The sequence below is a fragment of the Helianthus annuus genome, chromosome 5, assembly GCF_002127325.2.
Source record: "Helianthus annuus cultivar XRQ/B chromosome 5, HanXRQr2.0-SUNRISE, whole genome shotgun sequence".
Taxonomy (NCBI): Eukaryota; Viridiplantae; Streptophyta; class Magnoliopsida; order Asterales; family Asteraceae; genus Helianthus; species Helianthus annuus.
The window spans coordinates 116,083,540-116,149,233 of NC_035437.2; the positions used below are offsets into that span (position 1 = coordinate 116,083,540).

Below are 65,694 nucleotides of genomic sequence, written 5' to 3' on the forward strand. Positions count from 1 at the left end.
ACCTTGTTTCATATCCTCGTACACAGAGGTTAGGGAGGCCACGGCGTCGTGGACATGGTGGTAGAAATGTTCAAGAGCCAGGGACATCAAATTGGGGCACAAACTTTGAAACAGGGGGGATCAGGATCCGGTGTTAATGAAAATGAAAATTATGCTGGAAACTTTGGTGGGTCACAAAACGTTGGCACTATGTTTGCCGGCGCTAATCTAGCCGCAAACAATGATAATCAGTTTGTGGACCCCAACGTAAGTTCATGGCAACCAATTTTGGCTACGTCATGCAACACCGGCGGGTATGACATGAACGACTTATTGGACTTCACACAAAATGATGTGGGTAACAACAATCAGTTTGTGGACCCCAACGTAAGTCAGGCGGGGTTTGTTACCCCCTCGTCACAGATCATGACCTTTATGCCAGACAGCCAAACAGACTTTCATTACTTTGCCCATAACCAAAGTCACGAAGATCACCACAACCGTTATCAAAATCCTGAACCAAACCCCTTAGACTGGGGTGACGACTTAAACCTGTTTCCACCGAATGACCCATAGTTAACTGGTTTAAGAATGTAATACATTTTCCAATTAATATATTGTGTTTTTTTGTTGTTGTTATTTGTGCAATATATTTTACTATTATTTTATTGTCAAATGATTTATAATATTTCATAGTATTAAAAAGTTCATTACATTAACAAAAAAAAGACATCAATAACTTGTTCAAACTAAACTGATACTGAACTTCTAAAACTTAAACTAAAAATACACATAAACCACCACAATCATTAACCAAGTAAACAATAAACACATCTTCAAAAACATCACTTCCTTAGCTTTCTTAATTGCCAAATCATCTTTGTTTTCCATGCTCCTTAACAATACTGGTATTACCTTTTCACAACCAAGGCATGAATATGAAGTTGGAGATGAAGGTGTATCAGCCTACCGTATAAAACCACAATCTTTCTTCTGTAAAAACACAGCAATCAGGAAATAGCCATATAATTAACTTCAATCAACTATAATTTTAACTTACACAGCATAAGAAGCGTCGATTTGGATTAGCTTCAGTCTTTGAAACCTTGTACCAAGTCGCTACACCACATGAACAGAGGAATTGAGAACCTTCCCCGCCCTGAGATGATTTCTTGTTGGAGCTTGCAGTGGATTTTTGAGACATGTTCACAATAGCTCAGGTTGGATCGATTTGGGAATTAGGGTTCGTATGAAATCAGGGACAAAAGAAGAGAAATAAATCAGTTGGATTGATTTAGGGAATTAGGGATTTATATCTGTTTATCATTAAGGGTATAAAGGACATTTCACAATTTTTAAACAGTCAAACAGACGGAAGACCGACGGAGGGACGCAAAGTGTTATGAATTTATAAGCTCAGGGGCTCAAAAAACCAAAAAAAGAATTTAGGGACTCAGGCTGATGTTTCACTCATACCACAGGGACACAAATTGCATTTTTCTCAAAAAGAAAATTGATATTTAATTGAACTTCCACCCACTATAAATACCCCCACCAAGTATGACAACTACACAAAAACCACAACCACTTTTATCAATTATGGCAAACCAAGGTGACAATCAAGTATCTGATGAACAAGACAATTCGCATGTTGTCGAGAGAAACTCATGTTCGATTTTAAACAAATTAAGACGTCCAAGCGGTCGTTCTAACACTTCGTCTTTTCCCAGGCTGACCCGAAACGTTATCCTATATAACCCTGGGTCGTCCGCTCAGTCGAGTAAACCTGGTGGCAACCCTCCAGAAAGAAAAAAAATTTTCATTTCCAACCGACGAGTCCGAAAATTGGTCAAGGGATGCTGTTGATTTTTACCTAAATGGGGATTCCCCTTTTTTTTATTCTCGCTTTTTAGGGGAAATACAGCTACCTAGAAGCTTTTGGGGTAGCCTACTAGGCTACGAATCTAATGGATGCCTAAATGACATTGTAATTCAATTCCTACCATTATTAATTTTTATTATACAAATCACTAATTAGATATATTATTTTTATGGCAGCATGATCAAGCCTGGACGTTAAGGCTAATGCGGCTACAACAGTCTAAACTTTTAAAAGACCCGTCAAGGAAATTGCGTTAGACTGTTTTACCTCCGCAATTTTTTGAAGACGTGTGTTATACGAAGGATTGTTTAAGAGCGGTAGACATGGCGAGAAGGAAGGAACCGTACCCTCCATTTTGGGAGGTTGATTATTTATATATTCCGATATGGATTAAGCAGGAGGACTGGTTACTATTCCGTGTTGATATGTTTAACATGGAAATAACACAATATTGGACTGTTAAAAGATGGGGAAATGAAAAACGACGACTGGTTGACAATGTTATGGACATTTTTCCAATTTTCTTCAAGCATTTTCTTGACCAAATCCACTATTGGCAAAACTCGAAATACTACACAAACAAAAAAGTTTCATTTGGTTTTGTTCAACATGGTGTGCGTCAGGACAATGGTAACATTGCTAATTCAGGGGTGCTTGTTTGTATGATGATGGAGAACCTTGTAAGAGGTAAGTCGCTCATTGATGAAAGTGACGTAGTAGAGGCTTGTATCAGCTATCGTCTCCACATGGCTAACGAGCTTTATAGATGGCGTTCTATGTAGGATGAATGTTGTTTTGGTTTATCAATTGTACTTTCGTACTATCTTTAAAATAAAAATATAATATTTCCTCATATTCTTGCATTTTTTATTTTTGGCAAGAAAGGGCCATCCTGGCCGTTTCTGAGTCTGTTTTCTCACCGGTGCGTCTCAGCTCACCGTCATCGGTTACTCTGTGTTTTATGCTAGAGTGAATAAGGACTTGGGCCAGTGTGCTCCTATGGCCAGAGGTCGTTACCCCTCGTTTGGAGGGGCCAAAACGGGCCTAAAAGCCATTTTTTGCTTTTTGGCAAAAAAGGGCCATCCTGGCCTTTTCTGAGTCTGTTTTCTCACCGGTGCGTCGCAGGTCACCGTCACCGGGTATCTCCATGTTCTATGCTAGGTTGAATAAGGACTTGGGCCAGTGGCGTCGTCTCGCCGGAGGTCGTTTCCCCCTGTTTGGAGGGGCCAAAACGGGCGTAAAAGCCATTTTTTGCTTTTTAGCAAAAAAGAGTCATCCTTGCCTTTTCTGAGTCTGTTTTCTCACCGGTGCGTCGCAGGTCACCGTCACCGGGTATCTTCGGATTCTATACTATGGTGAATAAGGACTTGGGCCAGTGGCGTCGTCTCGCCGGAGGTCGTTTCCCCCTGTTAGGAGGGGCCAAATCGGGCCTAAAAGCCATTTTTTGCTTTTTGGCAAAAAAGGGCCATCCTTGCCTTTTCTAAGTCTGTTTTCTCACCGGTGCGTCGCAGGTCACCATCACCGGGTTTCTCCGTGTTCTATGCTAGGGTGAATAAAAACATGGACCGTTGGCGTCGTCTCGCCGGAGGTCGTTTCCCCCTGTTTGGAGGGGCCAAAACGGGCCTAAAAGTCATTTTTGGCTTTTCTATATAAAAAGTTGCCGGATCACGATATTTAATAATTTAAACCTAATACAGATTGGAATATAAACCTGAGACAAAAATATATAACTTAAACATATTTGGTTTAAAATAAACAGTGAGGGATGTAAGTGTTACCGTATCGATGTCCCAAAATAGAGGGTAATGTTCTTTTAATCCAATGGCAAAAGTGTGACATCTATGCTTGTATAATCATTTTACAAACTCTGAACAACTCAATATTAATAAAACAGTGTTTTTTGATCCCAATGTTCGTTATTTATGTTTGACATTTTGCGCGTTTTGATTTTTGATCGATTTTGAACTCTATATCGCTTTCTGAAAAGTTATACGCAAACTGATGCGTAAACTTAATCAGTTTAACGCGACAAACACTCCGGAATAGCAACATAAGCTTAACATACCTTAAATAACCCTTACATAACTTAGAAATAAGTTTTAAAGGGTTTGGTATGGCAAAAACAAGTTTATTCGCTCATAGGGACTATTTGCGTCAACTTGCAAAAGTCTGCCGTTTCGTAAGGAAACGTACAGTCTAGAACTTGATCATAAGTTAAACATACCATATATAACCTAAACACAGCTTAGAAATAAGCTTTGAGTGGTTCGGTGTGCGAAAATATGCTTATTTGATCATACAGGGACTAAAAGTGTCAAAAACGGCGTAAGTTTGCATTTACGCGCATATCTTATGTTCTGACCACATCTGGACATCCAAAAATTTTGTAGACACTAAAATATTTTTATTTTAGTGATCGGCATGCAAAAATACCAATCGTCGTGTAATTTGGATCTTTTTCGCGTCCGTTCGAGTTTCATCGTAATTAGACGAATAACGCGACCGTACGACCAAACGAGCCGACATCTGGGACTTTTCCGAGCATATTTTGAGTCCTCTATACTTTGACCACCTTGTAGGGCCTTGAAAATGGCTTAACGGGTGTTAACAGTGCCAAAAATGGACTTATGTATGTACAGGGACCTAAGTTGTCAACTTTGAAAGTTTTGCTGATCTGCAGGGACTAGGCGGGCCGCGTAAGCCTGTCCCCTATCTTACGCGGGCCGCATGAAAATGCCCAGCGACATAAATGGATGGCTGATATTTATTGCTTGTTGACCACATAAACAAGTGGAATGATCTTGTGAGTTCACAACAACTATAAATAGCCATGTCATTCTTCCATTTCATTCACCCTTGATCTGATTTCTCTATGTTGAAGTTATAAACTTCATACCTGAGATTTTAAGATCAAGTTCTCCCTAGCAAGGACCCTTTGTAAGCTTCCTTCATTCTTTTATCGCTTTCCTAACGTAAAAGTCAAACAGTGTGTGACTTTCAGCTTTGACCAGTCAATGGTCAACGCAAAGTTCGTTTGAACTTTGCAACGTGATTGTAATCACGATAGTTATAATCCTTAGCGATTATACCTACTGATTACCACGTTAACTAGGCGTAGTGACGATTCAAAGTTTCGGTCAAAATGCGTTTTAGCACGCATTTTGCAACGGAACTACTTTTAGGTATCAAAACACTTTGTTTTGATACCAAATCAGTTTTCTAAGTTAGTTAAACATGTTTTGACATGTTCAACTCGTCACTATTAGTTTAGTGCTTGTTTAGGGTCGATCATTAGGATCCGACCAAGCATGTTTAGTGATCATAGTTGCATAGGGAATAACCTCTGAGGTTATACCTTACGATCACATAGGATTGGTTAGTTATTTGTTAAGTAGCTTGTGTGCCCATAGGAAATGACCAAAATGCCCTTTTGAAGCATAAATCCGTATTTTGCATATGTGAACATGTTTTTGACATATAATCTGATTTAGTAACATGTTTAGGGATAATTGGGCATGTAAGGCTTGACATAGCACATAGTTAACCATCCGATCATACTTTTACGCAAACGACGCATTATAGTGGCTTATACTACCATAATGGGTCGAAACGGGTCAAAAGCACTTAGGTAGACTTTCAAATCAGAATGTTCGCTCTATTAAATCATACCATATGCGTTCAAACACTCATTTGATTTATAGAACATCATTCTATCCTATCTCCCGATTTAGGATCCGATTATTAACATAGTTACCTATAATAGGTGCCGTTTGATTCCGTTATCCTTGAAGCCTTATTTGGTCTTATTCTCAAGACTATTAGGCAATCCCAAGTGAGTACATAGTTCTCCTCTTTTACCGCTTTCAAATACTTTGGGGTGATACACATGTACATACGTGTTACTTTCATGCTTTACATGCTTTTATGACATAAACATGCTAGTTTCACCTAGTACACATATAGTACATGATTTCAACTATGTTTTGCTATGTATGTTAAGCATGCTAGCACATTGATTTCTTAGACATTTGTTGCATATGTTTACTTATGCATATGAACACATTGTTTTATATGACATTTCTGCTATGTATGTTTACTGAGCATGCTAGCACATTGTTTACATGAACATTTCTACTATGTATGTTTACTTAGCATACTTAGTACATGGTTTTCACATGCTACATTGGTTATGACATTTGGTATGTTTAATCGGGACAATAATACATTCTTTAACATTGATCACGCCGCTCGGTAGTATGTAATGGTACCATAGGATTTGACAAATCCCGTTTCCGACTTCCTAGGTTTGTTTGGAAGTTGCGAATGACAGAATCCGATATACATAATTTAGATAAACCTTTAATTTGTTTAAGGGATTGTCGCCACAGTCGCAAGGCTTGAATGTATGCGATTAACATTACTGCATAAATGTTTGTAATCATAAAGCATTGTTTTTCTGCAAAACATAACATTTGATTTAAACTTAGGTTTATTCAAAAAACCTTGTTTTGTACATTTTCCTATGGGATTGAGTAATTACTAGTTATTCACCATACATGACATTTGTTTTCACAATGACATTATCATATAGTTTGAGTAGATACTTTCTACTTGCTATGCATTACATTTGGTTATACATGATACATTTCACACATGACATTGAACATGATTTACACATAAACATTTTGACATTGAACAAAACATTTTGGTTGGTTATTGATAAGTGACTTATGTAACGGGGCTATGTGTTATATGATAAAAGCATGGTGGATACGCCGCTGGTACTTCCTATATATAAGTGTTTTTATTGTATTATACATTGTTGCGTTATCTAAACCACTTGGACAATGACATGAAACATTTTATACAAGTACACGACATTGTTTTACAAATTACATAGTTTATACAAAATTCACTTTTACTTGGTTATTCATTTAACCATGCATTATTCTTTTATTATCATTCGATTTTCAAATGATTTTATAAGGAAAACATTTTACAAGGTTCATGACTACATTTTTGTTAAATACTTCTTTTCACAACAAGTCATGAATCCTGCATAAACAAAACCAATGTACCTCACAAGCATTTTTATGCTGACGTACCTATTTTTCACATGTGTTTCAGGTGCTAATGCATGATGTTGATTATGCTTCACTTAGGCGGACTTGGGCCTTAGTGACTTAAAAAACAGTTAATTATGTTGTGTTTTGTTTGAACTCCAAGACAATGTGAACATTAATCTTAATAATACAAAACTTTAATTACCATGGTTGTTGAAACAATAATTCTGTCGCTCCACTCCCCGCCGTTTCCGCCGCGGTTTGTTGTTTTACGCGGTCGGTGTGTGACAGAAAGGTAACGCACGGTGGTTCGAATTCTCACCCAAAAGGTCCAGAATTGCGGTGGGAGAATTGTCCATGGAAACAGTTGTTCTAGTTTTCTGGATTTTTTTTATTAAAATCCATCTAAACCTCATCATTCTCGTCACCCACCCACACACATGCTACAAGGTGGAAAGTTATATAATATAAGAATAAAACATATTTTTCGGAGAACCTATACTTATACTCCTTACCAGTGCCGACAAGTAACCGTAGTTCTTGTATCCAAGTAGGGCACCCCAAAACTCGGATCCAAGTTGTCTCCTTCCAAGGAATCCGCTATAATAGAAAGAAGAATCGTCGTTATGATAGAATGCCATTACATTTTTTTACCACGATCTAGACTCTTCTGTTGGGTAATAATACTAGTGTGTCTTTCTGGGGATCTTTTCAGGGGGGGTATTGGGAACTTCCTCCAGCTCCAAGAACGAGTCTTCCGGGTCCCCCATTTATTGTGTGTGGTTGGTGCAATTCAAGATGGGGGTATGAGTCACTATTTATGTTTGAACAATCAAAGTAGTAAAGTCGTTGTTTCATCTAGAAATGTTATACTAGGTCGCTGTTTCATCCAGAAATGTTATACTAGGTCGCTGTTTCATCCAGAAATGTTATACTAGGTTGTTGTTTCATCCAGAAATGTTATATTGGGTCGCTGTTTCGTTCAGAAATGTTATACTAGGTCGATGTTTCATCCAGAAATGTTATACTACGTCGCTGTTTCATACAGAAATGTTATACTACGTCGCTGTTTCATACAGAAATGTTATACTACGTCGCTATTTCATCCAGAAATGCTATACTACGTCGCTAGCAACCCTTTCCATATCACTTTAGACCAGTTGAAACTAAAATTACGTTTTTACCCCTAATTTTTCCTCTATAAAATCCCTTGCAAAACAGACGATTTGTTACCACAGCCCTCCATTGGTCATCATCCCTCTTCTTTGCAATACCAACTTCTTAGTAATGGATAAGCGGAATGGTAAGAAACGGTTGTCACACCCCAACCGATGGCGGAATCATCGGGGCGCGGCACTAAGCGAATCAGATTGTTCAAGAGAATCCATAACAACTATATTGCGATAATATTTATTACATTCGTTATCCCATACTAACAAATAATACAATCAGATAAGTCATCACAGATTTTTTGTCCTCTCGAACAATTCAAATCCGACAACATAGATTTTACGTGAGTTTCTAGACTTCCTAGCTTGATTTGGTGTAGACTTCGACTAAACCTGCAACATACGTTAAAATATTGTCAATACAAAGGTATTGGCGAGTATACAGGTTTGATATGTAATAGAATAATAGATTAAAAGTGCTGCGAATTTCCATATGCATAAACGTAATACACGACATATATACTCACAAAACTGATACTACCAGCTAAGTCCTCGATGCTCGACTCTTCGATGGCATAACTAGACCCGTCGGGCGCAATAGTACTCTACTAGTCGTGGTGGGACGTCTGATGTGTGTAAAATGCAACATATAAATCACATCAATTAAGGCATAAAACTAACCCTTTTTAAGTACTAATGTTGGAAAAATAGTGTTTTTGTCTTCCTTTTGCATTTTCAGGATTAAATGAGCTCAAAATCACAAAAGAAGCAAAAAGACAACTAATTCTAGCATAAATACAAGAAAAGGAACAAAAGTAGACTGCCCGGACCCTCAACGGCACCTCCCAAGGCAAAGGAGAAGAAACAGAGTCTGAACACGCCCCGTGTCCAGCGAACACGGGGGCGTGCCCAGGAAGCAGCAGAAAAGACAAACCAGTAGAAGCTTCCATTGCCCACCACGGGGCCGTGTCCAGCGGGCACGGGGGCGTGGTGAAAGTACAGCAGGCGCATTAATTGTAATTCGCAATTACAATTAATGAAGAGAGAGAATGTCAGACGGGCACGGGGCCGTGTCCAGCGGACACGGGGCCGTGTCCAGCGGACACGGGGCCGTGTCCAGCCTTCTGTTCTGCCTATAAATAGAGGAGCTTGGCTTCATTCTCTCTCATCCCTTGGCACACCACCTCTCTCACACTTCATCCACCACCCACCACCACCATAACACCATCATCCATTGTCCATCGTAGAGTGTGTGAGTCGTCTTGGGATCCAAGATTGATCGTAAGAGTTCTTGACAATCAAGGCCATGTTTGCCTAAGTCTCTTACATCACTTGGTGAAGACAAGTGTTTAGTATAATACTTTTTATTTTTAATCTTTTGCACTTTTTATTTGGTTTTGTATTAATGACTTTAATAACTAGTTACTTATGTTGAAGGTGATCTTTCCTTATCGTTTGTCCGTGGTGTCTTGGCATTATTTTACTGTCTATATAAAATAAAAGATTTTCACCATTCATATCTCCACGGTCTATATGGAGGTATGTTGGCTACCTGGTCGGGGGTTAAGGGAACGGTTTGGTAAGGGTCTTGCCCTTGTTCAGCGTTTAGAGGTCCTGCTTGGGACCTGGGTCAAATTTAGTAGGATCTCCTTCAATGCCCATAGGTATTGGATGGCGGGGATCCAAACTCTTTGACCCCCTCATAAGTTAACTACTATTAATACTATAACCCGGCTATTTAGGACTGTATCCCTGCTGACTCAGACTACTTAGCCGAGGGTAACGTCACCGCCAAAAGCGAGGCCTACCATAATTTGCGTTAATAACTTAATTCATTATCTTTCAATAATCCGACCCTTTAGGATTGTATCCTTGCTGACTCAAACTACTGGGTTGAGGGTAACGTCGCCTTCAAAAGATGGGCCTACTACAATAACTAAGATAATCTCTTAAACAAGTGCAAAAGTGCGAAAATAATCAAAGGTTATACTAATACACGTGTCGGATCCAAGTGATTCATCTTGTCTATCTGTTTTTATTTTATTTTTATTTTCAGCATTTAGTTAGTTTTTATTTTTCTTAGTTTAAAACATTTTTTCTCACTTTTTGATTTGGTTAGACGTTGAGGATAAACCGGTATTAAAAGCTCTTGTGTCCTTGGACGACCTCGGTATCTTACCAACACTATACTACGTCCACGATGGGTGCACTTGCCCATATGTGTGTTTAGTGTTAGTAAATATCGTGTTTTATAAATTTAAAACTTGGCTAAAAGTGTAAAAAGGGGCTTAAATATACATCTAAATTATATTACACTACACACGCATCAAGTTTTTGGCGCCGTTGCCGGGGACACAAGGATTTTAAGAAAGTTAGGAATCAACGGCCTAATCATATTTTTATTTTTCTTTAATTTTTTAGGATTTTTTCTTAGATTTTCAGCTTCTGCAGAGCTCAACACGGGGCCGTGCCCGCTGAACACGCCCCGTGCTCAATCATTGGAACTGGCAATCCTGTTTTAAGTCAGACAGTAGGCTGAACACGGGGCCGTGTCCACTCAACACGCCCCCGTGCCCAAGATTCAGTTGCTGAAAACAGAACCGTTAGATCCCGGCGGTTGGTAATTTCTGACACAAACATGAGTGATAGTAATTCTTTTTACTTTCGGCACTCTTATGGTTTGTGGTGTCGATTATGTGGAGGCGAACATGAGGAATTAAAATGTTATTTTCTCAACTATAGGCCCCACTATATAGACCCACCGATTCCTTGTAACCTTAAGAGGGGCGAAAGTAAAAATAAGCAATATTTCTCCCTCGAATGCGCCCAGCCAGATATTCTAGGAGAAATGCTCCTTGACGAGCTATTTCAACTAGAAGAACTACTTCTCAATTGGTCAAAAGAACTTAGGAAGGATTTTATAGATCCATCCCAAGATGATGACCATGAGGAAATGTTGGAACCGCATTCCGACAACCTCGTTGCTCCCGAAAATACCTTCATACCTAGAAAAGACGTAGACGATAGTCGTCCCTGTGCCGATTGTGCCGTGAAGGACTCCCCATCGACTTCGTTCGGTGCATACATAGACCTGAGCGATTCGGCATACACCTTCTTTAACGAGAGCCCGGAAAAGGGTTGGACTTGTCCACCTAGAATGAAAATAGGAATCACCCTCACCGATAACCTCTTGCGTTCTCGCCTTAGTATAGGACAATTAAGGTATCTTAGGCACTTTGGGGTTGTTCCAACAAGTCAAGAGCCACCCGATATAAATTAACTCCTTAGTAAGAGACAAAACTCCATAAAACTGCCTGCCGACATGGGGCCGTGCCCGGTCAACACGCCCCCGTGTTCACTCAGAAGATTCTCTGCTGATTCTGTCAGAATACGGACAAAATATGTCAGGATTTTCTCTGCACACGGGGCCGTGTCCAGCGGACACGGGGCCGTGTCCAGTGTGCTGTCGTTTTCTTTAAATACAGCCTGAATCCTGCTCATTTTTGACCACTTCACCAAGCAGAGATTCCTGGGATCTTCACATATACCATCCTAGGTAAGTGCTAAAAGAAGGTTCCTAAGGACCATCTTGTCTTTTCCACTTTTGTTCATTTCTCCTTCTTCCAAAAATTTTTCAAACATTACCTCCATGGAAGCTTGGAAACCCATGATTCCAACCTTCTATGAAAGGTTTGTAGGAGTTTTTGCTACGGATTCTTGTCTAAAGTTAGTTCTATAACTTTGTTTTAAATTATCTGAGCTTAAAACACAAAAAAAGTGTATTAAAATAATTTAAAAACCTGGAATCGTTAGACAAAAATCCTGCAGACAGCTGAACACGGGGCCGTGCTCACTGAGCACGGGGCCGTGTTCGAGGTACTGTTTTGCAAAAGTTTAGTTATCTTCGGCTTATTTCGCAGAAAATGGCCAGCAGAAACAGCGGAACATCTTCAAGAAATAACCGAAATGGAAGGAGATCGTCCACGGCGGAGGATTCCCTAGTAAACTACGTTTACGCTTTGAGGGAAGCCATAGACGAAATGACGGGGGTAGAAGAAGCATTGGTGGACCGTATTAATCATCTGACGGTAGGTTTGGAGGGCTGCCTGCGAGAAGTAAACCTCCTGCACCAAAGGTTAAACCTTCTCGCTTCCCCGCCTTTGGTTCCGGTGATAACCCAAAGGGCGTGGAATGTAGTACCCGAGGTCATCATTCCAGCCGAATGGCACACCATGCACCAAGTACCTCAACCAAGGGTGGTGCAAGGAGTCCCGGTAAGCGTTCCTCCTCGAGACACCGAAGAGAATGAAGCTACCTTCTACCTCCCAAGGGAGATAGAAGAATGGCTTTGAATGACAACCGAGGAGCCATCGGCTAGAGAGTGTTACTACATCGGGAAGCTATTCCCGAAATTTTCCTAAATAAGTAGAACCCTTATGATAACCTCATGTATCCCCTAGTTATTTAGCTAACTTAATGTAATGACTCTCTATGATTAGCAATGTTATGATGGTTTTTAAGATTGATAGTTGTTTTGAAAATAAAACACATTCATGGTGGTAATGGATGAAAAAGGGAACGAGAAAAATGGAACCATGCACGAAGAACAGAGCAACCCAACAAAAATCTCCATCACAGAAGGCTCAACACGGGCCGTGCCCAACCAACACGACCCCGTGCTGAGCCCCCTGCAGAAAATCACCAAGTTCAGGTAACTGGACACGGGCCGTGTTCAGCGGACACGCCCCCGTGTCCAGGCTTCTGTTTCAATTCTCTAATTTTTGTTACTGGCACTTGACCACGGGGCCGTGCCCGGTCAACACGGGGCCGTGTCCAGGATGCCAATAACATAAATCTTTGCTTTTAACCCACTTTTACACATTCTAATCAACCAAAAACATTATTTTTGGACACATTGAGGACAATGTGTAATTTAAGTGTGGGGGGGATGCTAAAACCTTGAATTTTGCAAATCCTAAACACAAGCCTTACACAAAACTCTATTGGAACCGCTAAACACCCCAAATTTTTTTCAAAAACTTCTTCATTTTTTTTATTTACTTGCCTTAGTTTAAGTTGGGAATAACAAGTTCTAAAAAGGTTATATTTTTACAAGTTTACAACCGATAGCGTCGTAATAAAAAGAACCAACATAAGAAAATTATGAAAGGGCATAACAAGTCTAGTTAAAAATTCGATTATATATACTTGATCACATTAAAAACCCATTCCCACAAAAGTGAGTTTTGAGCCTTTATTGAGCATAAAAATATACATATTTAGATTAAATGCTCATTTTTCGTTTCTTGTGTGAATAGCCGCTTGGTTCTTACAAATCTAGAACTTGCCACGACGATACATTCCCGGTCCTTACCAACTTAAACCCAAGTAAGTAAATGATGGAGGCATTAGGACTAACCATTTTTCTTTCAAAACCATTATTTTTCAATTTTTTTTATCACCTACCCAAAATCCCCCTAGATAGCCCCTTTGAGCCTAAACCTTTCATTTCATTACCCCAAAAACCCTTTTTACCCACCAAAAACCTTTTTATTTTTCACCCTTTATTTTAGTAACAAGCTCGCTTTTTCGTAAACTCACCTTCTTATGTGACGATCAAAAAAAAAAAAAATGATGAAGTCAAAAACAAACAAAAGCTATATAAAAGCTTGTTTGGAGAAATACTTCAAAATAAAAAGATGATAAAAACAAGGTATTTTACGAAAACCGACGCTTGTTACGATTTTCGCCCTTTTTACTAACCACTAACCCAACCACCCACCTTTAACCCAAGCCTAACCCTTCACCCCAAAAGCCCTCTTGATATTTACAAAGGTAAAAAGTTAAAAAGGAGGAGGATTGATTGCTTGGCAAGCCTATGGAAGGCGTAAGTTCCATGCCGCTCTCGAGTGATTCACTAAAAATATACACCTTCGGCCGGGTGTTGAGTGATCCCCCGTGAGGTATGTGAACTTGTATATAAATGGAATTTTAATAAGGCATGCTATGCCCAAATAAGTAATTTATCTTATGAGACGTTCAAAATAAATCATAACGAATAGGATTGTAAATAAACAAAAATAAAACTTATAAAGACCTTGGATTCCCGACACTCTAGGACAAGCTAAAAACTTCTCTTCTACCTATTCCATTTGGGAGTGTAAGCCACATTTAAAGAGTTTTGCTTGAGGACAAGCAAAAGTTCAAGTGTGGGGGTATTTGATGTGTGTAAAATGCAACATATAAATCACATCAATTAAGGCATAAAACTAACCCTTTTTAAGTACTAATGTTGGAAAAATAGTGTTTTTGTCTTCCTTTTGCATTTTCAGGATTAAATGAGCTCAAAATCACAAAAGAAGCAAAAAGACAACTAATTCTAGCATAAATACAAGAAAAGGAACAAAAGTAGACTGCCCGGACCCTCAACGGCACCTCCCAAGGCAAAGGAGAAGAAACAGAGTCTGAACACGCCCCGTGTCCAGCGAACACGGGGGCGTGCCCAGGAAGCAGCGGAAAAGACAAACCAGTAGAAGCTTCCATTGCCCACCACGGGGCCCTGTCCAGCGGGCACGGGGGCGTGGTGAAAGTACAGCAGGCGCATTAATTGTAATTCGCAATTACAATTAATGAAGAGAGAGAATGTCAGACGGGCACGGGGCCGTGTCCAGCGGACACGGGGCCGTGTCCAGCCTTCTGTTCAGCCTATAAATAGAGGAGCTTGGCTTCATTCTCTCTCATCCCTTGGCACACCACCTCTCTCACACTTCATCCACCACCCACCACCACCACCCACCACCACCATAACACCATCATCCACCACCATCATCCATTGTCCATCGTAGAGTGTGTGAGTCGTCTCGGGATCCAAGATTGATCGTAAGAGTTCTTGACAATCAAGGCCATGTTTGCCTAAGTCTCTTACATCACTTGGTGAAGACAAGTGTTTAGTATAATACTTTTTATTTTTAATCTTTTGCACTTTTTATTTGGTTTTGTATTAATGACTTTAATAACTAGTTACTTATGTTGAAGGTGATCTTTCCTTATCGTTTGTCCGTGGTGTCTTGGCATTATTTTACTGTCTATATAAAATAAAAGATTTTCACCATTCATATCTCCACGGTCTATATGGAGGTATGTTGGCTACCTGGTCGGGGGTTAAGGGAACGGTTTGGTAAGGGTCTTGCCCTTGTTCAGCGTTTAGAGGTCCTGCTTGGGACATGGGTCAAATTTAGTAGGATCTCCTTCAATGCCCATAGGTATTGGATGGCGGGGATCCAAACTCTTTGACCCCCTCATAAGTTAACTACTATTAATACTATAACCCAGCTATTTAGGACTGTATCCCTGCTGACTCAGACTACTTAGCCGAGGGTAACGTCACCGCCAAAAGCGAGGCCTACCACAATTTGCGTTAATAACTTAATTCATTATCTTTCAATAATCCGACCCTTTAGGATTGTATCCTTGCTGACTCAAACTACTGGGTTGAGGGTAACGTCGCCTTCAAAAGAGGGGCCTACTACAATAACTAAGATAATCTCTTAAACAAGTGCAAAAGTGCGAAAATAATCAAAGGTTATACTAATACACGTGTCGGATCCAAGTGATTCATCTTGTCTATCTGTTTTTATTTTATTTTTATTTTCAGCATTTAGTTAGTTTTTATTTTTCTTAGTTTAAAACATTTTTTCTCACTTTTTGATTTGGTTAGACGTTGAGGATAAACCGGTATTAAAAGCTCTTGTGTCCTTGGACGACCTCGGTATCTTACCAACACTATACTACGTCCACGATGGGTGCACTTGCCCATATGTGTGTTTAGTGTTAGTAAATATCGTGTTTTATAAATTTAAAACTTGGCTAAAAGTGTAAAAAGGGGCTTAAATATACATCTAAATTATATTACACTACACACGCATCAACGTCACGAGTATTAGTTCTAGCATACATGCAACTAGCATCACGTATATTTATGCAAACAGTTATTCGCAAGTGATAGATTGACAATTTGAATCATTCGTTTGATAAGTTCGATTTATAAGGAACGTATGTTACACCCAAAATTCGATAAAAAGGGGTCAAGTATACTCACAGTGCGTATTTGGTTGGATTGACGGGATGATGCCAGAGAATGCCCTGATTTCAGACTGATTACATGAGTATTGGATTACGAGTTAAATGGTGTCAGAATATGCGAAATTGGACGATAGTTAGGTCGAAGTTGGCCCATTCGGATGAATGGCTCGATCGAGTGTGCTGCCCGATCGGCCAGCCCGTCCGATCGGCTAGCTTGGCTGATCGGCTGGACCGCGCTACCGATCGGCTGGACCGCTCGATCGGCCAGCCTGTTCAGCTGTTCTATGGCGACTTTCGCGTGTTTTTCGGTGGTTTGGTCGAGACGCTATTGTGACGGGTTGAACAACTGAAATCCCATCAATTCCGACCTGTTTTAACGGCCGGGAATCACCCCGTTTCATCAGAACTGGCCGTTCTTGGTGGTTCTTCCGTGTTTAACCCGAAATTGGTCGTCTTATCGTTAAGAATCAGATCTTTGACCAACACGACACTAAGAATGAGTAGAAGGTCGGCATAAGCTCTGGTTCTATCGTTTTAAGTATCGATCTGATGTGAAAACCTTGATTATTCTTGCGGAAGTTCTTAGATCTGAGTTGTTCTTGGTGGAATGAGGCCAACACTTGAAGTTCATAAGAACTTCATGATGACATCACTCTAGAACATCTCAAATCTGTAACTTCTTGATCGGAAAACATAGATTTAGACGAGGATTATGCAAAATCGTATGGAAACCATTCGGATCTGAGTTGTTTTTCATGGGATGACATCACTCTTGAAGAACTCCATGGTGACATCACCCTAAAACACCCCAAATCCGTTGATTTCACGGTTAAAAGTCGAAAATCCAAAGGTAGAAAGATGAAAGAATGCATATCGATCAAGGAAGTACATGATTTGAGTTGAAAACTTACAAGAATCGCGAGAAATCGAGAGATTAAGGGGCTGGAACGTCCTGGTCGAGTAGCAGCAGCAACAAAAAGTGTTTGGAGTGAAAAGAGAGGTATTTATAGGCAAGGGAGGAGGAAGAAGGAGGAGAGGTGGCCTGGTTCGGATGGCCCACTCGATCGGCCGGCCCAGCCGATCGGCTGGCCCGTTCGATCAGCCGGCCCAGCCGAATGGCTGGCCTGTCCGATCGGCCGGCCCAGCCGATCGGCTGGCCCGTTCGATCGGCTGGCCCAGCCGTTCGGCTGGTCCGTTCGATTGACTGGCCCTGCCGTTTGGCTGGCCCGTCCGTACGGAAGCCTTTCGATCCTCGTTTTTGGTGCGTTGCGATAGTTTGGGCCATGTTTTATTATTTATTTATTTATCATAAATAATCACAAAAGGGGTCGCATATACGCATCTATATATCCAATTCTCGGTGTGATGATCGAGTTACGCGTGCCTTCGAGTGCGTTCTTCGATGTGAGGAGCCACAATGATTATCGGGGCACTACTAGCTCGTGTTGCCGTCATCGTCACGATGGCTGGAGACATGGTACTCACCCGATAGTCTTTGTTAGCGTTGCTTGTTTACGTTTTGACACCTCACGGTTATCGAGGAGGGTAGATTAAGTCCTCACTCAACATCATCGTGAGTGTTACAATTTATGAAAATAGGTTTGTAATAGCGATAGAACATGCGTAATTATTCGATTATACTTCGATTTAGCGATATATCTGATATAGTTACATTATGATCCGAATCTCTGGTGCTAGGCGTAACGAGTGTATCGAGTAGTAACAACGCTCGAAGGTGCGGATTATTACAGTCTCCCCTGCTTTAGGAAATTTCGTCCCGAAATTAATCCATTAGTAGGGTCGTAAGAGTTGGTGCGAATGAGAGTAGCGATTAAAGCGTCTAGATAAGCGAGCGATCGATTAAAGATTCGACGAGTGAGAGCGGTGAGAAGATACGATTCGAATAACCAAAAACGATGACACACACAAAAGCGACTCCATATCGTTTTAAACTTACCGATAATCGATTAATCTTCGAAGATATTTAGGAAAATCCCCTCATGGCGCGGTGCTAACTGCATCGATGTCCACACCAACGCTATGGGGAGGGTTTTTGTTATTTTGATAACAGATTTTCGAGTTATACATTTTAAAAGAATTCGGCGGCGAAATAATTTTAAGAAAATTTTCCTACAACGTGAGTTCGAGCTGAAACTCGATTGTCGAACCATCGTTTTCGGGAAGATTTCTTTTTGTCATTGCAAAAGTTTTTAAGGAAAAACTGAACTTATGAAACTTCCTTTGGGCACGGAGCTAAATTGATTCGATGTTTTCTTCATGTTGTAAGGAGATTTCACTTGTCCAACGGTTTTAACAAAATTTTATAAAAATCGGTTTTCTTTAACAGTACGGAAAAATGATTTACATCGAGCCCCACGTGGCACTTTCCCACGAAAGTTTGTTAATATGATTAAAACACTTATATATAGGAAGTACCAGCGGCGTATCCACCATGTCTTACCCATATTACCTCTGTTTCGTGAAGCGGTGTCACGCGCGCCGATAAGACACAGATAGAATTTCGATCCCTCGGTCCAAGCGATAGAACGCTAGACCGAGTCTTGAATTGAAGCGACTTGGATGTAGACAAGGCGTTGATAGCGAATGCGAATAGTTCGATCATACGAAACATTGATATGGCACACTGGGTTAGACGACGGTTGATAAGCGATAGCGAATGACGCGATTTTGATTCGACTAGATGCGATGTCGATTCAATCCCACATAAACCTACATGGCATGTTTCCATGAGAGTTGCTAATATAGAAAACACCACGTTTCTCATGTTAGTTTTGTCCCGTGAAGCGATGTCATGTACCCTAATTCTACACAACTGCGATGACTTCCAATGATAACCGAATATCGATAGGCAATAGGCCCTGGTAGATGATAAGTGACGATCGTTGCGTTGCGAACGATATGTGATTTGATTGAGTTGAATATGCCACAACAGTAACTATTGCTAGCCCGCATGGCCTCTTTCCACGGAAGTCTGCTAATATGGTCAAAACACCACCATGTTTCGACCCTCTTAGTTTCGTCTCGTGAAGCGAGGTCGTGCTTGCTAAGATAACACAGATAACACGAGTATCGATGAGTGATAGCGACACGCGATGAGAGTATCAAGTCGATGAAACAGGCGCGAAATGCGTTAAGGCGAAAAGCGACGAGTGAGTTTCGATACTCGTCTAGCGATCCACGATAAGCGATCCACACCAGGCGGTAGAAGTTCACACAATAGCCATTAACTAGCGTTAGAGATTGCGAGATAGACATCAGATACGATTGCGATTTCGAGCCGTATATCGAGTGATTTAGATTGCGAGATGGATCCAGCAAAACTGCGATTGAGTTGCGTCCTAGACTTACGACCAGTCTTGCGTTGCTCCAATTGCTCTTCGGGGTGAACTCACCTAAGTCCATCGATGTGGCAATTGCGTTACGTACGCAGACTTACGAGAAGTCTCGCAGTGATGCGATTTTAGTTTTGTTACGCCTTGCGATCGATTTGTATCGTGTTGAAAATAACCAATATGATATAATAGGTCTAATAACGTCCCAACTCCACATGGCACTTTCTTCATGAAGCTTCGGTAGTATGGTAAAGCACACCTTGCGTTACCCCTACTACTTATGCCCCGTGCTTTGGTGTCACGCTTCGTTGACATGGCCAAGACCCTTGATCATGCTTTTAAACATTATGGCACCATTAGAACTTCACCACGATCTCCGTACACAGACCAACATAATCTCGTGTGCACCCGCGATTAGTTGTTCCTTGCACGTACATCGTACCTCATTCTAAGAGTGTTGTAAGGGTAAAATACATTATATAGTACATAGTGCTAGCGTTTAGACGGTGCTAGAGTAAAAGAGAAATAGAGTCCACATGCGACAATAGATGGAATAAGCTCCACACATAGAAGAAAATGATAGCGATAAGTCGTATTATTTTACAACAACATTAGAAGCATAATAACGTTGCTGTGAAGGACACTTGCGGAGACTACGGCTATTACTGACTTCCTTCAGAGTTACGGTCCTGCGCGGCAGTGCTGTGTATGATGACCATACCAGTTGCAATTTGTGCAATAGCGACAATTTGCTTCTAGCGGGTGATGATACGTGCACGTGAAACACAGGGGATGGGGCCCATTGTAAGCACGTTTCGGTTGAACTGGGACTGATTGGAGAGGTTCGGGTTGCGGCAGTCCGGTTGTTGAAGAGTCTGGGCTCACGGTCTTTCGTTTGCGGCTAGGTTGCGCTTCCTGAGATGACGCAGTGTCGTTGTCGGATTCGCCTGATGATTTGACAGAGACATTGTCAGAGCGATCCTTAGAGGAACCTTCAGGGGAGTAGTCGGATGAATCCTCGTCCGATTCGCCAGAGGAATCGTCGGATGAGTTGATGATGATTGCTTGATGAGCTTGTCTGACAGGCTTCTTGGAGAAGAACCCGTCCAAGACTCGTTTACTGTTGATCTCTGCGGCTAAACGGTAGGCTTCTTCGATGGTAGCAGGTCTTGCAGCTTCTACAAAATCACCCACACTCTCAGGTAAGCCGCGGAGGTACTTCGCAATGGCTTTTCTTGGAGTGTCAACTTGACTTGGGCAGATTGCACTAAGCTGCTTGAACCTTGCTGTATAGCCAGCATTGTCACCTTCGGTTTGCTTGATCTCCCAAAATTTGTTTTCTAGCTTCTGGACTTCATGAGGGGGACAATATTCTTCCTTCATGAGTTCCTTCAGCTCGTCCCAAGAGAGGGCGTAAGCTGCGGAGATCCCACGTTTGTTGCGTTCGGCGGTCCACCAGTCGAGTGCTCGTGATTGAAATACCCCGGTAGCACAAGTAGTACGGAAACTATCGGGACACCCACTTTGTCGAAGGGTGACTTCGATAGAATCGAACCACTGGAGCAGTTGGGTCGCACCTCCTTCACCTGTGAATTCCATCGGATCACAGGCTTTGAAGTGTTTGTAGAAGAAAGTGGATTGCGGCTCTTCCGTCTTAGAGTCCTTCGCGGCTCGAGCGTTGCTGAGAGAGTGCACTTGAGCGACAATCCGAGGAATGAGCTTGACCACTTCCTTGGTCACAAGCGAGGCAATCCTCTTATCGGCGCTTCGTTTGGCTCTTCTCCTAGCTATTCGTTTCGAGATAGAGTTGTTGGAAGGCATCTAGACAGAGAGAGATTTGGAATGAGATTCGATCATAATGATTTCGAGTTTACGATGCGATTGAGCGCGGTCGAAACTTGTAACGTGCAATATAAATAGACTTCACATAGGAGCCACATAGGAGACACGAACTTCATAGATTTTCACACAATGTCTTGATTGTACTTAGATATAGATAGCTGTAGTTCATACTTACACACACATATATTACGGTTTAGAATGCGCGAGGACGCGTTAAGGGAGGGATTGCGAGGGAAATCGGACAATTGGACATTAGTTTTGCTGTGATCATTCGGTCTTTGTTTTGGATTGCGATGGTTGTGCGAGTTGTGCGCTATGTAAAACAAGGAGCGAAAATTGATAATCGCAATTAAACACATAAAACGTAACTGAGTTCATCAAATCGTAAAATCCGGTGAGTTGTGGGCTTAGTAAGATACTCAGAGTGCCTCGGGTGTTTAGGCGTCGACTACCCAAGGTAACTCAATCACACCCAACAAGTTCGTGCACACGCGTTGACTCTGGAGGTTTATGCTTCCATTGGGATGCAGTTCATGGCATTCATCCTCCAAGTCATTGCGTGGCTCGAGTCATTGTTCAAGAGAATCCATAACAACTATATTGCGATAATATTTATTACATTTGTTATCCCATACTAACAAATAATACAATCAAATAAGTCATCACAGATTTCTTGTCCTCTCGAACAATTCAAATCTGACAACATAGATTTTAGGTGAGTTTCTAGACTTCCTAGCTTGATTTGATGTAGACTTCGACTAAACCTGCAACATACGTTAAAATATTGTCAATACAAAAGTATTGGCGAGTGTACAGGTTTGATATGTAATAGAATAATAGATTAAAAGTGCTACGAATTTCCATATGCATAAACGTAATACACGACATATATACTCACAAAACTGATACTACCAGCTAAGTCCTCGATGCTCGACTCTTCGATGGCATAACTAGACCCCGTCGGGCGCAATAGTACTATACTAGTCGTGGTGGGACGTCACGAGTATTAGTCCTAGCATACATGCAACTAGCATCACGTATATTTATGCAAACAGTTATTCGCAAGTGATAGATTGAAAATTTGAATCATTCGTTTGATAAGTTCGATTTATAAGGAACGTATGTTACACCCAAAATTCGATAAAAAGGGGTCAAGTATACTCACAGTGCGTATTTGGTTGGATTGACGGGATGATGCCTGAGAATGCCCTGATTTCAGACTGATTACATGAGTATTGGATTACGCGTTAAATGGTGTCGGAATACGCGAAATTGGACGATAGTTAGGTCGAAGTTGGCCCATTCGGATGAATGGCTCGATCGAGTGGGCTGCCCGATCGGCCAGCCCGTCCGATCGGCTAGCCTGGCCGATCGACTGGACCGTCCGATCGGCTAGCCTGGCCGATCGGCTGGACCGCTCGATCGGCTAGCCTGGCCGATCGGCTGGACCGCTCGATCGGCTAGCCTGGCCGATCGGCTGGACCGCTCGACCGGCTAGCCTGGCCGATCGGCTGGACTGCTTGATCGGCCAGCCTGTTCAGCTGTTTTATGGCGACTTTTGCGTGTTTTTCGGTGGTTTGGTCGAGACGCTGTTGTGACGGGTTGAACAACTGAAATCCCATCAATTCCGACCTGTTTTAACGGCCGGGAATCACCCGTTTCATCAGAACTGGCCGTTCTTGGTGGTTCTTCCGTGTTTAACCCGAAATTGGTCGTCTTATCGTTAAGAATCAAATCTTTGACCAACACGACACTAAGAATGAGTAGAAGGTCGGTATAAGCTCTTGTTCTATCGTTTTAAGTATCGATCTGATGTGAAAACCTTGATTATTCTTGCGGAAGTTCTTAGATCTGAGTTGTTCTTGGTGGAATGAGGCCAACACTTGAAGTTCATAAGAACTTCATGATGACATCACTCTAGAACATCTCAAATCTGTAACTTCTTGATCAGAAAACATAGATTTAGACGAGGTTTATGCAAAATCATATGGAAACCATTCGGATCTGAGTTGTTTTTCATGGGATGACATCACTCTTGAAGAACTCCATGGTGACATCACCCTAAAACACCCCAAATCCGTTGATTTCACGGTTAAAAGTCGAAAATCCAAAGGTAGAAAGATGAAAGAATGCATATCGATCAAGGAAGTACAAGATTTGAGTTGAAAACTTACAAGAATCGCGAGAAATCGAGAGATTAAGGGGCTGGAACGTCCTGGTCGAGTAGCAGCAGCAACAACAAGTGTTTGGAGTGAAAAGAGAGGTATTTATAGGCAAGGGAGGAGGAAGAAGGAGGAGAGGTGGCCTGGTTCGGATGGCCCACTCGATCGGTCGGCCCAACCGATCGGCTGGCCTATCCGATCGGCCGGCCCAGCCGTTCGGCTAGCCCGTTCGATCAGCCGGCCCAGCCGAATGGCTGGCCTGTCCGATCGGTCGGCCCAGCCGAATGGCTGGCCTGTCCGATCGGCCGGCCTAGCCGTTCGGCTGGTCCGTTCGATTGACTGGCCCAGCCGTTTGGCTGGCCCGTCCGTACGGAAGCCTTTCGATCCTCGTTTTTGGTGCGTTGCGATAGTTTGGGCCATGTTTCATTATTTATTTATTCATCATAATTAATCACAAAAGGGGTCGCATATACGCATCTATATATCCAATTCTCGGTGTGATGATCGAGTTACGCGTGCCTTCGATTGCGTTCTTCGATGTGATGAGCCACAATGATTGTCAGGGCACTACTTGCTCGTGTTGCCGTCATCGTCACGATGGCTGGAGACATGGTACTCACCCGATAATCTTTGTTAGCGTTGCTTGTTTACGTTTTGACACCTACCGGTTATCGAGGAGGGTAGATTAAGTCCTCACTCAACATCATCGTGAGTGTTACAATTTATTAGAATGGGTTTGTAATAGCGATAGAACATGCGTAATTATTCGATTATACTTCGATTTAGCGATATATCTGATATAGTTACATTATGATCCGAATCTCTGGTGCTAGGCGTAACGAGTGTATCGAGTAGTAACAACGCTCGAAGGTGCGGGTTGTTACAACAGTTACCTCCCTTCTCCCACTTCCAAAACAACTGCATAAGTGAAGAAGACATCAAAGCTTGTTTGGAATGGGAACTACCCCCAAAGCTTCCTGATTTGGAGGAAGGGAAGAAATCGAAAAAACAGAAGTTGTCGAGGAAGGAGGATCATCTTCCGGTGCTGTTGTGAATCATCAACTGGCGAAACAGATGGACGTTCTTGGCAAAAAGAAACAGGTTGAAGAAATCCCTATTGTTAAAAAAGTTTGGATCTATGACAATCAACAGTTTGATTTCAACCCTAACCCGGAGGAGGATTACGACCCAGAAGTCCTGAAGGATGCTTGGAACTATGAGGAAGAAGAAGAAGATTGGTCCTGTGTTTGGCACAACCCATATTCTAGAGAAGAGTCAGACTCAGAACTATCATCTAGAGGTGACTGCCATTGGAAATAGGGTTTCTCATTTTGTTGCAGGATGTTTGTTGTATTGGTGTTTAGTTGAATGTTTTTTGTCGTTTGTTGTATCAACACTTTATGTCCTCATCTAGATTGTCTTTAGTGGAAGGTTATTCTCGTTTATTGTACCAGTAGGTTTTACTAGTATTCTAATAATTACCCCTACACTTCTCCTCTCTATAAATACCACCTATCACACCAATATGTCTTCACATCTTCACCTCACCTCACAAGTCATTCGGATGGCAGACGGTGATAACGAATTCCACATTCATTTTCATTTGCATATACATGAAGGGGAGCCAAACCCTGCAAATGTTGAACCACAACCCAACCGTAACTCTGTTGTACCATAACCCAACCGTAACTTTCTTGAACCCCACCCAAATCGTAACCATATTGCTCGACAAGCAAACCCTAACAGTGTGCTCCCCTCCACTGAACAGCTGCGTGCCCGTCCCAGACCTTCAACGCTAGACCAACATCGTTACCATCCAAATCATCATAGTCAGGAAAATCAAAATCAAAATTCCTTCATGGCAGCACCACAAAACCCCTCTTTTGTGCAAAACCCTAGCAGCTCGTACATCTCAGTTGTCGAAAGGGGAGCAGCCTTACCTGGTCTTATCTGACCCATATGCACGTTTGGACACCACTACTACTGTAGGCATACTGAGCCATCTGACAGCGATCGAGACTCAAACGCGTTACCAGATGACGCAGTGGTTAGTGATGATCCATGGGAGCAGTATCAGAATTACGATAGCGATTCTGATTCATCGTTTTGATTCCATATTCTACCTTAGCTGTTGTCTTATGTATTTTCAATTCAATAATATTTGTATTGTTGTGTTTAATGTTTCTTAGTGAATTTTGGAACAAATGTCTTAATTGTTAAATTACACCAACTGAAAAATCAAACAGAAATACCAAACACAAAACATAGGAGGATACACCTAACAGTTAACAGTAAAAACCACAACAAGATACTAACTTAACGTCGGCCACATGTCTTCCTGTTGTGCCCGGTTTCTCCGCATCTGCTGCATCGACGTGCCTGGGGTTCATCGTGGTAGTTAAGATCCATCTCATTTTGAATTCTTCTTGAACGAACCCTGACTCGATGTCTTGTGACCCTCGAAGTGTCCCCTTGAATTGTCCAGTCCGCTTCTTCCCACTCTTCTTTGTGTCCCAGGGTGAAAAAATGACCGATGTACTGTTCCTGATAGGTGGTGGGGTGGAACTTGGAATTGGTAACGTGATGTGGTTGCTCACCCCTCCAAGCGCAAACGGCGATAGCATGGGAACAAGGGAATCTAAGCATTTGCCATTTCCCGCATGAGCACCGCCTGTGTCTGTATTCAACGGTGTACTCGTTTCCACTGTCATCATTTGTTTCATCCTTTGTAACTACCGCGTAGCGACCATCTCTGACATCGTAGACGGACACTTCATGTTGCATGGCTACGAAATGCAACTTGTTAAACCTGGACCAAATTCGAGGGGGTAGAGGGGTATTGCAGCTTTGGGCCATCTGCGCGTGCCGAGCATACTCTGATACGTCTTTGGTGAACGTATAATAAATCAAGGCTTTTACTAGCAGGTAGGGCTGTAAACGAACCGAACGTTCAGCGAACAGTTCGTGAACCGTTCGGCGGGAAGTTCGTTTATGTTCGTTTGTTTAATAAACGAAGGAACATGAACAAGAATTTTCGTTCTATTAGTTAAATGAACGAACATGAACAGAGGTCTCGTTCGTTCGATTGTGTTCGTGAACGTTCGGTAAGGTGTTCGTGAACGTGTTCTGAACATTCGTTGATTTGCGTTCGTTTATGTTCGTATGTTTGTGTTTTAATTTAAGATCTTTGTACTTTCTTATATTTTATTTTTACTTTTTATATTATTAAACTTTTATTTATTTTATTTCCCTAACAATTAAACTAGGAAACTCACTTTCACTTTGTTTATGCATCATTTCCCTTTCATTTCTCATTATTTACATCCACGAATATAATCGATCCCCGTTCCACAATAAGGGATTCAAGTTCGAGTGCTACTCTCTGGGTCATCTATCTTTATCCTTCGTCGCGTTCGCCAAATTTATCTGTGTTCGTTTGTGTTCGTGAACCGTTCGCGAACACACTCATTTCCTTAATGAACGAACAAGAACATACAATCTCGTTCGGTAAGTGTTCATGAACCGTTCATGAACACGTTTATTTCCTTAACGAACGAACACGAACAAGGCCTTGTTCGTGTTCGTTCGGTTCGTTTACAGCCCTACTAGCAGGAGTCTTGCTTCATGTAAGACATTATTCATAGACTCAGATATGTTCGTCGTAAGGTTACCCCAACGACGGTTTCCGCGGTAATGAACAATAGTCCACTTGCTTTTGTCGATGTCGTTCGGGTAGTCCCAGGCATCCTGATTTAACATCCGCATTTCCCTCACAGCCCAAAGATACTTTCTGCGTTAACTTGTGCTCCCGAGCATCCAACACAGCTTCCTAAGAGATTTGGTCTTAGGAATAGAAGGACCAAATGCCCAAAAAACGTATTTGAATGTTGGATGTACTGGAGCCGAGTGCGAGTGATGAAACCATGAAACCACCGTACCAGGGTTTCGAGACTAAGGCCGTAACACGTACTTTAGCAGCTCCTCAAAGTTGCTTTCCCAGGTTCCATATATCCTCTCAATTACCTTTCTTCGTCCACACCACTCCTTCGTATACGTAACATCGACAGACATCGCTTGCTTTATATGCATCCCGATGTGTGTCACCTTCAACGCAATGTCTATACGAATTTGTGGCAGGATGTGTGCAGTGATATCCTTAGATCTAAGGCACTTGTTGTTGTTGCGTACCACCGTAGAATAACAACTATGGGCAGGCGCCCAATTGGTAATTTTCCACATGTGTTGGTGTTTCTTTTTTGATGTCGTTGCACGCCATTCACACAAAGGAGCATGAGGGAAAGGGTTTTTATAATTTTTGTTTCTGGTGTAGCATTTAACTTTGTATAAAGTTGGTTTGCTATCCATCACAAAAATTTCCCTTCCACGGCGAATGTTCCATTCTCGGACAGCAAGGTCGACCTCCTGTTTAGATTTGAAATACATGCCGAGACGTATCTGTTTTACTTTTGGATTCCATACGTCCATTAGATTATCTTCATAATCTGGACACATGTAATCCTTAAGTTCCTCGTCCTCGTCTGGGTCGTCATGTGTCCCTGGAATGATAGGCCTCGGCTGAGCCAGGGTCAACTCAGTGTGTTGGTTGACTGCAGCCTCGTCGGAAGGTGGTGCCTCTTCACTTTCAGAACTTTCTTCGGTGCTGCAACTTTCCAAATCATCTTCAACCGTCATTATTGTTGTCACCGACCACAAACTGGGACGACGGACCTACTATGTTATCAACAGGAGGCATGAAGTGGTGTTCTTGAGTTGTTTGCCCGTATCCCTCGTCATCTTCATCGGAATCTTGGGTGTCAACAACATTACGTTGTGTAATGTCATGCAGAAGGTTTGTGAAACTCATGTGTTGGACAGGATTGACTGCCTCCCACTGAACATAGATCTCGGAAATGAAGTTGCCATCCGATACTCCGGCTAAATAGTTCATCATTTCAACATCATCATCGTTGAAAATTTTTGTTGTCTGAGATATGCCCTGAAACGTGTACCCTAGTAACAATGAAAGGCACACCGATTATTTCTGTAGTTGAACATGATTATAGATTGAATCCACCAATTGGTCATACGATGATTTCTATCGCATAAGGAAAGAGGTTGTTAGCATGGATTAGTCAAACTGAACAGCCCCGTTTACAAAGGAAAATACACCACCCCAATATATTCTTACGAGGTATGGCCGAAAAGAATCCATGATCTAAGAAAGTGAAATGTTAAGGATGGGTGGGTTGTGTAAGCTGGATTTGGTTAAGTATACTATCTGTTTTAAAGAAAGTTAGTGTGGGTTGAGAACCTAATCCAATTGGTATTTATAGTGTTGAGGAACCAGATAGTTGGTGGAGCCCACCATCTTGAAAGTTAATATACATATAATAATTATTTTTGAATATTCTAAAAATAAAAATGTAAGTTGTCTTAAAACAACTTTAACTACATATATGGCACCGTTCGTTTGAACTAATGTCTGTTATTCGGATTTAATTATTCATTTGAACTAGTTCTAATTATTTCGTTTGAACCATCCTTGAAATTAAGTTTATATCGGGTTCTCAACAACACAGCATGTTACAACACAAAATTGAACAAGGTTTTTTATTAGGTAATTCAACAACATTACAACATTACAATAGGATCTATCAAACTCGCAAATTACATAAATGAAGTACTATTTTAATTACATACATGCAAAAATACAATGTTACTTCGTACTATTTTAATAAATCATTTCTAATTGCAAGACTGTTTGTCGGGCTTCCAATTAGAACAGAAGAGAATTTAAACCCGTCCCGTTTCTTCGTATATCGAGTTTCGATATAAGGTCAGAAGGCCGGTACCGGCTGTTCGACCCGTAAAGTGATATGGGACGGGTTGTTCGCACCATCAATGACGATTCTGCAACTTCGGTAATGTTAGAGGATTTGCAAAAGCCCGGATAAGCGTGACAGGGAAGGCGGAACAAAAACCGGGCTGATGTAGTAGGAGCGAACAACATTACAATAGGATCTAAATCTCCTACCGAAAACGGGGGTGATGATGACTGTTCGACAGGCTCATGCCCCCACCAGAAGTTGCAGAATAATTTATGGGAGGAGGTGGTAGATGAGAATAAACCGCCCAACAACCTGAGCGGCTGAATCTTCCACAAGACTCAGTAGCAGCCGGTAGAAGCATCCACAGCAGCAGTTGAGTCATTATCCTCGTACACCTTACGGGAGGAGATGGTAGATGAGAATGATCGTGCTCCTCCACACAAGATCTTCCCACTTGGTATACGAAACTAAAACTGAGAAAAACATCATGATGAATGAGGTCCCGAATGATCCAAGAGCATACTTTGACCAAATTTTCGTATCGCCTGAAATATCAAGATCAACATTATATTTTTTTCAAACATTATATTATTTTAACAGAAGAAGTCATTGTGTTTAACAGAAGACTTCTCACTATGTTTGTAATAATTTGGGTCAAGACCAACATGCATACTGAACGATGTATATGGTAATATTTTAACTTAGCAACATCAAACAACAATCTTCAATTACATATTTCTATGAAACAACAACCTTATTTAACATTACTGAACCATACAGTGACCTTATATAAGATTTCTCTTTCAAACAGCAACCTTATTTAACAATGCAGTATGATACAGCGACCTTATATAAGATTTCTCTTTCAAACAGCAACCTTATTTAACAATGCAGTATGAAACAGCGATCTTTTATAACATTTCTCTTTCAAACAGCAATCTTTGGTAAGATTTCGGAACCAAACAGCGACCTTCTTAAGGTTGCTGTTTCAAACAGCTATCTTGTAGGGGATTGCAGGTTTTTGACAGAAATTGAGTAGAAGATCGCTGTTTCATATGGCGACCTACCTAGATCTGCAACAAAAATCCTGGATCACCTAAAGGCACTCTTTTTTTCTGTAAACCACTCATTTATGCAAAAAAATTCCCAAAACCATGGTTTGAAACTGATAAAAAACATACGATCTTCTCTCTGATTATCATCAAACCCAAAACTCCTCCACCATGCTCACTACAATCTCCATCCTCCTCTGTCTGTGCAGACTTCGTAGTGACCAACGTCGTTTTATGCACCAGTCACCCATAACGCATCCTAAACCCCCTGCCGGCAACACTACGCCCATCATCCATCTCATCTTGTTGAACCGTGACTGTGGAGAATTTGAAAATCGCAATGGAAACATTGGTGTTTAAGGCAACTTGCGTTGCACCCGCTGGAGAAATTAATTAGATTTCTAAAGGCGACGGTAGGGTTATATAGGGTGTGATATGGTAGGGAAATGGCGGTTAGAGGAGACGTGTCGGTTTGGTGTTAATTGTAAAGTCATGACGGTAAGAATGGTGACAAGAAAGGACAGTGTCCAATCACTGTTAACTTGCATTTTGTAAGAAGGGATTATTGAGTAATGTTGGGTGTTGGTTTTTGAAGATGCGATGGTTGGCCGGAGTAGTTGAACATGAAACAGAGATTGTAGATGCAAGAGATCAAGGCATTAAAAGGAATTTTAATTTTGCAGATGGGAAGGAAAGCGGTGCGTTTTGAAGTTGTGACAGAAACCGGTGAATTGAGCGGTTACGGTAACGGTCGTTTAAACTTTAAGTAAGAAACTGCTTGAACGGGGTGATTTCTTTTGAAATGTGTAACACCCCAATCGCGTAATATAACAACAACACGTGGCGGAAATATCGGGGAGTCACGTTACAAATTGCTCACAACTACTGGTACTAAATTGTTTCAATATTATTAACATCGTTTTACAAACAAAGAATACATGTAGTTGTCTTTTGATTTAGAAGTCTAAGGCCCGAATGCAGTCCTATGCGTTGCATGCTTGAATAGTTGAAAACCTGAAACATATGTGAAAAATAGTCATAAAAAATGCCGGCGAATACATAGGTTTTGTTAACCAAATTAATGGCAAAAGTTTGATATTGCAATACTTTGACAACTACAAGAGTTGTCGATTGAGAATGAATCTTGAAGCCAAAGAAATGGCAAAAGTTTAGTATTGCAATACATAATCTTGATTGTGAAAAACTCGTGACAAAAAGTATTGTATATGGCAATATGATTATTACTAAGAAATTTTTATGCCATTTGAAATTGTACATTGTAACCTCGTTGAAATCATTGTAAAACTCGTTAATGTACTATTTGAAAACCAATCAAGGATTAATAATAACAGTTTTGAAATTTATCAAAACTTGTGTGAGTATTATATAAATCAAGTCAATGATTTATAATAATACTTTAGATATCCTTCAAAGAATCTAACATATAAAGATATGGTAGATTCTTCAAGGATTTGGATAAGCAAACATTTGATCAGTTGTACACAAAATCCTAAAGTGATTCGGATAACACTACAAGAGTAATAAAATAAGAACACTTATATATAGGAAGTACCAGCGGCGTATCCACCATGTTCTTATTTCATTACACCCGTTTCGTTATCTAAATCACAACTAGCACATAAACACATAAATTGTAAATCTGTTAATCAACTTGTATACACGCATTAAAGCACATAATGAATCCAATCAAGGACTCCAATATTGGTACTTTAAACATCCTACAACAATCAACCTATGAAGATAGATAGATGCTATAAGGATTCGGTTTCTATTACATTGTCTACTTACATACGCATTAAAGCACACAATGAATCCAATCAAGGACTCCAATATTGGTACTTTAAACATCCTACAAGAATCAATCTATGAAGATAGATAGATGCTATAAGGATTCTGGGTTCTGTTACATTGAATCATTGAATCAAAACAATCCTAAATCCTAATGGTGATTTGGAATAACGCCACGAAGGGTAATACAATAAGCACACTTATATATAGGAAGTACCAGCGGCGTATCCACCATGTGCTTATTGTATTATCTAGTTTCGTTATCTAAATCACCAACAATCTACACATAAACCATAACTGTAGTCCTGTAAAGTATTTCTTAAAAATCTCACTATGAAGATTGGAAGATCTAAGACTGTACTTCAAATATCCTATAAGAATCAATCTATGAAGATAGATAGATCTTTTAAGGATTTAGATAAACATTGTATTTGCATAATCGGAATAATACACATAAAAGCACTTAGTAAACACATATATGCCATACAGTTGGAAAAAACAAATTGATTACACATATGAATCACCCCAAAACATTTGAAAATGGTAAAAGAGGGGAACTATGTACTTGCCTGGTATTGCGTGTAGGTCTTTTTCAAATGATATAACAAAGCTCAAGGGATCAATAGTTCAAGTGTCGAAGTGGTTCCTAGTGTAACCGATACTATGTTAGTGTATTGGGACACGAATCGAGGAAACAGATAGAATGAGGTATTGTAAACCAAATGAGTGTTGGAACTCATGTGGTATGGTTTAACAAAGCCTACATTCTAAAACGGAACCTAACCTAAGTGCTTACGACCCATTACGACCCGTTAAGGTAGTCTAAGCTACTTTAACGCATCGTTCGCGTGAATGCGCGTTCGAGACGCCTAACTAGTCCTATGACAAGTATTATATGCCTTAACATATCTAATTATGTTTTATAATCAGTTTAGATGTTAAAACATGTGTTACATATGCTTAAAATGAAATTATGCGCAAAAGGGCATTTTGGTCATTTTCCTTAGGCATATAAACTACCTATCATACAGCTAACTAAATGAAGTGACCATAAGGTATAACCTCGGAAGGTTATTCCCTATACAACTATGGTCACAAAATATGTTTGGTCGGATCCTAACGATCGACCAAACGGTTGGGTTCGAAAGTCTAAGCGGTTGTTTAGACCGCTTATCTTATGACCCTAAATAAGCACTAAACTAAAAGTGACGAGTTAAACATATTAAAACATGTTTAACTAAGTTAGAAAACAAGTTTGATATCAAAACAAAGTGTTTTGATACCCAAAGATAGCTTCGTTGCAAAATACGCATAAACACATATTTTGACCGAAACTATGACTCGTCACTACGCCTAATCAAAATGGTAATCAGTAGGTATAGTCACAAGGGACTATAACCATCGTGATTACGCTCACGTTGCAAAGTTCAAACGAACTTTGTGTTGACCAAAGACTGGTCAAAGCAGAAAGTCAAACACTGTTTGACTTTCATGCTTGAAATGCAAAAAAAGCATGAAAGAAGCTTACAAGAGGTCCAACGCTTGAAGATAGAACAAGAAAACTTGAAGATTGGGACCTTCAACCAGAAGGGATAGTCCCAATAGAGCAGAAATGAGAGAAAATTCTGAAGTGAGCAAGCTTGGAATGAAATCTCATGGGTTTATATAGATTTTCGACAACCGTTAGGATCGTTTCTCGTAATTTAGCTTCAATCTGGACCCTCCAAGTGTGGCACACTGTTTTGTATACCATGGGACTTCAAAAACTAGCAAATGGTATGTTAGAACCATGTACATAAACCAAGGAAAGGCTGTTGTTTGCTGAAAAACCAGTTTTGCAGATCTGGGGGTCTTTCGCAGGCCGCAAAGAAAGAAGCACTGGGCTTCGCGCCCCTCCTAGACTTCAGACCAGCAAACTTTCAAACATTGGCAGAACAGGCCCCTACATGCATAAATGTTGATTTTTGACACGTTTAAGCCCCGATAACCCATTTTCAAGGCTCAATAATGATGTCAAGGTATAGGAGGAATGAAATATGCTTGAAAACATCTCGGATGTCGGTTTGTTTGGTCGTACGGTTGCGTTGTTCGGTTAATTACGATGAAACACGAACGGACGCGAAAAACGATCCAAATTACACGACGAATGAAATTTTAGCATTCCAAACACTAAAATAAAATATTTTAATGACTACAAAAATTTTTGGATGTCCGGATATGTTCAGAACGTAAAATATGCGCGAAAATGCAAACTTATGCACTTTTTGACGCTTTTAGTCCCTATTGATCAAATAAGCATATTTTTGCAAACCGGACCCCTCAAAGCCTATTTCTAAACTATATAAAGGATATTTAGGGTATGTTTAGCTTATGATCAAGTTCCGGAATGTTCGTTACAGTACGAATCAGAAGACTTTCGCAGTTTGACGCAAATAGTCCCTGTGATCGAATAAACTTGTTTTTGACACACCAAAGCCTTTAAAACTTATTTGTAAGTTATATAAAAGTTATTTAAGGTATGTTAAGCCTATGCCACTGTTCCGGAGTGTTTGTCGCATTAAACTGATTCGTTTACGTACCAGTTTGCGTATAACTTTCCATAAAGCGATTTAAAGCTTGAAATTGAACTTAAAATCAAAATGTGAAATTGTCAAACATAAAAAGCATACATTGAGACCAAAAACACATTGTTTCTTTGATAAAAGATATTGTCCTACATCGTGCGGTGTTTACGGAGCACAAGTGTCACAAAATGCCCGTCAATTGTAGCGAACAAATATTATTTATTAATTTAAAAGCTTATATTAAATGAACGAAGTGATTTGTTATTAATCGAACGGAATAAATAATATTGATTGAACGGCGTGAGTTGTGTAGGCATGTTGGACATTGTCGGTTTAATAGGCGATAGTGTCCGAAGTTAGTATTTGTAGGATTATATAATATGGTAATGTCTGTTTTGTGTCGTCCCTAATATTTAGTAGGGGTTTCAGATGTGTTTTTAGTGAAGTTTTCCTTTCTAAAAAAAATAATAAAAGTTGGATGTTAACGTTGAAGATGGTCTAAGTAGATATTTTACATATTACATCCAAAATAATCAATTTTTTTTTGTAAATTATTGATTAAAACCATAAAATCAGTGATAAGATTAATATAAGGGCATGTTTGGCTAAGCTTTTTGAAACAACTTATTGACTTATTGGTTTTTTGAAAAGTCATAAGCTCCAAAATGATGTTTGGCAATGAGGGTGTATGTGAGGGGAAAAGCCAATAAGTCAATAAGTCACTCTATACTGACTTTTCCAAAAAGCCAATAAGTCGATAAGTTATTTCAAAAAGCTTAGCCAAACATGCCCTAAGACCATCATCAATGTAAGGTGGTAAATGTATTTATAAATGTGTCTAGTCGGCACATCAGATTTTCACAAATACACTAAAAATACATATTTTCTCTCTGATCCTACAAACATATTTACTAATACTTATATTTCCAAATCATCACCACTTTTACATTTATTTTAATAATTAAGTTATTTCTATCAATATACATTTTTTTTTATTTTAACATTATTTATATCTAAATATAAAAACAAAACATTAAACTTCTAAACACGAACATTAATAGATGCGTATCTATTTTTTTATTAAAGTAGCATTAATAAACTTATGTTTTAAAATAAAAACATTACAAACTTTTTTTTTTGTTATCTTGTCCAGTTACTATGTTTGAAATGAAAAAACATAATATACAAGTCACTGAAGCTTATAGTGTACAACATATTTACGCATATCAAAATAAATTAAAACAAGAAAATAATAAAATAAATACGAAACAAACCTAGGGGTCCACCATCCACCTAATGCATTATTCTTTCTCGAAAACATTTCACTCAAATGCAAACATCTTTAATGCATTTCCCTTAAATGCTAAATCCACGTAATTCAAATACAAACTAACTGCTTAGCATGTGGTTGAAACTAAAATAAGACCGCAACCACATGCTAATCTTAACGAGGAACGTGTGTTTTCCATATGTAGTTAATAGTTATCATCACTAACTAAAATGCCGTTAACATAGACAATGGACACCTCATATCCTTTTAAAATGTGTTGGATGGTAATTTTGTCTTTTAAATACACATAATAATTATATGAAAATACAACTAATACAACTTTGTAAAGTTGTGTAATTACCTATATATTAAAAATTACCTATATATATATTAAAAATTCAATTGAATAAATAGTAACATCTATATATTAAAAAATAGAATCTATAAATTTACTAAACTGGGTGTATTTTCGGTACCGATTCGGCACTGGTATTCAATAGTTTTTACCCTCAAATACCAGTGTCGTACCAGTACCGACCGGTACCGAACCGTACCGTTATATTCGGTGCCGGTACCCACTTTTGGGGATTTCGGTAACGGAGGTATATTCGGTACCGGTACCCACTTTTGGGGATTTCGGTAACGGTATTTTCGGTACCGGTTGGTACCGAGCTCATCAAATCCTGTAGCAACGTAGCAATGCAAGTAATTGCACCGTTTAGATTACTTTTCATACACACAGTAAGTAAACTGTATTTCGTTTGAATGGGGTTTTATATACACAACTTATTTTGCTTTCTTTTTTGTCTTTTTCTGTAATGAATGAATTGTAGCATGTAAAATTAACTTGGATATTTAGATTATTGATGAGCAAATCGTATCAAATCCTGTAATCAAACTGGTATCGTATCGGTACCAAATTTACTATACCAAATCATTCTCCGTACCAATTTGGTACCCACCTTTTGGCGTTTTCAGAATCGTTACTTTCGGTTCGACACCGGTCTAGCACTATACCTGTATTTATTGATTTTTACCTTCAAATACCATACCGTATTGTACCGAGCATTTTCGGTGCCGATACCTAATTTCGATGATTTCCGGATCGGTATTTTGGGTGCCGTTACCGGTACCGAGCTCATCCATATTTTAACGTGATAGCACCGTAATAACTGAACTGAAAACAATCGAATTTCCAACGTGTAGGACGTGTGGGTCCTATTATCATATATTAGGTTATTTCAAATCGTTTTTTTAGGACGGAGTGACTATCACTACCACGTCTTTTTTATTTATGTTTTGATATTCGGTATCTGTTTGCCGTTACTGACACGCGTTTTGCAGTCATTGCGTCCTCGCCGTAACGCGCGGGCGAAAAATCAACTAGTTAAATTGGAATATAAAACTTGTAAAAAGGAGTGATTAATGGTAATTTTACCTTTTTAAGTACACATACTTTTATGAATATTAAATTGATGCAACTTTGTAAAAATGTTCGTGGATAGAGTGAAACACTTGATAAATAATTTAAGAAGTGATACGTTTTAGACAAACTAAAATAGTTATGAATCTTTATACAGTTTTCCAAAATATATTATAATCGTTTAAGCGCATCCTCAAAGGTTAAATCCTAATAACCCTGATCGGTCCATATAATACCGTAACATGATAACCCTAATCGGTCGTTATAAAACCGTCTCAAAAGCTTTTCATTAATCATTGCTTGACATTTAATCAATAACTAAAGCATGTATATAAAATATGTATCAAATAAAAATCTATATTTATATAAGATAGATGAGTTATAGTATCAAGCAAAATACATACATTTTTTAGAGAAGTAGAAGCATAATGGATGGAATGAAGTGCAAGTGAACAAACTTGCTCATGCTTTAAGGAATTGTTTAGTTTGGTGATTGCATATAAAAAGAGTTACCAAATCTTATTGGGCCAACACAGTGGTCCTTTAGGTGGATGGATTCTTAGTTTCCTACGCACTTAAAATTCCAAGTAAAACTAATATTTATATGTAATACAACAAATGTTTGATTATTGATTAGGTGATTGCAACCAAATCTTAGTTCATTTTCTTTATTGGGCCGTTGAAAATTATTTTAACAGATGGATTGTCACAGTGTTGCTCTATTGAGTATTGACATTATACATTTACAGGTAAAGTTGTTTATAGTGTAATATTTTAGTCGATATTGACCTAAGAACCATGACGCACTTAGATGTTCATACTCGACTAAGAAGAGAAACGAGCATTTGAGAACCTCAAAAAAAAATATTTACTGATTCATGACCTAAGTATATCCATCGTCTTCATGAGTTGTTGGTTCAATACTCGTTAATAATAGTGGCCGTTTTGACTCATTTCCTTCTCATAAATTAGTTGATACCATTTTTTATATCTTACTAGTAAACTTTAAAAACTTGTTTAAAAGTAAATAAGTCAATTGGACAGAAGGAACTACAAGTAACCCAAAATGTATTTAAATGGATATATAAACTCCTAAATTTCTTTATCAAAGGAGCAATACTAAAATCTCTCTCTATCAATATATTTGTATAATCATGTAAAAAATATCACTTATTGCAATTGGAAGGATCAAGGAACAAAGGAATGTTGCATGGTCACACAAACCGTCACGACTTTGGACCTTAACCCGAAACTATTGTCGTCGGTCCAATATTGCCATATACCATTGATGCTATCTAACCCGTCCATTTTTATGCTATATGACACAGTTATTTTGTATTACCCAACCCGTCTGATCCGTCCAATATTACCACACACGCCATTAATGCTATCTAACCCATCCATATTTTATGCTACCTGAGAGCATTCACATCTCTTCGCCTATTTTTATGTGAGAGAGTTTTGCATGTTATGAAAAGTGGTTATGAGTTTAGAAAAGAAATGTTACTGTTCATCTGTAAATTTATGGGACATTGTTCACCCCTATTAATTTTTTAATATTTTTTAAAGTGATTGTGAGTGAAAATATAGTGATTTTTAATGTAATTATAGAAATGAAGATAGGGAAGGGATGTGAATGCTCAGACACATCTATTTTGCCACCTATACCATAATACCCCTAATGCTATCTGACCCGTCCATTTTGCCACATACACACCAATGCTATTTGACTTGTCCAATTTAACACATTTACCATTAATGCTTATAGATTTTTTATGGACTTGCTTCTCCTTTGATGGTTTATGTTAAAAGCAAGATGAGGGAGTTTTGAAGCAAAAGCAAACCAAAAAAGGATACATAAAAAAGGGAACCAAAGCTTAAGAATGCAACAAATATAGAAACTCATAAGAGTGGTATTAAACAAGAAAGTTTAGGTGCAAAAGGCAATATGAAGAACTTAGCAACAACAGGAAGTGGGGTAGCGGTTGATGAACACGATGAGGAAGAGATTACCAAAAAGGCGTTCGCAGCATTTCAGGCCCGAGAAGAAGAGATCGAGAAGAAGAAGATGATGGTCAAGGAGAAAGTTGAGTTGAAACTAGGCCGAGCAGAAGAAGAAACCCGACGTTTGGCCCAAGTTTGGGAAGTAAGCCGCCAAAACTAAGCATCAAACATACTTCGCTTTTTGAAACACTACACTAACATGTAGATTGTGTTTATTCTTAAACGGGTTAGGTAAACTTAAAAACTACTTTAATGGATACAAAGTTACAAACACCTAAATCCTTTTTATTCAAAGATTCGGATTATGATTGCAATAATAATGTTATTGTGATCATATAACTATTTTTTAACCCGGTACAGTTTGACCCACACTTACAAAAGAACCCGTCCATCCTGCCACCTCTACATCAAATTATAACGTGTTTTAAAATTAGTATATAAACGATGACCAACAAGCAATGCAAAATGAAGTAAAGACGGTTTCAAAAAGTTGATCGTTCCAGTTAATTACTAAATCACAAAGATGAAACAGAATGCATGTAAGGTTGTTAAAAGATTTCTCATTCTATTTGTGTAAAAACATATTACAGGAGCTTGAAGTTTTGACAGACCCACTAAGGAAAGAGATAGCAGCGGTTAGAAAAAAGATAGATGTGGCTAACCGTGAGGCGAGATCGCTGGGACAAAGCTGTCAGAAGAAGGTACAATCCTCTGCCCGCACGTCTACCATAGTATTATCTGTAATGAAATATATAAAGAAAAAACATAAAAACAGGAGAAAGAGTATAAAGAAATATTGGAGGCGTTCCAACAAAAGAACAACGAGAAGACTCAACTAACCGCAACTTTGATGGAGGTAAATCCAAGTCAACTTAGTTCTAAGTGTCAGCCCAGTGGCCACCGACCCCCACCTTAAACCGGCCCGAGGACACTCGAGGTCACGGGTTCGAAACATGTTTCAGCCCCTCGGGTTGGCAGGGGTTTCACCGCCAGGCGGCGTTGTCGGGTCGCTAGTTTCGGAAGGGGGATCCCTTCCGCGGTCAGGGGTACCGTGCATCTACCCTTTTTTTAACTATGGCAACATGGATCGGTTGGATAACAGGTCATTTTAGTATGGGTCAAATAGTCCAGGCCATTTTTCTTTCCTCTTTTTTTTATATATATAATATTTTAGTTATTTTTAAGATATTTTTTAAACAATAGAGTCAAAAGACAATTATACCCTCACCCTCATGTGCCTTGCACATGATTTGATTTAACAAAAAAATTAACTGAGGACATACCGTGCAAGATTTTGAAACAATAAGTACAAAACTCGTCACTTTTAAAGACAAAGTACACTGCCTGAAATTTGGTATACAGATAAAAGGACAAAACTTGCAATTCACTCGTAACACAACTCCAACCAACCCATTCCTAAGCAAATGCGTAGGAAGTTGCCACCACCTAGAAACTTATCCTAAACTTCTTGTTTATGTCTCAAAACGCGTTTCACAATCACTGTCATTTTTGACATTTTTTTCCAGTTGGTGAAAGAAAGTGAGGATGCAAGGATGAAGAAATTAGAAGAACTCAGCAAGAATATAGATCCTTCAAGCTGATTCGTGATTATACAATAATTACACGTGATATGGATTGACTTACCTCATTTATATTGTTTAATAAGTGAAATATGTGAAGCCTTTTGTGTTGACGTATTTCTTGTTCTTCTCATAAATGATTCATTTACAATTTCAAATTGAAATTTCTTTCATACATTAATTGCATACCTTGTGTAATCCGTTTTTGTATGCAAGATTCTTTTATAAATGCCGTTAATCCAATGGAAGTTGTTTGTACTCTGTCAACAGACTGGGGATATCACTCATGCGTAGCTGAAAGAATTAAGAAAACGAGTTGAAAACCAATACTATTAATTATTCATAAATTACAAAAAGAATTAACATCAATTAGTTTCACTCATAGCAGGGCGGATGATATCAGCAAAAAGGGCAATTTCATATATATCCCTACAAACTTTCAAAATATCATATATACCCTTACAAAGTAGTTGAAATATCACCAATTCATTAAAAGCAATTTAGTAAATGACAAATTATTGATTTATATTATTATTAGAGATATTTTTGGGTGTTTTTAAGGAGAGAGAAAGTGATGCGGAGGAAAGAGGGTGTGAGACTACATGGTATGGTGATGGACCATCCTTGGAGGATGATCCGCCACGTAGGCGCCACATCATAGTCCTCCCAAGGATGGATCATCCTTCAAAACTAGGGGGCATGGGAGGATGGTCCTAGTCATCATCATCCACCACTTTTATATTTTTTTTTTTAAATCTCCATCTTTTTTTAAACATTTAACAAATAAAGTAATAAAATATTTTAATTAATATTATAAAACATTACATAAACATAAAAAAAATTAAACTTAAAAAAAAATAAACTAAAAAAAACATAAACTTAAAAACCTAAAGTTAAAAAAAAACCATGATAATTTTTTAGCGAGAGATGGTGTGAAAGCGGGTAAAAAATGATACAAAATATGATGACTTTTTATAAAAAAAGATGAGTGGTTTATAAAATGTGAGAGAGATGGGGTGGTAGTGGGTGAAAAGTTGTGAAAATAGGGGTTAAGGATGTGAGTATTTATAAAAATGGAAGTGAAATGGGTGTTTTTTTGAAATATAGCCGTTACCTTTTTTTTTTTATTAATATTCCAACGGTCAAAAGTGGGGGGGCCCACATAATTTGCTTCGTCGAGAACGTCTGAAAACGGACGGGGAGGACGGCGACGTATGGGGGCGGCACGGTGTTTGGACCGTCGCCGACCCGCGACGGGCCGGGGCCGACCCCCATACCGTATAGCCTGAGTGAAGGAGAGAGAGTGTAGTGATGTATGTGAAAGCAGCCCCAAATCCCAATAGGGCATTTTTACCCATTTTTTGAGGCTGATGTGGCAGTGAATGTGTTTTTAGCTATTGGGGGTAGGGATGAGCTCGGTACCGTCCGGTACCGAACCGGTACCGAAAATGTCAAAAGTGGGTACCGAATCGGTACCGAAAAAGCATCCGGTTCGGTAAATTCGGTACCGGTACCGGGTCTGATTTGCTCATCCCTAATTGGGGGGCTCATATTGAGCTTCCATTTTTTAGATTCATTTTTGTAGACAAACTACAAAAAATGAATAAAAGGTGGGGGATGATGTCAATTGGTGGGTCCGGGTGGGAGGGTTGGGTATAATATTAAAAAAAAAACTTTTTATTTAAAAATGGTGATGACGGGGCATTATGTTTAGGTGTTTTTAAGGTTTTGTTATTGGGTGAGTTTTGAGTGTTTTTTAAGAATGAATATTTTTATGATGTGGCACTGACTAGACACGTTTTTAGGTGTTTTTTATGTTTCTTATTGTGGATGGTCTGAGGAAAAATGAGAAAAATTGATGAAAGGAAGTCAAGTGAGTGTGATGTAGGAGAGAGGAGAGAGAAGATAAGTTTTTGGTAGGTGTATGTTTGTGAGAGGGCAAGAGAGAGTTTTGGGCAAGTGCCGTGTGGCACCCCAAAACACACTCTAAATATGCCTTATTGTGGGTGCTGTTAGACCTCGGGGAGTGGTGGCGTTGTTTAGGCGGGGGAAGCCAGCCAACGCTGGCTAAGCCACTCCGGGCCAGTGTTGGCGTTGCCCTTTTGGTGTCGCTATGGAGCCTAGCGTGGGACGGGGTGATGTGGCTAGCCATGATTGGACCTTCATTTTTGACCGTTTTACATAGCCGTTTGGCTTGGCGGTTTAATGGTAAAAAAAAATTTCAAAAAACCTTACAAAATTTTACCTATAACCCCCCCCCCCCCCTTCAATTTTTTACAAAATTCTTCAACCCACTCTCACACACAACTCTCAATTTTTTTCAACCAAACAACAAAACCGAAAATGGTGAACTGGACGGAGGAGGAGGAGATCGCGCTCGTCACTTCGATCGTCGACGCACAGCGTACGTTGATCAAACCGCGTACTGGGACAAGCCTTCCAACAATACCAACAACACGTTGGTAACAATCACCACAATCTAAACGCGTGCCAACACAAGTGGCGCGAACTAAGACCGAAGCCGGATCGGTTTAAAGTTATTTTCGGTCGTGTCCCTGCGTGGGACCTATGCCACGACGATCAAATGGAGATCGCAAAGATCAAGTGGAGGTACGACGGGAATCCAGAATTTAAGTGGGTTCCCCACTTTAATATTTATAGAACTTTGTAATTTTTTTAGGAATTATTAACTACTTTTTTTATTTTTTAGGATTTAATAAGTAGTCTTTTTTTATTTTTTAGGATTTATTAAGTACTGTTTTTTTTTTATTTTTTAGCATGTTATGTAATTTTTTTTAAATAATATCAGTTTGATTTTATTTTATAAATCTCAACTATTTTAAAAAAAAATAAACTCAGCCAACATGGCTGCCCAACGCCGCTAACCCACGCTGCTTCCACGCCCCACTTTTTTTGGGGTGGTCCGGTGGACCCCACTATCGCCACGTGTCGAGCAAAGCCCCCAACCCAAGCCCCCCCCCCCCCTCCCCTCAGTCTTAACTAATTAAGGATTATTAGTGTGACCCCACGGGCCCACTTTAGGTATCTAAGGTTTCATACCATCTCTATATAATGTACTCACCTATTGATTCAACGACATCAATTCAGTATTTCACTATCTTACGAATTCTACCCTTATTTTGAAATCTCATATATGACCTTTAACTTCAAATATTATATTTACTCATTTCTAGCTTAATTTATTTAGCTTAAATATTATATATGAAGAATGCTATTGTTTATCAAAAAAGGTAAATAATAAAAATAAAAATGGGTAAAAATAAATTTAAGCTTATAATGTGTTATATAAATATATGAAGTTAAAAGATGAGCATATATGAAAACTTGAAGTTAAAAAATAAGGGTAAAATGATTATTTATTAAATTGTTTTTAAAAAATTAGGTATATTTGATATTTTAACTATTTTGTAAGGGCATATATGATATTTTTAGTTTTGGTTGGGTATATATGAAACTAATCCCTAAAAATTCCTACGTACATGCACTAAAGGTGATTAGGTAAAGTTTAATCCCTATATTATGATTGAAGTACACAGATGGTCCCTGTGGTTAACCAAAATTTGGATTTAGTCCCTAACTTTTCAAAAGTGCACAGATGATCCCTGTGTTTTGCACTTTGTAACGCATTTAGTCCCCAACTAACAAATTTAAAGGTTTCAGCAGGTCCAAGCTAGGGACTAAATGTGTTACAAAGCGCAAACCACAGGAACCATAATTTTGGCAAAAGTTGGGGACTAAATGTGTTACAAAGTGCAAACCACAGAGACCATTCGTGTACTTTTGGAAAGCTAGGGACCAAATTCATAATTTGGTCAACCACATAACCATCTGTTTACTTTACTCCTATATTATTTTTCATGATACAGATTTAACAATACAAATAAACTTTAGGGACTTCTCCGTAAATAAAACCAGTGTTTTGAAAAGCGGACCAGAAATGACACCCTACCGGTTCGGTGGTCCATACTTTCAATGAACTTGGAGGTCGTATGAAAAAAGTTTAAGGACTAAAGTGAAAGTACGTAGGGTTTTTCAGAGATAACCCTTTTATAAAACAAATAGCTAGCTAGACCATATACACAGTCTTTTACCTGAGAAGCATTCGTAATGTGATAAAGCCGAAATGTATCTTTCTCTATGAAGCCAGATTCTGTAGACTGTAAATGAGATCCAACATTTGCCCTGCCATTATTAAAATTTCATTTAATAATTAAACTTTATATATATACAACTAACTATATAGGGAAAGAATCATTTGAGAAGAAACTTGATGTGAGAAGAAAAAGAAGAAAGGGTATAATGGTAAAATAATAAATAGTTTATAACTCCTCCCGTTAATTATTCTCTCATTGGCAAGAACACTTTATCGTACACATTTCAAAATTTATCCTACACATCGAAATTCATCGTACATATATCCTACACATATCGAAAATTGTCTTTCACCATAAATTAGGTTGTTTTAAAAATGAGTTGCAAGTTTAATAAGTTAGCTAATTTAAGGGAATACAATAAATTAGTTAAAATTGTAACTTTACCTATATGCCCTTACAATAACATTAAATACACTTATTAAATATTAAATGAAGCATTTCTATTGGTTTAAAACTTATTCTTTCTACTTTTTACAAAAAATTTCTTCTCATTTGAATTCTCAACTATGTATATATATATATATATAGAGAGAGAGAGAGAGAGAGAACAAACCAACAAACGGCACAAAGTGTTTTTATTGAACTAAATCATTTATTAAAAATCATATTGTCTATCAAATAATATATTTTTTGTAACCTAAGGCGCGCTTTTTTAAACCAAGACTAAGACACTAAATGTTTATAGAAAAAAAAACAAATGACATTTGACAAAATGTGTTCCGATAAACAACCTGACCCGTCAGACCGGTCCATTTTACTTACAAGTGATGGCGAGAAATCAGGCGTTGGTAGTCACGCAGTAACACACTTAGCTCCTTCAAACGTAACGATTTTGGCGTAGAGTTTCGCCAATGCTCACGAAGTGCTTGAGCTGCCTGCATTAATAACAACATATTTTAGTCGCATAAAATAGTTTTAACAGGTGTGTATTGCATACAGATTACAGACACGGGTCAAAGAACAAAAGAAGTCAAACTTGTCAGCATATTTGACCTGTTTGTTAGTAAATGTCGTGTTTCCAGTAATCCTTGAAGCTAGTTCAAGAAATTCTTTATCTTCGTGCTCGTGAATAATTTGAAGACCACCGGAAAATGAAACGGAAATATTTAATCTTTTTTGTAGCTCTGAGATGGCTGACCCGTCCATGTGGTTTTCCTGGAAGCATAATGAAAAGAGAAATTTAACGCAAGATGGAAAACTTTTACCCGTCACTTTTGAATGGGTCTGTTCAGGTGATCTTTTATCTCTACGGGTCACGCTGGTTTAAAAACAAAAAAAAAAAAAAAAAAAAAAAACCCTTGAAAAGGGAAAAGTTTTCATTAAAGCGTAAAACGCCCTAAAACTTTTTATCCAGAAAACTATATAATCACTGATACAATATAAACTTCGTAATTATATTTAAAGGGTAGGGTTATTGTACAAATGGGTCTTAACATACCAAAAGTGAGAAGTAAAGAAAGATTTTTTTTTTTTTTTTTTTGAAATTGTTATTTCCCATCTAGTCAAGCATGTATTTTAGTCCTAAAATCTAAAAATAAAATAAAAATTATATAATTACACTAGTAGAGTAATTATATAATCACTCTAGAGTAATTGCATATAATTACTCTACTAGAGTAATTATACGTATTTTTTTTATTTGCAACTAAAGATAATGCTTTAGTAGATGGAAAAAAAAATCTTCCTTCACTTCTCACGTTTAGTATGTTAAGACTCATTTAGATTTGATCTTTACCCTATATTTAAAACACCTACAGTTTATAAAAAGGTTTTTTGTACATTGTTAGACAAAAGTGAATTGTAACTTTTTAAGGCCAAAAACATCCTAAATTATTTTTATCAAAAAAGTTGATTATCTCTGAAATAATATAGCATTATAGCTTTTATAATCATATTTAGCACTAACAATTTATAAAAACCAACATTTTGGAAAGAAAAAAAAAATTGCGGTTAAAGCCAACCCAATCGTTACCAGAAATTCCCCGTTTTGATATGTTATCGAAATTGCCTAACCACCAACGTTGCCACCTCTTAACTTTCTAATCCTAAATTTAACACGATTTTGTTTACCAGTAAAGCATAAATTAATTAAGCATGAATTGAAAGGGAGGTATACAACAGATTTAATAAAATAATAATACCTTTGTTTTCGATCTGAAGCCACTAGACATAGAGGAATCATGACTTTCATGAATTGCTTCTGACGGAGATGCAGACAATCTCTTTGTAATTGGATCATCTAAAAGTTAGGATGAAACGCATCTTAGTTAGCTCTTTAAGAGAGGTTAACGGGTTCGGGTCAAAATGGGTGATTTTGGTAAAGGTCAGTTGTATTGACACGAAAAAACTTTGACATATCTTTTTAGCTTATTATTAGAGTAAAATGCCGTTTTCGTCCCTGAGGTTTGACTAGTTTTGCGACTTTCGTCCAAAGATTTGTTTTTCCGCATCTAGATCCAAAAGGTTTGAAATCTTACCATTTTCATCCAGCTCGTTAACTTCATCCATTTTTTCTCCTTTAAGTCAGGGGTATTCTCGTCTTTTTACCTACTTGTTTTTGTTTAGTAAGGGTATTTTGAATACTTGTACATATGTTAAGTTCTTGTACATATGGTGAAAAAGACCGAGTTGCCCTTTAAGCTTGGTTTTAAAATGCGTGAAGCGCACAAAAGCGACGAGGTCTAAAACCAAGGCGCGAAGAGCAAAGCGCAAAAGCGGCGGGATTTTCGTACGCGAAGCGCAAAGTATTAATATAACATTTTTAAATTAGTTTGATATAATATTTACTACTATCTTAATCTTTTTACAATAAAAAATTAGATAGTTAAAAGATATATCATTTAATATATAAGTAACCTTTGTTTACAATATAAAAAAATTATATGAACAACTTGAAGAAGCACAACTCTTTTAATGAAATCAATCAATCAATCATACCCAGTAAAATCCCACATATAGCAAAGCTATTTGTAGGGTCTGGGGAGGGTGGGATGTAGGCACACCTTACCTCTACCCCTAGGGATAGAGAGGCTGCTTCCAGAGAGACCCTCGGCTCCAAAACACCCAGGAAAGAAATAAATAGAGCATGAGGGGTGTGTGTGTGTGTATGAAGCTACCAATGTAGTATGAGTTGCGAAATAGTGCATTGTAGAACAGAACAAATATGACAACACAAAACAGCCTATACACATAGTTACATATCTATCTACGACCATACACTACACCTAGAAACACAACTGTACAAAACATCCTATACACATAGTTACTTATGTACGCCCATACACTACACCTAAAAACACAATTGTACCCTCTCCTAGAAATCTTTAACCTTAATCCTACGTCTCCACGAGCTCCTATCATGGACCATGTTCTCAGAGAGGTGCAATTTTTGCAAATCCTGCCTAATCCGCTCATCCCAAGTAATTTTGGGTCTGCCTCTACTCCTCCTCCCCTCCACCTCGAGGGTTTCAATCACTCTAACTGGTTCTGTCGTCTGCCTCCTCTTCACATGCCCAAACCATCTCAATCTTCCCTCCTTTATCTTATCTGATATACTAGCTACTTCTAACATTTCCCTAAAAACATCATTTCTTATCCGGTCTAACCTTGTGTGGCCACACATCCATCTTAGCATTCTCATCTCTGCTACCTCCATCTTGCGTGCATGTACTTCCTTAATGGCCCAACATTCAGTTCCATATAACATAGCAGGTCTAATTGCAACCCTATAAAATTTCCCTTTCAATTTTGTTGGGAACCTCCTATCGCACAATACCCCAGTGGCAGCTCTCCACCTACACCATCCGACCTGGATGCGGTGGGCGGCAGCTCTCCACCTACACCATCCGACCTGGATGCGGTGGGCAACGTCACTATCTATCTCCCCATCCCTCTGGACAAACGATCCTAGATACTTGAACTTAGTCACCTGCGGGACCGCTTGACTGTCAATGGTGATCTGAATGTCCTCATCGTTGTCTACTCCACTAAAGTCGCAATACAAGTACTCAGTCTTAGATCGACTAATCTTTAAACCTCTTCCCTCTAAAGCTGCTCGCCACTCTTCTAACCTCGCATTCAGGCTTTGTTTACTATCAGCAACAAATAAACAAATAAACATAATAAAATAAGTTTTAGATTAAAGTTAAAACAAAAAAACAAAACATTGAGGATGAAATGTGTAAATTAAAAAGCTTTAGGTTAAAATTTATAAAACCAAAAACATGAAGGCTGAAATGTGTAACTTAATAAAAGTGTTTTAGGATCAAATAGATGAAACAAACACAGCCGTCATTGTCTCTCAGCCTCCGTCTCCATGGTCGTTTGTTCCACTTTCACCATGTTTCTTCATCATCATTACATGCTTATATTTCTTCATCTTCATCTCCATTCTTGAGCATAAAACTTTGATTTCATGTCTGTGTACATGAATCGCATGCTTTGCTCCTTTGATTTCCTCAGAAAAAGCGACATAGGCGCGCGCTTTTCGTACACATCTCGCCTTGTGTAACACAAAGCGATCCCGTATGCGCCTGAGGGCGCCTCAGACACGCTTTTTAAAACCAAGTCTTTAAGTTAACAAAAAAGATGGAAATACCCCTGCCTTAACGGAGGAAATGGATGGAGTTAACGAGCTGCATGAAAATGGCAAGATTTTAAACCTTTTGGATCCAAATTCGAAAAAACAAACCTTTGGACGAAAGTTGCAAAACTGACCAAACCTCAGGACAAAAATGGCATTTTACTCCTTAGTATTAGTTTATTACTAACTAGTGCACAAGTGTGTCGAATATGATTACAAAAACTATCGTATGTCCATAATAATCTACTTTTATTTTGAACATAATGCTTATAGAGGTTCTAACTTTTATGCATTATAAAATTATTGAGGCCAACATTCGGCCCATTAATAAGTAAGTGGGTCAAAAATTGCCCCATCGGGCCCATCTTCGTACAGCATAATAGCATATTAAAAATGAGCCATGGAAACTTGGACTTCTGTGATTAAATTCAAATAAACAAATCAATACCTTCTGGAACTAGCCACCATAAATCGCCATGTGTCACTTTCCCATCAAAGCCACCAAATAACAAATAACGAGAGCCGATAGATGTCATGGTATGGTAAGCACGGGGAGAAGGAGCTTCAGCGTTAGTTGCCAGGCGTTTCCACTGCACAGATACTGATGATAAAAATTAAAAAAAAATGTTTAAAGGAAAAGAAATCCAGACGATTTATAACGGGATCCAACACGAGTCAAAGTTAAAAAATAAGATACTATAAAATTTAAATAATAGAGTTGGCAAGTTTGACTTGTTTAGTTATAAATGGGTCGATTCGTGTTGCATATCATCACTAACAGGCAGGTAGGGCTGCAAATGAACAGTTTGTGTACCATTCCGCGGGAAGTTCGTTTGTGTTCGTTCGTTTAATAAATGAACGAACACGAACAAGAAACTCCGTTCGTTTAGTTAAATGAACGAACATGAGCAGGGGGGGTGTTCGTTCGTTTATGTAAATGAATGTCCATGTTCAATAGTTTATTATGGTTTTTAATTATTAGATATTATTTAAATACTTCAAATTTTCCACTAATAAAATAATAAATAAATGTTCATGATGAAAGATGTTGAGTGTATTTGAAATTTAATATATGTTCGTTTGTTTTCATTTCTATTCATGAAAACTTTTTTGTGTTTATATGTGTTCAAGATCGTTCGTTTGTGTTATTTGTGTTCATGAGCGTTCGTTTGTGTTCGTTACCTAAAGTCAAAGAATGAACACAAACGAACACGAACATGTTCATTTCCTTAATAAACGAACACGAACAAAGATTCTTGTTCGGAAGTGTTCATGAGCAATTCGTGAACACATTTCTTTCCTCAACGAACGAACGCGAACAAGGCCTTGTTCGTGTTCGTTCGGCTCGTATGCAGCCCTACTAACAGGTCAAATGGATGAAATATAAAAATTTAGCTTAAAGGATTCAATATCACCGTGAATTATTTCCGAGCATAATGTTCCTCTTGCTTATGCATTTAAACAGATCGGTATAACTGATTCTATTTCATTTAACAAGAAGTATATATCATATGTTCAGCGTTTTAGAAGGACAAATGTGATATTTTGAACTTTTAGAAGGTCAAATGTGTTTTGGGTCAACTCAGCTGCCCGTCTCGACCTATACCAACCATTACCCATACGACCCGTTACCCAACAGACACGTTTTAGCCACCTCTAGTAAAGGAAATATGCTGAAAGCCTAAAAAATATGAAGTGGGACACTCACCCCTGTCTAGAACAACACAATCGTTAAAATAAACGTCATAGCGACTCAACCAACCACCAGTTCCATGGCCACCAAACATGAGAAGCTGAAAAGTATGCAATTTATTCAAACCATGTTAATAAAGTTTGCAAATGAATATATATGATATATATATATATAAAGAGAGAAAAAGTGTAAAATACATTACGGCTTAACGTACATCACATACGACAACGTGCGTGATTATACGTATAACATGCGTGATTAATGTTTTCAACATGCGTGATTTGGGTTTTTTAGTTTATAACATGCGTGATTTTGAAATGAACGTGCGTTATTACCTGTCGTACTGGTCGTACGTTAAGCCGTAATGTACGTTAACTGGCCTATATATATATATATATATGGTAGGGATCCTAAGAGAAACACATGCTAATTGAGAACCGTGAGAAGCATTCTGGACCACACATTTTCTCTAAGACAAAAAAAATGGATATATACATATGTGTATATTGTCAATTTATGATTATACACATGTGTATATTGTCAGTTTTTAAATTATACATATGTGTATATTATGAAACATATATGTACATGAACGATACCTATTTTTCAACTTTAAACACGTATTTGCACATATGTACACTAGAAAAACATGTTTAGAACCATAATCTCCCTTTATATACCTATATGGGGTAGGGATAGTATACATTAATTCAGAAGTGTGAGAAGTGTATTATAACACTATATATAACACTATATAACACCATATAAACAATGTATAACACAATGTAACACCATATAACACTATGTAACACTATATAACAATATATAACACTATACATCTATCATAGACATGTTATCAGACAAAGTATAGTGTTATATTTGTTATATAGTGTTATATAGTGTTACATAGTGTTATATGGTGTTATATGGTGTTATATGGTGTTACATAGTGTTATACAGTGTTTATATGGTGTTATATAGTGTTATAATACACTTCTCACACTTCTGGATTAATGTACAGGATCCTCTACCTATATGAACAATCATTTACAAACATTTGTACATAGAAGTACATTATCAAACTTAGATGTACAATACTTATGTTTCAATTTTAAACAATGTATAGTTAAAGATTGGCAATATACACATGTGTATCTAACTATCTATCAACTATACATATTTGTATATATCCAAAAAAAATAGAACTGGCAGAAAAAGCTCCAAGTTTTCCAAAAAAAAATATATTTGCATTTTTTTTCATTTTTGCTTAGGAAAAATGTGTGGTCCAGAATTCTTCTCGCGTTTCTCAATTAGCCTAGTGCTTCTCACATGATCTTAACCCTATACATATAGAGTTTTCTCGAGTTTGTGCGCGCACACACACATATATAGAGAGTTTTCTCACAAAGATGTGTGTGTGTGGGCACACACATGCTAACATGCAGCCAAAATATGGAGTAGGAGACGGAAAAAGGACTAACATAGTGGCCTCCAGAAGTAACAGTATGCCCACAACGGGCAGCTGGAGCTTGACCAGGAAGCTTCAATAGGGTCCATCCAGGAACTTCAGTATCTTCCTTACACAAGTAATTCAAACAGAAACTATTTTAGATAGATAAAACAGAAGTTGAAGAAAAAAAACACAAGGTTAATATTTAATAATCAACTTTCATTTTTATTCTTTCCGTTTCCAAGGACTATTACTTTGGTTTTAGATAAATTTCCTTGAGCTCATAAGCCATAACTTTAACTTGTGATAGTGAATTGAGTATAGGTGTAATCGACGATTGAGTTTTGAACTAGCGGGATTTCTCTGCACGCTGCGGCGGGAATTTGGTCGGTATATGTCCGGTTTGTGATGGTGTCAGTATGGTACCAACACTTGGTTTAAAGTCATGATATGCACAAAAGAATGTGTGTTTCATTGAAAACCATAAAAACGAATACTGGTACCTGTTCTGATAATAATAATAATACCGGTACCGATCATAAAAGCGAATGTTGGTACCGGTTCCGATTATAACAATACCGGTAGTGATGCCGATATTGTTTTGTGACAGTTTCGTCACGGTACTGTTTTGACTAAAACTTTTTTTCAACAAAGTTTATACATGAACGTCGAAAAAAAATTATTAAATTCAGTTGCTTATTCAACTTAACAAAAAAAGATAATGAACGCGAGTTATCAGATGATAATCAAATTCAATAAAATTAAATGGATTAAAAACGTAAACTAAAACTTAAAAAACTTTTAATATAATAACATTAAAAAAAAAAGTTACTATTCATCAACGGTTACAAATTATATATACAATTATATATACAATATACTTAATGTTAGCTTAAGCATCCACACTTACAAGTTGATACATGCATATATGTGTGTGTACAAGTAATTCTTACAGCAGACCTAACCAATCAATTTATTATACTACACTTAAAAGCTTTTTAAAATGATAATAGCATACCTTCATCGATGAGACCCTTCAACGCCCATAAATCACCCATGATTGGCCCTCCACCTCCTGTGAACATTGACAGTATCATCTAATGAATATTACATTAAAAAGAAGAAAAATGGGCATTACGGTTGAGGTCGTATAAAAGCCGCTGACTTATCTCACCTCTTCCACCATATACAAGCAACCGCTTCTCAACCATAGTGGCCGTATGGCCACACCTTGGTGGCGGCAATGTTCCCGAAACCGCCAACTCAGTCCACTCCAACGACACTTTTTAAAAAACATAAATAATATCTTAATGTGTTGATATAAATATATACGAATCACAATAATAACACGTAACTATAAGAAAAAGGATAAGATTTCAAAGGAAAATATTTACTTGTATCCAAGACAAATACATCAGATAACCACTTTTTACCATCCCATCCGCCATACCTATAGTTAAACATTTACGTTTCACTAATACTATAGTGTAACATAAACCAAAGAAGAGATTAGAAAAAAAATAATGTGAAGTAGTTCTGACATTACTATTTTTTGATTCCCGATAGCTGAAGCAGCTGCAAAGTCTCTTGGTGAAGGCAAATCACCGAAACTCGTAAGCTCAGACCATTGCCATATATCTAAACATATAACATATAATTATACGTCAATGAAATATTGTTCAAATAATTTAAAAATGTTTAAAAGTGTTAAGGACTTTACCGGTATCCAGGACCCAAAAGTCTCCCAACCTGCAGGTTGAGCATTATTATTATTTTTATAAGTAATATTTGCTTTTTGTGATTACCCAAAAAATAATCTTAATTAAAGGTTGATAGTTGAACAACCTTTTGGTACCGAGTCTCCCGCCGAAAACAAACATATGGCAGTCGATTGCAATGGCGATATGAAATGCTCGAGGACTGGGTGCCGTTTGCCCTTCTGAACCACTACCGGTGCATTCAGGCTGAAACCATAGCTTATTATCTACAAAGTTTTTTAAAAAAAAAAGAAAAAAATTACTATGATTTGATGAATTTCATTACTCGATTCCACACAAAACAGTAACTTTTATAATATGTTCCAACACTACATCAGTTGTTATATACAAATGTTAGCACCATTGTAATTCCTTGAGCACCTAAACAAAAAAAAAAAGTACTAGTTGCAGCCCGGCCACACCGACCGAACCACATAAACTTTACTATGTTGCATCAGTTCCAGACCTAACAACAAACCCTAGCGTTATCCACATCGAAACTTCGATCCAAAAAATTGCTATCCATTATTCGATTTCTCATTAATTACACAAAGAAACACACTAACTAATGCCCTAGCCTATATTTTGGCAAGAACTGACAGTATAAACACTATTTATAATAAGTGAATCATCTACCTACCAGTAAGAAATTAATCATAACTGATAAAAAAATATGAGGAGGGAATTAAGAATAGCTACCGATGTCATATACAGAGATGTCATTGAGGAATTTCTTATCAACGAGACCACCAAACACTACGATCTTTGACTTTCCGATGTTGACTGCGGTGTGGCCACTGCAATCGCAAATTCAATCAAAAACGGTTAGGTTAGGTTAGATGAATTAGGGATGAGATTGGTGGTTTTACCTTCGAGGTTGAGGAAGTGGTCCGGTGAAATCGGCTGGTGAAGCTCGAACCCAGTAATGCATAGCTGTCTTCTGTCTGTGTTGGAGGAGATATGTTCAGCGTAACTAACTGGGTTCTATACAAAAGAACACAAATCTGAATAGTAGTAGTATTTTACTTCCTGCTTTTATTTATGAGAAAAATGCAATTTACGTCCTTCACGTTTCACTGATTCGGTGTCCTTTAAGTTTAGAAAGTACACGGGCTGCTCTTTACGTTTGTACATGATTACAGCCGGATTTGTTTCAAACCCAATTAGTTTTTAGTGTTAAGTGGGATCATGTGTCACTCATATGAGGGCATAACTGTCTTTTTATCCTTCTTTTAGAAAAGTTAAAATATATATTTATATTTTTTATTTATTCTCTCTCCCTCCTAAAATTACACCTCCACCACAACACCATTACATCCCCACTACACCTCCACCACCATCCCCACCGATAAATAAAATACCACGTTACAAAAAGTGCAATTTTTTCGAAAAAAAAAAAGTAAACAGACCTTTTTCACCTGGTTCATCTCCCAAAATCGGCAAATCCCCATCTGTAACACCCATAAATCATGTCAAATTCCGAAGAATCAAGCCCTATGTTATCAAAGCAACCTCAACCCACCACTTATCCAACCACCATCGATGAAAACACCAACAAATCCACCACTAAAACCCTACCACACCTGATATGAAGATAAAGTAATCTCCGCCTCCGATTGCACCAGTATAGGGCTGGACCGCTGACGGATTGTCGTGGACTCACGCCAGAGCTAATTTGATTGGGGAGTCGTTGCCTAAGGCTCAATGGGATTCAGGATTGTTCGCTTGTCTCGATCATAATGATGAGTTCTGTAGTAGCGATGAGTTTTTTTTATTTTGTTATCTCACTTGTTTGATATTATTAGCTTAATTGTCTAGACTAGGTGTAACAACTCTCAAAATACCCTAAGAGGAACCCTGATCAAAACCCCAGACTTGTACAGTGTGACCCAGCATGAAAAAAAAAACGAAGAAATCTATAACAGGACTCTCCAGAGCGTCGCGGGGGATAACCCTAATTCTTCCGCGACACGCGGGGGGTACCAGGACACGTGGCACCTGAGCGCGATGATGCGTGTGTAGCGTTATATATATTTTTATTAATATTTGAAGCCCTTTTTAACACTTTAGTCAAGTTTTAAATTTATAAAACACGATATTCTACTTACACTAAACACACATGTGGGCAAGTGCACCCATCGTGAGCGTAGTATAGCGTTGGTAAGATACCGAGGTCGTCCAAGGACACAAGAGCTTATAATACCGGTTTATCCTCAACGTCTAAACAAATCAAAAGTTTAGAAAAGGTTTTAAACATGAAAAATAAAAACTAAAAATGCTGAAAAATAAAATAAAATTAAAACAGATAGACAGGATGAATCACTTCGATCCGACTCGCCTTTAATGTAACCTTTGATGATTTCCGCACTTTTGCACTTTTTAAGAGATTATCTTAGTTATAGTAGTAGGCCCCTCTTTTGAAAGTGACGTTACCCTCAACCCAGTGGTTTGAGTCAGCAAGGATACAGTCCCAAAGGGTCGGAATATTGAAAGATAATTAATTAAGTTATTAATGCGTAATGTGGTAGGCCCCTCTTTTGAAGGTGACGTTACCCTCGGCTAAGTGGTTTGAGTCAGCAGGGATACAATCCTAAGTAGCCGGGTTAATGTATTAATAGTAGTTTACATATGAGGAGATCAAGCTATTCACACCCCCGCCATCCAATACCAGTGGGTATTGATGGAGATCCTAGTAAGCTTGACCCAGGTCCTTGCAGGATCTATACACTGAACAAGGCAAGAACCATACCAAACCATTCCCTTAACCCCCGACCAGGTAGCCAACATATCTCTATATAGACCGTAGAGATATGATTGGTGAAAATCTTTTATTTTATATAGAGAGTAAAATAACGCCAAGACACCACGGACAAATGATAAGGAAGTTTCATCTTTAACATAAGAAACTAGTTATTAAAGTCATTAATACAAAACCAAATAAAAAGTGCGAAAAGATTAAAAATCAAAAGTATTACATTAAATGCTTGTCTTCACCAAGTGATGTAAGAGACTTAGACAAACATGGCCTTTGATTGTCAAGAACTCTTACTATCAATCTTGGATCCCGAGACTACTACACACACTCTAAGGTGGATGATGGTGGTGGATGTGGGTGTTGTAGTGGTGGTGGAGTGGTGGTGAAGTGGGAGAGAGGTGGTTTGCCAAGCGATGCCTTTGAAGTGAACCAAGCACCTCTATTTATAGCCTGCACAGAAGCCTGGACACGGCCCCGTGTCCATCATCTTTCTCTTTCTTCATTAATTACAATTTTTCTGCATTAGCTCCACACGCCCCCGTGTTCACTGGGCACGGCCCCGTGTGCAGAAGCGTATCTGTACTATCAAGATTTGTAAGATTCTACGAATCTTAGCGTTGACCACGGCCCGTGTTGAGCTGGGCACACCCCCGTGCTGGGAATAGAAGCTTCTACAACTTTGTCTTTTCTGCAGGCACCTGGCCACGCCCCCGTGTCCGCTGGGCACGGGGCCGTGGTCACCCTTCTGTTTCTTTGTTTTTGTTTGGGAAGATGTTGTCGAGGGGTCGGGCATGCCACGTTTATTCCTTTTCTCGTATTTATGTTAGATTTTGTTGCATATTTGTTCCTTTTGTTCATTTACGCTCATTTAGTCTTGAAAATACAAAAGGAAGACAAAATCACACTTTTTCCAACATTAGTACTAAAAAGGGTTAGTTTTATGCCTCACTTGATGTAATTTATATGTTGCATTTTACACACATGAGCGACAAGTGGCAAGCCGGAGATGGTCATTTGCCGGCGACAACTTCAAGTGGGGGTGAGGGTGGATGTGGGTTGGGAGAGATGAAGAAGAGAGAGAGTAAAGATGAAGAAGAGAGAGGGTGTGCAGATGAGAAAGAGAGAAGAGAGAGTGTGGGTTTTTAATTAAAATGTTTTTTGAATTTTAATACTAATATCAATAAAAATAAGTTAAATGGTTATAAGATGAATTTGCCCTCATGTACAATGCACATGATCAAACTTAACTAGGTTAGGTCAAAAGGACACCGGTTGTAATCATGTGCAAACGTAAAGGACATTCAATGTACTTTTTAAACTCAAAGGACACCGCCTGCAGAATCAATAAAACGTAAAGGATGTAAAGTGCAATTTTCTCTTTATTTATTTATTCATTTATTCATTTATTTTAAAGTGCAAACTCGCAAAAATCTTTATCCTTTGTACATTATGTTACGAGACTTGAACTCTCAACCTAATAGTAATATGCACATTTTTTATACCTTGGAAGGTGTATATAGTTTCGGTATGGTTGTTAGCCTTAACTAAACCTGAAGACATCAGTTAATTTATTTTCGGTTTATTCGGGGTTTGATTCGGTTAATTTCATTTAATAACCAAAATCAAATTTGGGCTAAAGTTTTTGTTTAAAAAACATGAAACTGAGGTATAAATACATGAAATGGAGGTGTAAATACATGAAATTGAGTAATAAAAGCTAGAATTATATGAAAATATAGTTGGTTCGTTTCGGTTAACTAAGAGTACAAAAACGATAACTGATTTTCGGTTCATTTGGTTTTCGATTCAGTGTTTGCTTCGATTTTAGTTAACAGGTCGGACCACTAAACTACAGGTCTTTTGGCATGTTAACAGTTAACATTCCAGACTTCAAGGTAAATTGGTTAAACTGTTTAACATAAAATGACTCGTATGTTTTTTTTGTGTGTAAAAATAATCAACTATAATTCATACACATGTAATACTGTGTAACCCAGACACGGTATGGTTATCTCATTGATTTAAACATGTCAAATAGGCTAGCTTGTTGATCCAATTAATTAAACAGATTGGCGAATTGACATGTTCAGTTAAATCATGTTAATCGGAATACAACCTATTTGTTAAACATATTGAATAGGACAACCAAACTTGAAAATTTTAGTGTCGTCTTCAGATCGCGTTGGAATCGTATCTAACAAAAATAGTTTCAAGTAAATATCGTTGACTCAAACATGACATATTTAATAAATTTGTTTCTCACCCCATAAAAGATTTAGAGTAAATTGCAGTTTTACCCTGTGTGGTTTGAGGGCGTTGACACCCTTACCCCCTATTTTCAAAAAATTGTTGTCTTACACCCTGACATTTCCTGATTGCATCAATGTACCTTGTGAGGGGTAAAACTGTAACATTACCAAAAGGGCTTTTTCGTAATCTTACCCATGTTTATATAGTAAACTTCAGTTGTACAGCATGTGCTTTACTTACGCTAACACGTGTGCACCCTGTTTTATTAAAGTCGTCTTCTCCGGCGATGTTCCGACCACTCCGGCGATATTCAAACCACATGAGCAAAACTTGATGCCACCGGGACCGAGTCGGAAGCACGTTGAGCAAAACCTATTTTATTAAAATAGTATACCTCATCCAAACCCTTTCATGCCCAAAACATCACACGATTTCTTCCCTGGTGCCACCGGGACTGAGTCGGACGCAGATCGGAGTTCTGTAGCTCTGGTCGAACATCGTCCAACATCTAAACTTGTCACAACCCCCGACCCCTGTCCTAGGGAGCGGGCGGCCGTGAGCCAGTTTTAGTGGTATCGGTGTTTATCAATTTGGCAGCGGAAATTTCATCAGGACCGTAGTTAGGAAATACTTTTATCAGAGTTAAACACCGAAAATATTTAAATTAAAGAAATGGGATAAACCCAGGTCTCTTTGATAATACATTTATAAGTGGGACAAAACCCGATTTTCATTTTGATACATCTATAGGGAATGACCCCAATTATTGAAAACAACTCTCATTTTTAATTAGATAACTTTTATTGCCACTTTTCTAAGCCTTCAATGCTCTCCAGCTGGCTTTTATTGGCTTCACACTAAGTTACCTGAAACACGTGTTTAAAACATTTTATCAGCAAGAAATACTGGTGAGTGAATCCCAGTTTAATCAAGTTTTAATAAAAACCATTGTACAGTATTGAGGGCGCATCTGCAATTACATTTGTTTTCAAGATATAACAATTAACATCCGTGGTACTGTCATACTCAACTTGTGGAAATGTTACCCCTCCAGTAACAAATTTTGTATACAAAACCCCAACATACCCACGATAATTGTATTCTTACAAATACTCAATAACTGCTTAGTATATATTTAGTTAAGTGAGGTTTTGTAAAAACAATTTACAAAAAGGAGATTACTCACATTGCTATTATAAGGCTTTTCTTTGTGACTCCCTGGTTATAATCTAATTAAATAAACAATGCACACGTGTTAGTATAATAACCCATTTTAACATTAGTAATAGCCTCCCCGAGACGGCATTCCAACGACTACGTCGGGCAGAACCACGACAGCCGTTACGGAACCCTAGATCAATCGGGCAGAGTATCTAATACGTATCCAAGGGTTATGATACTTACAACGAGGCAGAGCTTCGCTAATTAGGGGGTATAATGCCCGGGTATAGGGCCTACACTACAGTAATTGAGAGAGAAATTGAATTCTGAACGAATTGGAATGGACAGCCGATGCCTCCTATTTATAGTTGTTGATTTTGAGTTTTACACGGCCCGCGTAAGATGTAGCTAAGGGCTACGCGGCCCGCGAGAGATGGTAGGGCGGTTTGAGTGTGCTGAGTCATCGACACGTGGCGGCACCAGGTTTTCGCTTATCGTTGAGCTGTCGCGACCCGCGTAAGCCGAAGGCTATGCCTTCGCAGCCCGCGAGCGACCCCTGGAATTTATTTTATTTGTTTTTTAATGAAATAAAGGTTATTCGGGGCCGATTTTCGTATACGAGGTGTATTTTAGAACATATAGGGGTATTCTAAATATATTAGGGGTGTTAGAAATATTTTAGGAGGGTTGATATATCTTGGTATAACTCCTGGATTATTTAATAAAATATATAGTGCACTCACATTAAGTATAGTAACCCAATTCCACTTTATCCCTACGTCACGAGACAGAACCCCAACGAATTTAGGCAGAGCCTTGACATACGTTACGGGGCCCTACGTCAGTCGGACAAGGTATCAGTGATCAAGGGTTAAAATACTTAAAACGGGGCATAGCGTTATCATTATTATAGGTAAATTATTAATAAAAGTTGAATCATATATAATGAGAGAAAGGGGCGTGTGGGAGATGGAGATAGGAGTTTGAACAGTTTGTCTAAAGACTGTGCATCTTATTTATACTATCTTCAAGTGTCTTTAGAGGCCTACACGTAGCCATCATAATAAATGTTGAGAACACATAAGTTTGTATGCATGTACACTTCTTCAATTCATAATCATCATGCATACATAATGGATAACTTTTGATATTGGTTATTTGATTTTTATTTTAATGTTTATTATGACAACCGTAAATACTAACAAACATGAAATGTTTTGTTAGGTTTTTAATTATTTCATTATTATTATATATTATAATTAATTCAGCTGCTTCATTTATTTGGCGCGTATAACTTCTAAAATATGACGTTTTATAAATAATAAATATGTCTTTAGAACGAGAATAATGTTATCTATATTTTAAACCAAGTTTCACTAAAAACGGAGTGGGTTCATATATAATGTATTTCTGTAATTAAATTATTAAACGGTTCCTACTGTTGCCAAAATACCTTATTTTCTATTGGTCAACTTACCCATGATTTACTCGGGTAATAAGTTTATTTAAAATTTTGGAATGTCACATCCTCCCCACCTTGTTTTAAATCTCGTCCTCGAGATTTGGGCTACGATATCTTCTTGGGGTTGCGTCACGTATTTTAGTTGGTTATCAAGGTGTCTGGGATAGAATCAAAAGATAATTATAAAGATATCATAGGATAGGTTGGAATTCAATGATCTCAAAACTTAGTTTCAGGAATTGATGTTAACCAAATGAGATGAAATAATACCATTAACAAGGTGATTAAGTTTCATGAATCAAAAGAGATATTTGATAGGCATAGAATTTGAAATGCAATGACTTGTAGAAACAATAGGATTCGATGCCAGAAGATAACTTACTTTGATTATCAATTGAAGGAGATTGATAATCTCAATTTGAGAATGGAAGTATGAAAAATGATTTGTCAATAATCAAACCAGAAATCAGTGATGTTTATTTAAATGGTAAGAATACACTGGACAATATAATAGAATTTAGTGTATCATGGTCTTAATACATAAATGTATCAAGATTACTTGAATGATGAGTCAAACGAATGACGTATGAATAGGGTTTATTATTAGCACATGCTACAAATTTATACAGACACCGTAAGGTGTTGTAGTGACTGAAAGAATTCAATAAGTACGGTGACCGAACGAATTCACCGTTTTCGAAATTAACTGAAAGTTTCAAGAAATCGAGTCTGGATATTTCAAAAGATAGGATATTTCAATTTAAGAAATAATGTGAAATCAATTCAAATATGAAAGAATTACTGGAGGTACATTTATCTTAACACAAAATTGCATTAAGACTGGTTTAGGATAATGAATCAATAAATTTGTACCTCAAGTGTGGAAATGAAATGAGTCCAAGTTTTAAAGAAATCGCCACCGCAAGGTGTCGTGTCTTAACAAATAATATATCGAAATTCGGACAATGAGATTACCTCGAATATGATGATCTCAATTCATCATATGGGATTTTGAATTGAATGTGTACTGTGAACAAGTTCAAACAATTGAGCTTGGTTTGGACATATTCCAACAATGGATGTATGTATTGACAAGAAATGGTTTTAATGAAAATCTGGTAACTCTGAAAAGAAGAGGAGTTTTCCAAGAAATCGGTTGACTCGATTATCAAAAGTCAGCATTTTAAAATCAGGGGGGGGAATTTATTAAGACTCATGAGTAGATGATCTTTTTTTTAATTGAATTCACATGCATGACAACTAATGCACGTACAACATAGGAAATTGGTCAAGAGATGAGACAAATAAGAGTTGACTCTATAAAAGGAAAAACAAAGACCTTTTATTGATGAAGTTTTGTTCGGAATCAAAAGTCAACTAATACTTAAGTGCAGACAAAACATAAAGGTGTTTATTTTAAAAGTTATTATGGTTTATGGTGTTTATGCGTTCTTCTTAGCTTCATCTGGGTTTCTGTTCTCGTTGTCGGGAGCCTTAGATAGTTTTGGGCAGTAGCGTCGGAAGTGGCCTGGATCTCCACATTTGTAACATACGTTGGTTTCCCTTTTCCTTCTACATTCCTCTTCTACATGTCCAGCTTTCTTGCAGAAGCTACAGCGAAGTGTCTTCTTAAAATAACGTTCTCTTGCGTGCTTTTTGTTGTTGCTAGTAGGTTGTGCGATTTCTGGTTTCATTCCTTTGTTCTTTGAGGATTTGTTAAAGTAGAATTCCTTATAGGAGTAGCCATAGGTTGTGGTTTTCTTTCGTTTGGAAGATGGAGTTTTGATACGAATATCATGACTTCCCTTGGAACTAGGGTTAGGTTTGAAGTGATGGGTATGCTTACAATGTATAGTAGGATTCTCGTTTATAGGCACAAAAATTTTAATAGCTTCAATGATCGAAGGTATGGCATTCGATATTCCTTGAGCTATTATATTTTCTATAGTGTTTCTATCGAAAGAGTTTCCATTACTATTTTCAATTTCTTGATCACATGCCATTTCATTCGACATCTGTATTATAACATGTTCAGATATAATTATCACAGAACTAAGCAATTATACAAGCATATTTTGTTTAACACCATTATGGTCATAGCTATCAGTATTATGCGATGATAATTATATATTAAGGTAACAAATATAAATGTTATATCTTAATATTTTCTCTTACTATATATCTTATATATGTTGTTTCTTCCTTTGGTGTAATAGCTTTTATATTGCCTTAATTTAATTATATTTCCAGGGCTTATGGCTGGAAAGGTAAGGGTTTCATATGAAATTATGAAATTCTTCGTCACTGACTTATTTATTGTTTTTCAAGAGGCGGTGCTAGTACGGATATCCTTTGAATTAAGGCTGGGTATCAAAATAGATCTTAAGTAAACATGTAGGTTTGTTTCTTCTGTTATATAAAATCTTGTCCTGTTGCAGAAGACATTTGATTCTTATATTGTATATATATTATCAAGAAAATTTATGTCTTGTATATACATACGTATAATTATAAAGTTTTAAAATTTCTTTTATAATATCAATTTATGAAAATTCCAGTTAATTAATTGTATTAACTATCATGTTTGTTTTCATAACTTTGTTTATTCCTTGATATTAACCCAATAAATTTCTATCAAATTTATTGAAGATGATATTTTAAAACAAAAAGGGAATTCATCAGAAAGAATAAATTTAATAGAGATAAAATTTTCTGGATTCTTTTTAGAGCAATTTTAATCTTGACAGGTTGACTCAATTTTGGTTATAACATATTTATAATTTAATTCAAATTCTACTTATTTAATATTCGTAATAACCAATATAAAGTCTGGTGTTACTAAATTCGATTCTTAATGAAGTATTATTCTTGTATCATAATATATATACATATGACTTATATAATTTAAGAAATAAATCAAACTTATCCAATGGTAAAAAGCGTTTCCTTTAGAAATGTATGTATATATATATATTTTAAACCATATTGTTATACCGTAGTAAATATTTTTGTACATATTTTGCTTCATGTGTGAAATATTATTTATAATATTGATACAAATTGTGGATATAAAATATACATACATTTGACTTACAAATAAGTTTTAAAGTATTTCCTGTTGACACATAGGTATTATGTATTAAAATCATAGTATCAAGTTGTTGTATGTATTCTGGTTTTATAAATATTGTTTTATAAAATATTTTGCATTTTCTGTGGTATACGTATATGTGTTTAAATTTTAAAATCGTCGAACTGCGTTCATTATTAAATTTAAGGATTTCGTTTTATAAAAGCTTTTCTAATATAACTTTATTCAAGAACCAAATATTTTATTCTTCTAAAAA

At 38.0% G+C, this 65,694-nt stretch overlaps 2 protein-coding genes across 5 annotated transcripts; one reads left to right on the forward strand and one right to left on the reverse strand.

The window, feature by feature from the left end:
• The first annotated feature begins 39,357 nt into the window (after positions 1-39,357).
• LOC110941049 lies at positions 39,358-41,310 on the forward strand. The gene is made up of 4 exons (XM_022182653.2): positions 39,358-39,624; positions 40,073-40,183; positions 40,258-40,338; positions 41,009-41,310. The coding sequence occupies exons 1-4, from the start codon at positions 39,427-39,429 to the stop codon at positions 41,081-41,083; spliced, it is 465 nt and encodes a 154-aa protein (XP_022038345.1). The 5' UTR covers positions 39,358-39,426; the 3' UTR covers positions 41,084-41,310.
• Positions 39,748-55,745, reverse strand: LOC110941048 (protein GLUTELIN PRECURSOR ACCUMULATION 3). 4 transcript variants are annotated; one of them, XR_002593757.2, is made up of 18 exons: positions 55,589-55,745; positions 55,419-55,516; positions 54,808-54,946; positions 54,683-54,711; positions 54,504-54,600; positions 54,357-54,412; positions 54,137-54,244; positions 53,981-54,037; positions 52,994-53,085; positions 51,528-51,612; positions 50,268-50,420; positions 47,379-47,476; positions 46,231-46,392; positions 46,000-46,112; positions 45,175-45,265; positions 41,252-41,356; positions 40,145-40,220; positions 39,748-39,884 (listed from the first exon to the last, which is right to left on the reverse strand). XR_002593757.2 is itself a non-coding variant. In XM_022182651.2 (17 exons), the coding sequence occupies exons 1-16, from the start codon at positions 55,648-55,650 to the stop codon at positions 41,297-41,299; spliced, it is 1,500 nt and encodes a 499-aa protein (XP_022038343.1). In that variant the 5' UTR covers positions 55,651-55,745; the 3' UTR covers positions 39,949-40,220; positions 41,252-41,296. The 4 variants fall into 4 exon arrangements, 2 of the variants coding, with proteins under 2 accessions (XP_022038343.1, XP_022038344.1); XR_002593758.2 differs by lacking the exon at positions 41,252-41,356; XM_022182651.2 differs by lacking the exon at positions 39,748-39,884 and having other exon boundaries at positions 39,949-40,220.
• Positions 55,746-65,694: the final 9,949 nt, after the last annotated feature.

What these genes read in the sequence shown, in the direction of transcription:
- LOC110941048 (XM_022182651.2), bottom strand. Translation starts at nt 55,650, where the DNA reads ATGCATTACTGGGTTCGAGCTTCACCAGCCGATTTCACCGGACCACTT. An exon ending in GAAGGGTCTCATCGATGAAG is followed by an intron (nt 53,086 to 53,980) that starts GTATGCTATTAT and finishes TGTGTAAGGAAG; the next exon opens with ATACTGAAGTTCCTGGATGG. An exon ending in GCTTCAGATCGAAAACAAAG is followed by an intron (nt 46,393 to 47,378) that starts GTATTATTATTT and finishes TTATGCTTCCAG; the next exon opens with GAAAACCACATGGACGGGTC.
- LOC110941049 (XM_022182653.2), top strand. Translation starts at nt 39,427, where the DNA reads ATGAAGAACTTAGCAACAACAGGAAGTGGGGTAGCGGTTGATGAACAC. An exon ending in GACAAAGCTGTCAGAAGAAG is followed by an intron (nt 40,184 to 40,257) that starts GTACAATCCTCT and finishes ACATAAAAACAG; the next exon opens with GAGAAAGAGTATAAAGAAAT. An exon ending in TAACCGCAACTTTGATGGAG is followed by an intron (nt 40,339 to 41,008) that starts GTAAATCCAAGT and finishes ATTTTTTTCCAG; the next exon opens with TTGGTGAAAGAAAGTGAGGA.